Raw genomic sequence first — 72,089 nt, forward strand, 5'->3', positions numbered from 1 at the left:
GATTAAAGCAACAAACCAAAAGTAAAAGTAACAAACAAGGCTTTAAGCACTGAAAGGCATCAGTTTCATTGTTCCCAGCAGCTTTTTCTGCAAGGAGATACCATGGTAGTGTTTCATCAGTGATGAGATAGAGGGTTTCACAGAGCATCTACTGTTTAAATATCAGAGATCCACAATATGGGACAGACATTTAAGAGTGCATAGAGCAGCAGTGAGGACTTCTCCAAGAATCAGAGATAATAACACCTTTGATGGAAAATAGCTGCCATTTTGAAAGTAACAACAGGGGACTTTAACATAGCAATTGAGAGGATATAATCAATGATCAACTCAAGAGCCTCCCAGACATTGTGCTTGCCTCAGCCCTCATGGCAGCTGGATATGTCACGGAGAACACAAAGTCCTGAGGTGGTCAAAGAAAAGCTAAAAACCAGATGGTCATACTGGTGAATTCCACAACACATTTATTGAAGAATCAATATCAATCCTTCTCAAACTCTTCAAAAGAACTGAAGAGGAGGGAATACCCCCAACCTCATTTTGCAAGGCCAGAATTACCCTGAACCAAAGCTAGATATGGACACCAGAAGAAAACTACAGACCAATATCCCTGATGAATACAGATGCAAAAATTCATAACAAAATACTAGCAACCAAATTCAACATCACATCAAAATGACCATATACGATCAAGGGGGATTTATGTAAATCAATAAATGCAATGAATTTATGTAAATCAATAAATTTATGTAAATCAATCAACATTGACAAAATGAAAGATAAAAATCATGCGATCATCTCAATAGATGCAGTGAAAGCATTTGACAAAATTCAAAATCTTTTCATGATTAAAAAAAAAGTCTAAACAAATGGTATAGAAGATTTGCATCTCAACATAATGAAGGTCATATATGACAAACCCACAGCTAACATCATACTCAATGATGAAAGGTTTAAGAATTTCCCGATAATATCAGGAAAAAGATAAGGATACCCACTCTTATTCAACATAGTACTGGAACTCCCAACCAGAGCTTAGGCAAGGAAAATAAAAGGCATCCATATCGAAATGGAAGAAGTGAAATTATCTTTGTTGGCAGATAATATGATCTTATATATAGAAAATCCTAATGACACTACCAAAAAAAAAAAAACTGTTAAAATTAATAAACTAATTCAGTAAAGTTGCAGGATACAAAAATCAACAAAGAAAAATTAGTTGTGTTTTTATACACTTAACTATCTGAGAAAAAATAAGGAACACAATCCCTTATAATATCATAAAAAACAATAAAATACTTAGGAAAAAAATTAACCAAGGAGATGAAAGAACTGTATTCTGAAAATAACAAGAAACTAATAAAAGAAATTAAAGAACACATAAATAAATAGAAAGCTATTCTGTGTTCATGGACTGGAAGAATATTGTTAAAAAGTCCATACTACCCAAAGCAATCTACAGATTCAGTGCAATCCCTATCAAAATTCCAATAGTATTTTTCACAGAAATGGAAAAAAAATTCTAAAATTTGTGTGGAAACATAGAAGACCCCAAATAACAGAAACAATTCTGAGAAAGAAGGAAAAATCTGTAGGCATCACAATTTCTTATTTCAAACTTTATTGTAAAGCTATAGTAATCAAAACAGCATGGTACTGGCATAACATCATATATATATGACTCCATATATATATATATATATATGTATATATGTGTTTGTGTATCCATATATACTTATCCGTATATATATAGATATAGATATAGATATAGATATAGATATAGATATACAAAATGAAACAGAATATATGTGTATATATGTATATACACACATATTTGTGTGTGTATATGTGTGTGTATCCATATATATTTATGCATATATATACATATATACATACATATTTATATACATATACATACACATACATATATATATATATATGTATATACCAAATGAAACAGAATTGAGAGACCAGAAATAAACCCATCTATACAGAGTCAACCAATATTTAACAAGGAAGCCAAGAATATGCAATGGGGAAAGGACAGTCTTTTCAATAAATGATGTTGGTAAAACTAAATATTCACATGCAAAAGAATGAAATTGTACCCCTAGCTTACACAACTCACAACAATGAACTCAAAATGGATTAGAGATTTAAATGTAAGACCACAAACTCTAAAATTTCTAGAAGAAAACAGGGAAAAAGCTCCTTGACACTGATCTTGGTAAGGATGTTTTTTGAATATGACACCAAAAGCACAAGCAACAAAAGTTAAAATCATCAAGTGGGACAGTACTGAATTAAAAAAGTATTCCCTCCAGAAGAAAGAGTAAAAAAATAAGGCAATCTATAGAATAGGAGAAAATATTTGCAAACCATCTATCTGATAAGGGGTTAATCTCCAAAATATATATAAGGCACTCATACAACTGAATATCAATAAAACAAACAATTCAATCAAAAATGGGCAGAGGACCTGTACATTTTTCCAAAGACATAGAAATGGCCAGCAGGAAATGAAAAGATGCTCAATAACAGTAATCATCAGGGAAATGCAAATGAAAACCACAATAAAATATTACCTCATACCTGCTGGAATGGCTATTATCAAAAAGACAACAGACAAGTGTTGGCTAGGATATGGAGAAAGGGAATCCTTGTGTTCTGTTGGTGGGAATGTAAAATGGTGCAACTGCTATAGAAAATAGTATGGAGGTCCCTGGAAAACTAAAAATGAAACTGCAATATGATCTTAGCAATTCCACTCTGGGTATATATCCAAATGAAACGAAATCACTATCTTGAAGAGGTAATCTGCACCCCAATGTTCATGGCAACATTATTCAGAATAGTCAAGATGACAACTTAAGTGTCTATTGACAGTGACTAGATAAAATGTGGTATATACAGAGAATGGAATATTATTCAGCCATAACAAGAAAGAATCCTGCCTTTTGCAACAAAATGGATGGAGCCTGAGGGCATTATACTAAGTGAAACAAATCAGACAGAGAAAGACAAATACTGTATGTTCTCATTTGTATGTGGAATCTGAAAATAGCCGAAATTCATAGAAATGGAAAGTAGAATAGTGGTTGCCAGGGGCTGGGGGAAATTGTGAGAGGTAGGTTAAAAGGTACAAACTCCCAGTTATAAGATTAATCAGTTCTAGAGATCTAATGTGCAGCATAATGACTATAGTTAACAATACTGTATTATATACTTGCAAGTTGTTGGGAGAGTAGATTTTAAATGGTGTCTAGTTATCACCGCACACACACACACACACACACACACACACACACACACACACAAATGGCAAGCGTACCATCAGTAACTTGCCATTTCATGGTAATCTATTTCCTTATTTATAGAGAGTCTTTAGTATTTTCCATAGAAATAGTCTATGAATTTAAAGTCAACAGTCCCTATAATAACTATATCACCTACACTCTTCTTTTCTAAGAGAGCTTCTCAGTATAGAGGAAGATTCTGGGTGTAGCTCAGTTGCAATCAAGTAGCCTCTGACTTGTTTTCCTACCTAGTACAGTCAGGCTTTTGGGAATGGCTTCATGACACTGGCTACAGCTGACCATAAATTCTGCCAGTCCAGACTGGAGGCCACTTCCTTTCCATGCCACATCTATATTCATGTTTCAGGGATAGTGAATAGCTGTCAACTCAGACAAGTCAGCACAGTAACCTCAAGATCTCACTGCAATTGTGGCACTGAATTCTTATGACCCAGGATATCCTTTGTACAAAGTTTCTTATAACTTCAGGTCTTCTGGAAATCCCCACACTTTATCCTGTCCTCAAACCTTTTCTTTTTCAGTTGTATTCACTGTAAATTAATTCAGACAATAGTAAAGTGTAATAATTACAACTCAATTTTTTCTTCATGTAAATTACTTATCTCCGTATCTTCGCCAACACTTGTTTGTTGATTTATTGATGATGGCTGTTCCGACCTGTGCGAAGTGATACTTCATTGTGGTTTTAATTAGCAATTTCTCTGATGATTCATAATGTTGAGCATTTTTTCATATGTATATTAGTATGTCCTCTTTGGCAGATCCTCTGCCCATTTGTTAATTAGATTGTTTGTTGTTTTTTATGTTGAGTTGTATGAATTTTCTTTTTTAAAATAAATTTGGGATATTAACCCCTTATCAGACACGTTATTGGCAAATATCTTCTCCCATCAGTTAGGGTGTCTTTTCATTTTGTTGATGGTTTCTTTTGCTGTGCGAAAGCTTTTAAGTTTGATGTAGTCCCATTTATTTATTTTATCTTTTGTTTCCCTTGCCCAAGGAGCTATATCAGTAAAATTATTACCAAGGGTAATGTCTGAGAGTTAACTGCCTATGTTTTCTTCTAGAAGTTTTTCGGTTTTGGGTCTTACGTTTAAGTCTTTAATCCATTTTGAGTTTATTCTAAACAAAACAAAGCAAAACTGGTGGTCCAGTTTTGTTTGTTTTTTTTTTTTCATTTATCTGTCCAGTTTTCCCAGCACCATTTATTGAATAGTTTGTCATTATCCCAATGTAAATTCTTGCTCCCTTTGTCATAGATTAAATGACTATATAGGCATGGATTTATTTCTGGGATCTTTATTCTTTTCCATTGGTCTATGTGTCTCTCTTTATGCCAATACCATGCTGTTTTGATTACTATGGCCTTGTAGTATAGTTTGCTATCAAGTAGTGTGATACCTCCAGCTTTGTTGTTCTTTCTCAAGATTGTATGGAAAACAGTACAGAGGTTTCTCAAAAAATAAAAAATAGAACTACCTTATAACCCAGAAATTCTACTCCTGGGTATTTAGCCAAATAAACCCAAAACACTAATTTGAAAAGATATATGCACCCCAATGTTCACTACAGCACTATTTACAATAACCAAGATATGGAAACAACTGAAAATGCCCATCAACAGACAATTGGATAAAGAAATTGTGGTACATAGATACAATGGACTATTACTGCCATAGAAAAGAATGAAATTTTATAATTTGTGACAATGGATGGATCTAGAGGGCATTATGCTAAGTAAAATAAGTCAGACAGAGAAGGCAAATACCATACAATCTCACTTATATGTGAAATCCAAACAAAATAAATTAACAAACAAAACAGAAACAGACTCATGGCTACAAAGAACAAACTGACAGTTACTAGATGGGAAGGGGGTTGAGAGGCTGGGTGAGAAAGGTGAAGGGATTAAGAAGTACAAATTGGTAGTTACAAAATAGTCATGGGGATGTAAAGTACAGTATGGGAAATACAGTCAATAATGCTGTAAAAACTACGTATAGTGTCAGATGGATACTAGACGTAACAGGGGGATCACTTCATAAATTATATAAATGTCTAATCAATATGAAACTAATATAACATATTAAATGTCATCTATAATTGAAAAAATTAGTCACGGGGGTATAAAATGCAACATAGGGAATATAGTCAATAATATTGTAATAACTATGTACAGTGTCAGATGGGTAATAGACTTTATTGGGTTTATCATTGTGAGGTAATAAATTTCTAATCACTATGTTGTTTTGTACACTTGAAACTAATAAAAAAGAATGCATGCTTAAAATCAGAGAGCTGCTCTAATTTATGAAAATGTATTTATTTTGATTCTGTTTGAAATGCATAGAAGATAATCTCATGTATTTACATAAAATGCTCCATCTTCTTTCTTTATAAGATCTCTTGCTCATCTTCAGGTGAAAAATTTTGATTGCTTTTTTTTACTGGTGTGAAAAACAGGAAAGAGAGACATGTTTTCCACCCTGTCAGGCTTCATAGCTCTAGTTTTGTCTGTCAGTCAGAAATAAACATCTTTAAACTATTTTCCTGCATATTTACCTTCACACAGCAACAAATAAAAGTCAAGGAAATTGTGTCCTGGGCAAAGGTCAAATGAGTTAACTCATGTCAACAGCTTTTCAGATATTGGTAAAAATCCATTTAATTTTTAACTCTATTAAAGATTTTAAATAGACCATTGCCTTGGTATCAGGTTGGATCTTAAAGATGGGTAAGTAGAGTTGAAAGTTGTCAGGAGTTTCAATACTGTATCTCTACACCTTCTAGGGTATCAGTAGCTTCTCAGAAAACTAAGGCAAATCTCCATTTTTGACTTGGGTTGCTTGTTAATTTTTCTATATTTTTAATTAAATAATTCAGGGAGACAGACTTAGGAAGAATAAGGTGTTGGAGCCTTGTGTGCCTAACAACCAACTTAAGCTATAAAGTATTAAATATTCATTCCTCATCTCGTTTCCTCTATGTGTTCCTTCCTCCAAAACAACTACTAGCTGTGATGTTTATCATTCCCATTCATTTTTAAATAATTTTTCTTCCAATGTATCAAATAACAGAATTCTATTTTGTGCTTTTACACTTGAAACCTGTGCAACTTTACTAACCATTGTCACCCCAATAAACTTTAATTAAAAAAAAACAAAAACTGAAATGGCATATATACAATTTTCCTTCAATGTTACATTTTATGATCTTTTTTCACATCCCTACATGTAGCATTCATTCACTCATTTCCAGTTCTGTGTAGTGCTGCATCATAAGATTCATCCTCTTGATGAACACATTGAGAATGTTTCCATTTTTTGCTTTTGTAAATAATGTTCCAGCAATAATTCTTATATCTCCTTGTGCTCAATGACAATACATTTTCTAAAATATGCATTGTCAATTTTACTTTTTCAGTTTTCCAAAGTGATGATACCCATTTATTAAACCACAATTAGTGTAGAGACAGTCATTATTCCATTTCTTAGCAAAATTTGTCGTACACCTGAAATCTATGTAATTTTAATAACAATTGTCACCCCAATAAATTAAAAAAAAAAGTCCTACTACAGTTTTTACTGAATGAATTGATATGAAAGTGTTTTTCATCTGTTTTAATTTTCTAGATTACATCTAAGATTGGGCATGTTTTCATCTATTTACTGACTATTACTTTTCCTTGCCTATGAATTTCCTGTTCATATCCTTTCTGAATGCTTAATTTGTTAATCCTTTTCTTACTGAGTTGTCAACATTTTTATGTCTCTTTGGTAGTAAGTCTTTGACAATTTATATTCATTTAAATGTTGTCTCAGTGTGGCTTATCTTTTACTTTGTGTACAGTGTCCTATGAAGCATAGAAGATTTGTAATATCAGTTATATACAAATCACCCATAACAAATCACTCCAAAATTCAGTAGCATGAAACCAGAATCTTTTGTTTGCCAAAATTCTGTGAATTGGCAATTTGGATAGGGCTCATCTCTTCTCTCTGTGGTTTTAGCTGGTCTCACTCATGTGTTTAGGGTCATTTGGCAAGTCGGCTGGGGACTAGCTGGCTCCAAATGGCCTCATTCATATGTCTAGCAGTGGGCTGGGGCTTTTGCATGGGGCACCTTGGTTCTCCTCCACATGATCTCTCCCCCGGCGAGCCCAGACTTCCTCAAAGGGCAGGTTGGGTCCAAGTAGTGGAGGTATAAGCTTCATGTCTCTTGAGGACTGTTTAAAAGTCATCCATATCAGCCCCACTACTATTTATTGTTCAAAGCAATCCACAAGGCTAGTCCAAATTCATGATAGGAAAGCCACAGACTCTTGATGGGTAAAGCAGCATCATTACACTGCAAAGAGGAGTGATGGCAGGGTAGGAGGAATTTATACTCAACCTATGTTTATTAGAGTGTTGTTGTTTTTTACATTTAAAGCATAAAATCCAAATGAAATTGATTTTCGTATGTGGTATGACTAACTTCATATTTCTTTCATGTATATAAAAGCAATTTTTCCAGTAATATTCATTGACTGTTCCATTATTTCAGTGTTGATATGTGATGGTATTTCTGTCATATTCAGCAGTTACATTGATTAAGTGAAATTCATGAGGCAACAATAGACAAAAACTTTATTATTTTCTTCTAATGCCCAAACACATTCTCCTCCCTGCCTGAGTTTGGAACCAGCTATAGAGATGTGAAGAACTGAAGTAGATATTTCTCAAACTACCAGCTTTCTTGCTGGATCTAGTTGGATTAAGACCTAGATGTTTAGCAACAATAACCTCCTTAAATCTGAGCCCCAAAAGTAGACCTACCAAAATATTCAGAGCAGCTCTGGACAACTACAGCTTTAACACTAATGTCTGGAGATTACTCTCATGCTGGACTAGACGTGTTAACTACTGAACTGAGGCGGTACAAGGGACCAAAATGATTGGAGAAAATTTAATTGCTTGAGTGTAAGCAAGTGAACTATGAAACTTTCAAGATTTTGTCCATGGAACAGGTTAACTGAATTTTGCCCTAGATTATTGGTGCTACAGTAACTAATAATCACAATATCTAACACTTTTGAATACTTAAACCATGTGGTAGGCATTTTATATGCCTTTAATCATCAAATGAAGTTTATCAAGTGAATTAGTTCAGGTCCTTTAAGAAGCAGACACCAAATTAGGATGAGATGTGCAAGAGATTTATTAGGGAAGATTCCTGTGAAAGAAAATTAGGAGTCAGAGGAGGCTGAAGGAGCCATCAGACCCCAGATAAAGGAGAGAGGGAAGAAATAAGATTTGGTGGAAGGGTCTTTGTCGGCAGTGCCCATTCTAAGGCCAGTGGGGGACTCCCTACCAGATTTCCATTGCTGCTGTAACAAATCACCATGAATTTCCTGGCTTACATAACACAAATGTATTACCTTACAGTTCTGTAGGTCAGAAATCCTAAAATCAAGTTGTTGGCAGAGCTGCATTCCATCTGGAGGATCTGGGAGAGCACGCTTGCCTTTTCTAGCTTCTAGAGGTCATCTATATTCCTTAGCGTGTAGCTCTCCATGTTCAAGGGCAGCAGCACAGCATCTTCAAATTCACCACTGTGCCACTATCTCCAATCTCTGTTCTGTCTTCACATTTCCTTTCTCTGTCTTTGACCCTCTTGCCTCCCTCTTATGAGGAACCTTGCGATTACATCGGGGCCACGAGGATAATCCAGGATAACCTTCCTATCTCAATATCCTTAAGTTAATCACATCTGCAAAATCCCTTTGGTCATGTAAGGTAACATATTAACAGGTCCTGAAGATTAGGATGTGGAGATCTTTGGAAGGGGCCAATATTCTGCCTACCACAGAACCTTCAAGCTAAATAACCCATAAGAGGATCTTTGCATCTTCCTGGAATGGGCTTCCTTTAATATTTCTGCTGTTCTCATGCATTCGTTGGAGGATGTCCCACTGAACACACAGTCACAAATTTGAGAGGCTCATATTCATGGCTGCCACATGAGTACAGAAAATGAAGACAGAGATTGTGTAACTTATATAAGGATACTGAGTCAGTGAAAAATATTCACTCACCTCTATCTCTGACTTTTTTCTTTCTGAATGTTCTGCTTTGGGGCCTGAACAGGTTGCTTGCTCTGGGATCTTGTAAAACTTGCTAAAATTTCTCCGATTCTACCTAATAACTAGTTACTCAAAATAGCAATTTATAAAAAAAAAGATCTAAAATCATGAGGAAGTAAGATAAAGAGTTCCCTCACCATGGACCCAATTCTGCTTCTTTCCACCGATAGCCATTCCTAATGATATTGAAATTAACTGAAATCCCGGTTACCATGTAAGTCTGGCTTGTCTTCAGTTGTTCCCTGAGTATACCACAGACAAAGAACTTGGAGATGATCTTACTCCACACACCAGAGAGCACAGGTCTTGGAAATCATTTGTGGGGATCTGTTCAAGGGTCAACATGTATGGGAATGCAAAAATAGGTTGGTTCCCAATGAATTTGGATTTGATACAGGCTATTGTATATAAGTAAAACTACAAAATGCTATCTCACTATACGTATATTCACTGTGTCAAACCCAAAATGTTTTATATACTATTGTGACATCAATGCTGGCAGTTATTTGTCATAATTCCAAGGTAGAAATCAATAGACTTCTAAATGATAGTTGTGTATGAAGCATCCCCTTCCCAAGAATCCAGGGAGTTTATGAGATAAAGCATCAGACAGACAAATCCATATATATATATATATATATATATATATATATATATATATATATATATATATATATACATATATATATATATACATATATATATATATATATATATATATATATATATATATATATATATATATATATATACTTCGCCTCCCTCATCACTAAAAAAAGATCAAAAGAATAGTTTGTCAAGAAAAAAACTCTACACAGAAATAAAATACTGAATGTTTTGAACACATGGTACCCAGGGGTTGATCATTTTCAAAAACAGCCTCACTGTTTAAAAACAAAAAACAAAACAAAACAAAAACCAAAACCACTGGCAGGAAACCTTACAATATTATTAGACTATACTTTCTAATATTTATTTCTCTCATATTAAACTCTAACAGGACCAACGGGGTTTATTCTCTATGTACCTTACCACTAAAAATGTCGACAAAATTTTAAAGACTGTAGCCATTTATAGATCCAACTCATTCACCACACTGCTATATCACATATTTTAAAATGATGTTTTGGGGTGCATTTATTTTATTTCAGGAAGATGGGAATCTCTGTATCTGAATGATGCCATTTTGGTATTTTGGGGGAAATTCCAAAATAATGAAGGAATACAAATGATTGCAAACTTGCTCAGAAGTTGATTTTCTATACCAACACCTTAATAATAAAAAATAGGGATTTCAGATGATACAAATTAGGAGTAAAACAGTCCATTACATTTCTGGGGAAATCTGCAGTGTGTTTCTCAATACAGAACAAAAGAACATGGATTTTGGATTCCCTCTTTTTTTTTTTTTTTAAATTAAAGTTTATTGGGGTGACAGGTGCAGCTGCTATGGAAGGCAGTATGGAGGTTCCTCAAAAAATTAAGAATAGAATTCCCATATGACCCAGCAATCCCTCTCCTGGATTCCCTCCTTTCATTCTTCACAGGCATGTAATCTCAATCTCTTTCTTTACCCCAAAGACCTTTCTTTACTTTGATGTTCTTGGTGCCTGACCTCGACCTTTCCTAACAGAAGGATTGCCTGGGGCCTGAAAGAATTTTATGTACCACTGGAGGCTGCAGCTCTGCCTTCTTTCTTAAGCCATCAGTGAAACCAGGGTGAGAAGGAGAAGGAAAAGAGGGCCATTGGCTGGATTCATCATTACCCTACTGGGTTCATGCCTTTTCTCTCATTGTGCATACAAATCGCTCCTTTAGAACCTGGGAACCGAAAGAAAATAGTTTAAAGGAGTATGCCGAGTTTTACAAAAGCTATTGCTTTGCTCCATGTGCTATTTCTTTTCAGGGCTGAACAACATTCATCGACCTATTAACAAATGTATCATCCTGTGTCACTTTTCATGCAGTGAGTTTCTTTATTACTCATTTCTGTTTGAGCTCCTGTGTCATATTGAAGGTACATCAGAAAGAAATTTCTGCCCCCAAATGTTGCTGAACCCAAAGAGGGAATCAAGAGACCTAAATTCAAACTATATGGTAAAAGCAAAATTTGATGTGCACAATGAAAAGTGATGTGATTTTGATATTTTAATCATCAATATCTGTGATCCTATTTTAAAAATAAGTATATTGTGCCATAAACTCACACTGACCCATTATATAACTGAAGTCTCCTGGGCAGTACATCATATTTTAACGTTTTTTGTAGTTACAATAATCATGATAGCAACTAACATTTATTGGGCATTTAGCCTGGAAGGTTCATGGTACTATGTGCATTATATGCATTCCCTTTTTAAATCTTTTTAGCAATCTTAAGAGGTAAATGCTGTTTATTTTATAGGTAAATAAACTGACACTAAAGAGATGAACTTGCCCAAGGTCTCCTGATTTGTAAACCCCAAACCCATGTTGTGACACATTATTTTACACAAACCCAGTGAATATTACTGAATTCCTCACAGTAATTCAAAGGCAGTTTATACAAGAAGAAGAACTAGTCTCATGGTGACCAATAACATATTCACAGTCTGTCCAGATATATGCTAATTTCCCTTTACTCTTTAGTAAAAAATCAGTAATGTCTGTGCCTCAGATGATCAATTTCACATCTATGACACAGCAATAGCAGAGAAAATTCAAAGGAAGCTGACATACTACTAAGGATATCAATGGGACCTCACCAGTTTCTTTCAGGTCAGTGCTTCTCAAAACTAGCACACAAGAATTATGTAGAGGGCTCATTAAAAATCAGATTCCTGGGCCTCCCCATCAGAGATCCTGATTCAGTAGGTCTGGAGCAGAGCCTGAGAATGAAGTTCTACTAAGGAACCAGGTGATACCGTTGCTGCTAGTCTGCAGTTCGTTTAGTTCAGGGGTGTCCAAACTGTTTTCAACGTTTTTCACCAAGGGCCATCTGTGGTAAAATACACAAACAGCTGTGCCACTCACTCGAGGTGAAGTACGTATTGCCTCACCTGGTTTATTTAAGTAAACTAAATATATTTTTGGAATTTGCTGCGGGCCAATTAACAATGAATTGCGGGCCGCAGTTGGCCCGCGGGCCGCAGTTTGGACACCCCTGGTTTAGTTGATAGCACTAATAACCTCCTATATGGAAGTTCAGTTTTGCCCAAAGTAGGTCACAATTTTTAGTAGCCATCTTTGGAGAGCTTGCCTGAAATGCAAGCTACAAAAGGCAACTACCATAATTCTTTTTCATCCGGTAGCTTGCAGGCCGCACTTTGAGAATCAGTACTGGTTTCTGAATCAGTGATTAAGAAACCTTGGTGGATAGCTGGAGTTTCCCCCCCTTTTACCAACTAGGGGCTGGAAAATATCTGAAGTTTACTCACTGTGCCATGAACTTATAATAATTTAGTCCTTTGCATGCCCCCTGTATCAGGTTATATCATCTTCATGACTCAACAAATACTTACTTCATGTCTGTATGTACCAGACATTGTTCAAGGTGTTGAAAGCCCAGCAAAGAAAACAGAAAATGTCCATGCTTGTATCAACTTAAAATTCTCTTCCCTGCTCCTAATCCGGAACCCTAGTTAGCTAGGGGAACTGCAAACCTCTCGCCTCTTGCCTGCAACCCCTTTCACTGCAGTAGATCCTATTTTCAGCAGCCCTGACATCAACCAGATGGCATTATGATATGATATGACACAGACATCTCATTAGAGGGCAAGGATTGTCCCTGCTTAGCAGTCATACTGTCATTCTCTTGCAAATACTAACCTTGGAACCAGAATTCACTAGGCCTCCTTGCACAGTAAGATTTGGATCTGGCCCCTCAGATGATAATTACCCCCATATGAAAGGTTCATTTTACTCAGTCAACCTCAGGTCACCCTTCATTCCTGTCAAGAATTCCCAGCATGGGCCAGGCCAACTATGACAATCTCAGACCACTTAGTCTTCTCATTTCACTTTTCAGATTTCTGCTGTGGTAAAATTGTTTCAATTGGTAAATCATTTGGGGGACACTTGGGAGCCAGCAATTCAGGGAAGCAGTGTGAAGAATGGTGGAAAGAGCATATCCTTTAGGGAGTAAGAACTACCATTCTAATTCTACCACTTAACATCTGGTGAACATTCACAAGCTTCACATCTTTGGGACTCATTTTCCTCATTTAGTAGAACTACTGTCATCAAGTTGGTCAAATGCCTAACACAGTGTCGGTCATGAATTAGGGAATGGATAGTATTGGTCACTGTAGTAGATGACTGCAAAAGGAACCCTAGTTCTCTACCCCTCAGTTTACATGCCCCTTGTATTAGTCAGCTCTGGTTGTAATAACAAAATACCATAGACTGGATGGCTTAAACAACAGAAATTAATTTTCTCACAGTTCTAGAAGCCGGAAGTCTGAAATCAGGGTGCCAGCATGGTCAGGTTCTGGTGAAAGCACTCTTTCTGGCTTTCAGATGGCTGCCTTTTGGCTCTGTCCTCACATGACAGAGAGAGAAAGAGCAAGCTCTCTGGTGTCTCTTTTTATGAAGGGATTAGTGCCTATAGATCTATATAGATATAGAGACATATATAGAGATATAGATAGATAGATGACGGATTGATAGAGATAGAAATATATAGATATGAATAAGCCCAGAGCAAACCAGCAAATCAACCTTGTTGACCTGTAGCTGACATCAGAGGTATGACTGAGCCCACCCAAGATCAGCCAGCGTGATTCTGATCAGCAGAACCAACAGGCGAACCCATAAACTTTTGAAAAACAGTAAGTGGTTATTATTTTAAACTACTGATTTTTGGGATGGTTTGCTATGCATCATTATAGAAGCATTTCTATCTACTGAATAAACTTCACAGTCCTTTCCCCCAATTCTTTAAACTATTTTGTTCATATTATTCTTCAAAAATCAAAACTAAAATTGTCTTTGTCCATTTTAACCCCTTTCTCTCCCTGCACACCAACACAAGGCTGTTTAGTCACCAATCCAAACTGTCCCAGTAACTTGAGTGCTGTTATCCTGTGGATTTCTTGGGAAATGTTCTTCCCTGGGGATAAACCCTCTTCCCCATATATTTTTTCCAAGGAATCTGGCTACATTAAAAGTCCTCCTACTACCAGTTTATGTCTAATCTGACTTGTGAGTTGGACAATTGTCTGGAACCCTTTCTGGGACATGTCACATAAAAGCAATGGTTTCATGATTCTCCCTGAAGCTGCAAAGATCTGTGGACACAATGTTGTCAACTGCTCAGCTCCTGGGTTCTGAACTGGGCCCCATCTCATCCAGAGCAGTTGGTTTCTTTCCTCCCCAGTCTATTTCTTCCTCTTGCCATGTATGCCAAGCAACTTGATGGCATGACTGTATTCTTACCCCTATATCACTAACACCAGGTTCATGGAAGGTGCTTTTTAAACATGTGTTCAGTGAGAAAATAAATAAACACTGGGTAAATTAATGCTATTCCCATTGAAAACATCTTTCTTCCCTTTTCCATCTATTAACTCTTTTAAAAATTATTTTTATAAGGGCCAGATTAAGTGATAATCAGAACACATTGTTTGTACATCTCAAGGAGCATGTTACCTTTCTGCATTTTTATAGTTAATTGTCATCTGTCTTACCTTTGGAATAATATCTAACTAAAGTTTAAATTTCACTCCTTCTCACAGTGCCATAAATTCTTTCTTGAAATAAATTGATTTTAAATGCTGAATTAAAGTCTCAAGTTGAAAGCCTGTCCCATGCTAAATTGAAGCCACAGTATATAAATTTCCCTGGGTCCCATATGAGGAATAAATAGAAAAGGCTAATTATCCTAAATATTTGTGGCACCACAGGCAGCTTAGACATCTACTGAAGTGAAAAGAATGGACAGATACATTGGTCTGCTATTTATAATATAATGCTGTGTCCCAAACTCAGTGGCTAAAAACACACATTTATTTTTTGTTCTTATGCCTTCAGGTCAGCTGGGATCTGGCTGATCTAGGTGGGAGACAAATAGGCTTAGAGCCGGACTGTAGTTTGGGTCCAGATATGACCTACATGGTTCTCATCCTTCTTAGACTAGTGACTATTAGGGGCAGGTTCTCCTGATGATAAAAGGCAGGAGCACAAAAAGTCAAGTTCAGTCACAGAGCACATTTCAATATCTTCATGCAGCAGATCCACAAACATTCCATTGACCAAAGTACTTCACAAGGTCAAGCTCAACATCAATGGGTTGGGGAAGGAGCTATAAATGCACAGCAACTGTGATTCCAGGAAGAGATCAATAATGGGGGACAGTGATATAACACCTGTGGTTGGGAAATTAATGAGTGGCAAATAGAAGTATTTGGAGTTCATTAGATCTAAGATAAGTATCTCAACTCCAAGATGATGCTTCATCACTGAACATACTTAAGTCCATCGTTTTATATATATTCTAGGCTATAGGTCAATTGAAAAGAAATATGGCATGATAATTAAATCCATCAGTAGTATGTATTTTAGATGGCAAAATAGAAAATATATTTCTATCCCTTTTACTTCTATTCAGCTGAACTATAATCCCCAAAAAGGTTGTTTAATTTGGAAATGGCACCAGTAACTGGAAACAGCTTTGATATCAATTTATTACTCAAAGAAAATTTCTGTTCACACATGAATTTCCTGCTTTAAGAATTGCCTCTGATTCAGTAGGATGCCTTTTTGTTTTATTGATAGTTTTCTTTGCTGTGAAAAAACTTTTTAGCTTGATGTAATCCATGTTGTTTTTTTTATTTTTTTGTTTGCTTCCCTTGCCCAGGGGTACATATCGGTAAAAATATTACTAAGGGTAATGTCTACAAAGTTACTTCCTATATTTTCTTCTAGGATTTTTATGGTTTCAGGTCTTACATTTAAGTCTTTAATCCATTTTGAATTTATTTTTCTATATGGTGTAAGAAGGTTGTCCAACTTCAGTTTTTTGCATGTATCTGTCCAGTTTTCCCAACACCATTTATTAAATAGATTGTCTTTACCCCAGTGTAAATTCTAGCTTCTATTGCCGTAGATTAAATGACCGTATAGGCATGGATTTATTTCTGGGCTCTCTATTCTGTTCCATTGATCTATGTGTCTGTTTTTATACCAATACCATGCTGTTTTGATTACTATAGCTTTGTAGTATTCTTTGATGCCAGGTAGTGTGACACCTCCCACTTTGTTCTTATTTCTCAAGATTGCTGTGGCTATTTGGGGCCTTTTATGATCCCGTACAAATTTTAGGATTATATGTTCTAGTTCTCTGAAAAATGTCATTGGTAATTTGATAGGGGTTTTGCTGAACCTATATATTGCCTGAGGTAGTATGGACATTTTGCACTATACCCCTGAAGCTGAATAATATTGAATATCAACTACAATTAAATATTAATATATATAAAGAGAGACTCAGGGGATGTGGAGTACAGCATAGGGAATATAGTCAATGGAATTGTGATAGCTATACAAGTTCTGACAATTAAGTTCATGAACTTGTTGAAATTATGTTGCTAACCTTTTTTGATATCAGAAGGATTATTCATTATGAATTTGTACCAACTGGACAAACAGTTAACCAGGTTTACTATTTGGAAGTGCTGAAAAGGCTGTGTGAAAAAGTTAGATGAAAAAGACCTGAACTTTTCACCAACAATTCATGGCTCTTTCATCACAACAATGCATCAGCTCACAAGGCACTGTCTGTGAGGGAGTTTTTAGCCAGTCAACAAATAACTGTATTGGGACACCCTCCTTACTCACCTCATTTGGTCTCCAATGACTTCTTTCTTTACCTGAAGATAAAGGAAATATTGAAAGGAAGACATTTTGATGACATTCAGGACATCAAGGATAATATGACAACAGCTCTGATGGCCATTCCAGAAAAAGAGTTCCAAAATTTCTTTGAAAGGTGGACTAGGCGCTGGCATTGGTGCATAGCTTCCCAAGGGGAGTACTTCAAAGGTGACTGTAGTGATATTCAGCAATGAGGTATGTAGCACTTTTGCTAGGATGAGTTCACAAACTGAATTGTCCAACCTCGTATACAATATCTGAATGATATTAGATTGGGGCGAGGGGGTTATCACTTTGTGAGAGGTGCAAATGTCTAACTATGACATTGTTTTGTACACCTGAACATAAAAAAAAAGTAAAATTAAACTGAAAAAAAAAGAATTGCCTCTGAGATCAAAAACAGTATTTAGCTTAAGTAAAATGCATTATTGGCTAATATATCATATAGATATAGATAAAAACATGTAGGAAGTATGAATTTGCAATCACTGTGATTCAAAGTCAAAGAAATGTCACATTTCTTTGTGTTCTTTCAATCACATCAAATCTAACTTCAGGTCTTGGGGGAAATTAAATCTTGTTCATTATGAGCAAACTATCCCCTGATGCTCCCTTCACTCTGCTTCATTCCCTCCACTCTCACAGTTGGCAATGCCTTGAATGGTATTTAAATGGGATCCTATGCAGAACACTTGAGTACAACATGCTGATCTCCAGGATATACCAGTAACTAGTAAATTAATTGTCTTACAGCTAACCTGGTCCCTGAAGTCTGACAGCTCTGGAGGTTTCCAGGTACCTTGGGACAAGAATTTTCATGAGTTGTAAAGTCCCATCCACTCCATCCAACCACCTAGATGCACCACACAGCTATTCTTTCTGTTCTCCTGATGATTTGGGGAGATGTAGAGATAGGGGAGGGGGGCCTTGGATTACTGCTTCTTTCTGGACCCACAGATGTCAACTTCCTTCCCAATCTTGGGGAAACTTCCCTTTCCTTCATTTATTTATGACTCTTCTCTTTGACTAGCACTCAACTCCATCTCCTCCAACTAAAATACCTGTCTATCTTCTTAGGGGTGCTTTGTATAATTTTACTGAGTTTTTGCTTTTAAAACATAAAAAAAGAAAGGATATTTTTTTAGAGGTATTTACTTTTTGCTCTAAAACAAGTTTCAACTGAGGCAAGGGAACAAAGGAGAGATGACATCTATTTGATTGGAATGGGTGTTGGTGAGGTTGGGATAGGAATACAGAGTACACAACACTATTGCCCTCATTCAGTTTGCTTATTACATAGCAGTGGATTAAAAACACAAATTAATAAATCTGTAATTATCCTGCCACAAAGGTATTTACTTTAGTATAACTTTATGTCAACTTCAGAACGAAATTACTTCATGTACTTCCATTTCTTCCATCCTATATTACTTTCCTTAGTGGAATTGTTAATTAGAAGACTTTATTAATACAGATACATTCTTAGTTCATTAGTTATAATACATACTTCTATTGTCTATTTTCTTTATTTTGCCTCTTGGCAGTTGTAATTTAAAGGGTAGAGTTTGGAAATTAACTTTACTAGCTTCTGAGAAACCCTGCACACAGCCAAAACTAGAATGTCAACATCTCATAAGAGGATACCTCACAGCTTAATTTCTTTTAGAATAAAACATTGGGTGCTAACAAATAAGAGTGCACATGGATCTTCTTGTAATAATTGGATTTATTGTAGAGGAAAATTTTACTCTAATTCATTCTTAGAACTGCATGGTAATTTTTTTCATCCTTATTCTTTTAATTACTTTAACCCAGTGGATGAAAAGCTGAAAGATTTTTTCAGTGTAAACAAGATGTAAGCTTTTTCCAATGCTATCCTGTGTCAATCACTAAATTTTATCTAGAGCCTATAATGTGCCCTTGTAGAAGATACATACATACAGAAACACGTGTGCATGCACACACATGTATACAAGGTGTGATCAAAACACACAATGAATGTTTAAATTTAAAAATAAATTATTACAGTAACAGACACATTGCCATTAATCCCCCTCAAAATACTCCCCCTCGCTTCAAACACACTCATCTCATGTTCTTGTCACTTTCTGAAGCAGTTCTGGAAGTTTTCTTCCATGAGCATCTTTAGTTGTGCTGTCATGGCTGCCTTGATGTCCTGAATCAATTCATAACCTTTTCCTTTCACAGTCATTTTGAATTTGGGGAAGAGCCAGATGTTGCATGGTGCCAGATCTGGTGAATAAGGTGGGTGGGGACACACCATAATGTTTTTGACAGAAACTTCCATATTACAGAAGTGATATGTAACACGGAGCCTTTCCACTGGGATCACAAAATACAGTGAATACTGCTGCTGTTGAGTGCCATCCAATAGAAAGGCAGGGATCTTCAATATGGGAAGTGGTGCATCGAACCTTAATAACAATGTGTGACAAGTTTCAACGTGTTTGGTGCAGTCAGTCAGGTGTGAGCTACGGTTGAGAGAAGGTGTGTTTTAAAGTGTGCTTTAAATCATTCCCCATCATGACAATGCTCCGTGTCACGCATGGCTTCTGATATATGGCAATTTCTGTCAAATAAAAACATTATAATGTGTCCTCATCCACTTTATTCACCAGATCTGGCACCCTGTGACTTCTGGCTCTTCCCAAAGTCAAAATGATTCAGGACATCTAGGCAGCCACGACAGCACTACAAAAGATACTCACAAAAGAGGACTTCTGGAACTGCTTCAGAAAGTGTCAAGAATAAAGGAATAAGTGTATTTGAAGCAAGAATAAAGGAATAAGTATATTTGAAACGAGGGGGTGGTATTTTGAGGGGGATTAATGGCAATGTGTCTTTTACTGTAATAAATGTTATTTTTATTTAAACATTCACTGTATTGTTTGATCATACCACATATGAGTTCAATTATGGTGTCCAGTCTAATTGTAACTTCAGTTATCATCAGTATCTAAAAGCAATATAAAATGAACTCCTTATTTACACATAATCCCAATCTAATAGACAGTTGACTAGTGTTTGTAACATTCATTCATTAAAGAAGGCTTATTTAGCACTGACTGTGCCAGGCAAAAACTTTTACACTGTAAGACAATACATAGCATGGGACTAAAAGCACCATGTGTTTTACTCTTATTAACTCAAATACATTGGAGATATAAAATAATGTATTTCAATTACTAAAGTACCAGACTCACTGCCATATTTGTCTCAAAATATACAGTGAAAAACCCTCTCCTTATTCTGCATGAACCAATCAAACAGTCATTTAGTTATTTCCATATTTTCTTGATTCAATCAAATTTTACTGCATGAATGACACTGTGTTAAATTCTAGGAATACAGCCAAAAATAAGACAGTCATGGTCCCTGCCTTCATGATGCTTACAGTCTTTAGATTATATGTGAATATAAACATTAAAATACAAACACCAGAATGTACCCATTCAAACAATATATCTCATTTCAAAACACCATGGAATTTTATATTGGGAATATTTAACTCCTTAGAGATTTTTTTCCAGAGCTAAATTATCTTTAGCCAAAAACAGTACTGTCCAGTTAAACTCCACAGCATGGTGCTCAGACTTGTACATCAGTTAAATATCCAATTTCAGTGATTCAGCTCACCCATAAGTCTCTCATTCCCTCAAAGCCCAAAATGGATGCATGATTGGATGGCAGCCTTACATGGTCATTCAGGACCCAGTTTCCTTCTGTTTTGCTCACTCTCTTTCCCCTATGGTGTTTCCATGGTCCAAACCTGGAAGAATTATATTTTACTGATGATCACATTCCTCTCACCGGGTGGGGTCACATGACTGCGACTAACTGGAAAGGAGGCGGGAAGATACAGTGTAAGGTTGAGCCCAGAGGAAAGATGAAATTGATTTTGGTGAACAAATAGCATTTCTCTGCCACAACTTGTTTCTAGAATGCATTTCAGTGTTTGCAGGACAAACAAACCTGTCTTCACTGAACAAATGTTTGTCCACACAGACTATTATAAACTGTCACAATCTTTCTAGCACTTTCCTGATTAGAGCTATATTTTAAAAAAAAACTCTTTTGAGGTATTTTTACAGAACAGCAGCAAAGATGGTACAAAGAGTTCTTGTATACCCTGCACCCAGTTTCTCCTAAATTTTAAATATTGCATACACTTACAAAAATTAAGAAATTAACATTGGCACAATACATTATAAAATTCACTATATTTTCCACTAATGTCTTTTTTCGGTTCCAGGTGATACCAAATATTTTTAAAACACACACACGCACGTGCACACTTCATCCTTTCCTTAAGTCTCCTGAACCCTAAAGTGAAAGACATTTCTCCATCCTCATAGGTTTTCTCTCTCTCCCTCTCCTGCACAGAGGAAAGTCCATGTGAGGACACTATGAGAACATGGCCATCTGCAGGCCGGGAACAGAGTCTGCACCAGAAACTGATTTTGCCAGCACCTTGTTCTTGGACTTCAGATCTCCAGAACTATGACAAAAATAATTTCTGTTGTTTAAGCCACCAGTCTGTGGTATTGTTATGGCAACCCAAGCTGAGTAAGACAGATGAGAAAACCAAGCTCAACGTTTAATAACATGGTCAAGATTTTAAAGCCAGTGAATTGAATTGCAGAGGCAGGATTTGAAAATCAATTATGTGAAATTATAAAGTCTAAGATATTTGCATTATATACAATCCACCCAGTATTAGTGAATGGAGGTGTTATACTTAAACAAAACACATGGTAAAGAACTTTTCACAATTAAGTCAACAGAGGTCTAGAGCAAAAAACAAGAGGATGCAAAGGATGACTGAAAATAATGGGGAAGAAGAGCATTCCTGGATGGGGTTATGTCCAAGCACTCATCAGAAATACCCATTACGGGGAAAGTTCAAATATAGGCATTGGAGGAACAAAGAATGAGGTTATTTTAACGTCGTCCCTTTATTCCTCATAGTTCAGTATTTACCTAGGATGACAAACTTTTCTTCTCCCCTTGTTGTCAAGAGCCAAATAGAAAGCAAACTGGTTAGTAGAACAAGAACCTTGATACTTGCTGGGCTCAGCATTCTAACCTCAAGTCTTCTTTCTGATCCTGGCACATCCAAATTCTTCCTGGCAGCCTAGTTTTGAAACCAAATTCCTTGGCATTCCCTCTCTAATGATCTCTGCCTAGGCCTGAAGGTTAAGCTTTGAGCTTCCAACAATAACATCTCCGTGTCTGGCAGTGGGGCAGGCCAGGGTCCTTGCATGAGTATCATCTGAGATCCATTGTAGAAAAAAAAGTCTATTTCAGAAGTACAATCATTCTCTAAATGTGCTCCCTGGACTAGCAACATCAGCATCACTTGGGAACTTGTTAGAAATGCAAATTCTCAGGGCCCCCTTCCCAACCCCACTTAATCAGAAATTCTGGGTGACAGAGCACAAGAATCTGTTGTAACAAGCCCCCTAAGTGGATCTAATGCACGCTAAAGTTTGAAATGACTGAATTCGTGTCTGGTGTCTTCACATTCCTTGTGATGCCTATTGGTGGATTAAAACTGATTAAAACTGATAGGACTTAGTGTTTGACAGCTCAACAACCTAGCTGGTTGCATAACCCTGGGTCCTTGCTCAGCCTCTGTGCTTCTCTATTTTCTCATTAAAAAAAAATACACCGAAGAGCTATAATACAGCTTCTCATTTTTTCTGTGGTTTGCTGATGAGTAACTAACGGAGGGTTGTACTATCCCATGTTAATCTTAACTGCCTGACTAGTGCTTAGCAATGGCTTTTGTCCTAAGCTTGTCCTTGTAATTGCTGAGCCTCTTCTCCTGTGTTGGATTTAAACAGCAATATTCCAGTACGTTTGTATTCCATAAATCATTAAGGTGTCTATTGGAATGCTATATGCTCATCTATTTGTAGTTACACTTAATATGGATACAATTATTATAAATGCTCATGCTTAAGTATTAGCTATAATTGAAGAAGGCTTGACCTTTATTCTAATATTGAAGCTCTTTTTTTCTTGGACTAGTTGAGGTCCTGTAATATACAAATATTTCCTCGTAGGAAGGTCGAGTAAAAAACTAATCTTTCCAAGCTAGAGTCCTTCAAGCAATTAATCCAGATAAAAACCATGCGATGAAGCTGGTGGCCACAGAAAAGATCAATCCTGCAGAGAGAACGGATCAAGCATATGCTGACTTGTCAGGAAAAATGGAGGAGGCCTGAAAGTGCCACACAGAAACCACTCTTTGGAAACTGTTTTGGGGATCAGAACAGAAATTGGGGAGATGCATGGAAGGAGAAAAATATAGTGCGGAAGAGTATTGTAGTTTGGATTCCCCCCAGGGACAGTTCTTGAGCAAGAATGTTACGTAGTACAAGTGCTTTATTTGGGATGTGCTGCCAGGAAATACTGGAAGGAGAGCAGGGAGTTGAAACAGGGAAGGGAAGGAGAACAATGTATTGTATATTATCAAGAAAGTCATCACTATCAGCAACTGAAGTATAGGGTCAGAGATTCAAGTCCGGCTCTGTCGGCTTACCAATTTGGTCCCTTGAAAAATCATATCACGTCTTTGTGTATCACATCCCTCTTCTAAGAAACGGAGATGAAAACACCCATTACATGGGAGGATGCTGTTGCAACTAATAATACATTAACTACCATCTGCTGAACACTGATCTTGTATAAGGCTCAATGCTAAGCTCTCCCCTAAATCCTACAAAATAGATACATATTCTTTATAGTTTACTGAGAGGTCATATAGACTACATAATTTAAAAAACATAAAGGGATTTTTTTAAACTTTAAGATGATGTTAAAGAGAGCTTGTACAGCTTTTCATGACTCATTGGGAAACCTGTACTTTAGTTATAACTTTGGAATTCATTACCTGTGAGGCCTCAACCAGATCATTTTGCCTCTTTTAGCATGTCTCTTATTAAAACAAACCAACAAAACAGATTATGTAAGATGTTAACATTGGGGGAGGTTGGATGAAAGGTATACAGCACTTCTCTGTACATGTCTTTGTAACTTCCTGTAAATCTGTAATTATTTAAAAAATAAAAGTGTAAAAAACAGGGAGTTCATAATGTTATGGAATGAATTGCCCCCCAAAGTTCATACCCTCAATGGGACTGTAATTGGTACAGCCACTTTGGAAAACTTTTGGATAGAACTTACTACCAAACACATGCAAACCTGTGACCCAGGAATTCTACTCATGGATAGATACACAATAAAAATATGAGTTTATATACACCAAAACATGTGTACTAGAAGGTTCACAGCAAAGTAATTTCTCACAGTCAAACCTGTAAACAACCCAAGTACCATAAACCATAGAAACAAATAAATTGTGACCTATTCATGTATTAGAATGTGAAATAGTGATGAAAATGAATTATATATGAATACATAACAATATGAATGAATCTCATAGGCATGATATTCAGTAGAAAGGCCAGACGCAAAAGAGAATGGTAAAATTCTACTTATAAATAGTTCTCAAATAGGCAAAACTTATCTATGCTGTCAGAAGTCAGGACAAAGGGGTAAGACATAGTGACTGGAAGGGAGCCTGAGGTGGTCTTCTGGGGTGCTGGTAATCTTCTATTTCTTGTTCTGGGTTCTGTCTTACTTGGTGTGCTCATTTGAGGCCCACATTGAACGATTAAATTGTAATCTGTGTACATTACTGTATGCACATTGTAATTTTTTAAAAAAGCTTACCTAACAAAAGTTCTGAATGGTGAGTTAGATAAATTCAAAGGTTTCTTGTGGCTCTAACTCCTGATCCTGAGTTGAACCTCAGACATCGTCCCATCATTACTGAGATGAGGCTGATGGCAGATTGGAAAACTTGACAAAACTAGGCGAATAGACACGCTCTATTCAATTCTGGCATGTGGAGATGTCTCTGCCTAACAGTTCATTTTACCCTCACTGGTACCAGCACAGAGATTTACACAAAGACGTGCACAGTAGCCATTTGTTCAATGCTTTGGGATGATGGAATTTCAGAAAGTTCCAACGGGTGGCAAGATGCTATTTCTTGACAGTCTTTACACACTTACAGCCTTTCTTCTTTTTACCCCAATCCTTTTCACAATGTGGTTTCCCTATCAGTAATTATAAAAATTAGAGAATACAATTTTCCATGCCATAATATTTCTAATGACTGCTCCATAGTTCAAGTAACTTAAGAGGTTAACGTACAGCTTAAGAACACTAATGAAAATAAAAATAAAAATATTAGAAACTAGAATTTCAGAAATATTAGAAAACTAGCACAGGAAATGGCCAAGGGGAAGAAAACAGAAAAATAGGTTGTAGGGTGGCTGAAAGAACTTATAATGTGGTTGATATGAAACTTTCTCTCTGCTTTATAAAGTATCCTGGCCATCTGATAAGCATGATCACACTTAGATCTACACTAGTCAGAAAGTCATAGGGTGCTTGCAAGAAAAATGACTGCAAATATTTCCTTCCATGTATTCACATCTTTTTGCAAAGTGATTTTGCAACAACTCCCATCAAGGGGTGGAGGTATTTCCTTACCTATTGAATTTAGGTTGGTGTTATGGCCTGCTTTAAGCAACAAAAAGCTGCATAAATGATTCTCTTCTACCTCTGAACTTAGGACTCAAAAGTCCTTGCACATTTTTACCTTTTCTCTTGTGCCCTGGCCTATGTCATGTGAACAAGCTTGAGCTTGTACCTGCTAGAAGATGAGAAGCTATGTGGATCGGTTATTCCCACTGGCCCAGCCAGCCAATTGCAAGCCTTTAGCCTACTACTGGCTGACCAACATACATACATAAGACTTGCCCAAATCAGCTGAACCTCACCCAGGTCAGCAGAACCACCCACCTGACTCATAGGTTTGTTGACAATAAATGATAACTGTTTTAAGCCACTGAGTTTCAAGGTGATTTGTTAGGCAACAATGGATACAGACATCAGAAATCTTAATCACATCTGCTTATATTCTGCTAACCTTCTGTCCTGGTGCAGCTTCACTATATGGTGCAAGCCTTAGCCTGGAAATCAGTACCTTTGGACTCAAGTTCTTGCAATGGTAGAAAAATGAAAAAAATGAAAAAAATCACCTTTGAAGTACTTTCAGATATATATGTTTGTGGGCATTTTAATCGTGTAATGGGTGCACAGTTTATGTGTTGATTCTGATAGTAAATTTGGTCTGGGTACTACGAGAACAATGCTGTGATAGGGAGGCCCCACTTGACTGGAAGCTCTTTAAAGGCAGAAACTGTGGCTTATGAGGAATGGGCAGTGTCCTAGGTTGAGTTTTCCCAGAGAAGGACCCTGGGACAAACAATTAAGTGCAGGCAGTTTATTTGGGAAATGATCCAGGACCCCTTAGCGAATGTGGAAATGACTCAGAGGAGGGAATGCAGCCAGAGGGGTGCATTATCAAATAGGTTACCACTGTGAACAATTAGATTTTTGTCCTGCTGGGAAATTCTGGAAAACTGTTTACAATACACACCTTACATTTATCCTGCCCCAGGGGTAAGGGAGCTGGGATATTTATCCCACCAACCTCTATCTATCATCGGGTGCAAGCTGATTTAGACCGGAGGTGATTTCCCAGTATCTCCAGCGATATGCATGGACAAAGTAGGCTCTGGCAAATAGAGAAAGCACTCAGGCAAAGAGAGAGGAGTGCTGGACAGGGGGAAGTTGGGCTGGGAATGGTAAGGATGAAGGGGAAACAGAAGAGCACCAACGGCATCTGCCACCAAGATTGTGCCTAACACCTGGGATATGCTAGACATGCAATTAATCTTTGCATGTATGATCTATGTCTGACCTAAACATTTTTCTCTTTCAGAAACTTATTTTTTCCACAACCTTCAGTATATAAAATGGGTCCCATTTTCACTTCCTGAATGGAGTTCAAGGCTTCCTTTGTCTGTGGAACCCTCCTGGTGCCATCTTGTCTTCCTTCCCCACCAATAAATAGATAGGTAGAGCAACAACTAGGTACTTACATATATACCATAAATACACACATGCATAGATACATACATAGAACAGGGAAGAATATGCTCTATTTTCTTCAGTAATTACATTTTACATATTTTATCACGTGGAAGTACAATTACACTTAGGGGTCGCTTTCCTGCTGCTTTTTAAGTTCCTTATGTGTTTATGTGATTTCAGCATGGTGCCTGGCACATACCAGTTCATGAATGTTGACTGCCTGTCCAATGAAATGCACCAGTGGATATTCACCAAATGCCAGTAGAAAATCATGACCTAACTTACATATACCCTATGACTGTTAAATGTCTCTGCAGGAGACATTTATTATATGTATTATATGTTCCATTAAGGATCCTATTTATAGTGTTCACTTTTGTACTGTAATACCACACAAAATGTATTTATTGTAGAACAAATTAGAAACTGAATATTGTTCAGTGAAAGAAAAATGTAACTTTTGAAATGTAAAACTCTAGTGAGAATTTCAAAATAACAGAAAAATATTATTTATACTGTTCTATACATTCTGTTCCACTGGACATAGTAATTAATTTGCATTGTGGATGGCTACTGTATAATTCATAGATTATCTATACCCAATTATGAACTGCATTTGAGAAAAATTGCTAAGTATCATGTTGGTATATCATTGTTATAAAAATTCACAGTGGGTTTCTAAATACAGTAAAATGATAATGGTCATAGAAAAATTTTGTAGCTGATTGTTTATTATTAAGCTGCAGTTTATGTTAAATGATAATGGTGTTTCAAGAATATTGCATGATAAATTTTAAAAAGGAATAATTCCAGAATATGATTTTCCACAACTGCACTCGTTCATGCTCAGAGTCATGGCCGAGCAGGGAAATGTAGAGATTATTTTCAAATACCAGTAGTCGGTGAGTTGTTTTTGAAGGAGTTCAAAGCATTTTGAAATTATCAAACGTGTAGGCCAGAAAAAAAAGAGAAAAACTATACAGGACCAGGGACAGTTGAATTCACAATAATGTCAGAGTTCGCTGCACAAATGATGTAATTTGTCATTTTAAGATGGATCTGGAAATATTGAACACATCAAAAGAAAAGATCTGTTGTGATGTGATTTTTTTTTTTGAGAGCATCTGTCATCCAAGTTATTCCAAGACAGTTTTGTATTCCTGCTGTTGCTGTGAATGACAGCTTAATATAATGTTTGTGGAGAAAAAAATAGAAGATATTCTTACTCAAATCAAGGCGTCCATATGCCTAAAAAACCAAAAAAAAAAAAAAAATTGCTTCTTCAGATAACTCTTAAAGTCTAATTTAAGGTGCTTTAAGATCCAGCCTCACTCAAGCGTTCGTGGATGAGATGAATTAGATTATGTCCAAGGTGTGGCATCCTAAGGAAAATGAAAGCCCGCTTGGCTGTTACCTTTTAGAAATAGAGTTCTCACAAGGATCCTTTACCTCTCTGCCATCATGAAACTGTCCCTTATCTGCTTTAAACTTTAACACTCTGCATAAGAAAAACACTTGAAATAAAAAAGAACAATTCTGTCCATGAACTTCTACTATCTTTTGTAGGAACTGACTTTCAGGATTGATACTGGGTATAAAAATGTTCTCTTTGTGTTATTTATTTTTTGCTTTATTGAAAACTTCCTACTACCATGTTTCCCCGAAAATAAGACCTAGCTGGAAAATAAGTCCTAGCGTGATTTTTCAGGATGACATCCCCTGAACATAAGCCCTAATGAGTCTTTTAGAGCAAAAATTAATATGAGACCCGGTCTTATTTTCAGGGAAACATGATAAAATAAAATTCAAGGCAGAAATCAACCAAAATTCCATCCTGGAGTTACAATAGTTTTTTTTTATTTTCTTAATACTACTTCCAGTCTTAGTCCATATGCATAGTCCATATTCAACCCTTAGTGCATATTCAAAGGGTTACGTTTCTATACCATCATCATATAGTGAATTTTGTAGTCTACATGTTTACCTATAATGTGGCTCTTCCCCCATTTTTCTACAGCTGTTTTTTTTTACCTCTCCCTCCCTTTCCCATCTACTCAGCCCACCCCATTACATTTCTAATATAATAAATATTACCAGTATTATACTGGTGTGTATCTTTTCAGACTATTTTCCTGCACTCTGTAGTATGCAGGATTCTAAGATGACACCGCCCCCTGTCGTCCCCCAACCGCCACCGCCCCCCCTCCCGCCCCAGTGAATCATGCTCTTACATGATTCCCAATCACTGAGTGTGGGTGAGACTGTGACAATGTGGTATCACTTGTGATTGGATTATATCATATGTCAGTTTGAAGGGATTTTGCTGATGTAAGTAAAATCCTAGATTATCCTGGGTGGTCTGACCTAATCATGTAAGGCCATGAAAGAGGTAATGAGTCTTTTCTAAACGGAGAGAAATTCTGTTGTCTTTGAAGAAGTAAATCACCATGTTATGAGAGGACCTTCTGGCTAGAATCTGAGGGTGACCTTTGGTACCTGAGAGCAACCCTTAGTGGACAGCTAACACGAAAAAAAAAAATGGCACCTCAGTCCAGTAGTTGCAAGGAACTGATTTCCTCTGAATACGCTTGGAAGAGGACCTCAGCTAAGCCCAGCTGACACTTTGTTTTCCACCTTGTAAGATAGATGCTGAGCAGAGAATGCAGTAATGCCATACCCATATTTATGACCTAGAAAAACCTGAAAAAATAAAAGTGTTGTTTTAACTAAATTTGTGGGACTTTGTTTTGACATTACCCTGATACTAAAACCAGAACTAGATATTATAAATAAGGAAAATTATAGACCAATTTCTCTCATGAACATAGATGCGAAAATTATAAATAAGATTTTAAGAAACTAATCCAACAATATCTGAAAAATAATATGTCATGACCAAATGGCATTTATACCAAAAATAAAAAGTAATAATCACTATAACTCACCATATTAAAAAATTCAAAACGATAAAAAACAGATCATCTCCATAAAGAAAGAAAAAACATTTGACAAAATCTAACATTCTTAATAAAAGCACTGAACAAACTAGAAGTAGAAGAGGACTTCTTAAACTTTGTAAGGGACAGCTACAAAAAGAAACCCATGAATAACGTACTTAATAAAGAAAGATAGAATGTGTTCCCGCTCAGATCATTGTCATGAAAAGAATATTCACTCTCATCACATATTCAACATTGCAGTAGAGGTCTTAGACAATGGAATAGGAAGTAAAAGAAAAATAAAAAAGCTCAGTGACATCAGCATGATGGCAGGCTAGGAGGTCCCAATACTTGTCTTCCTCCAAAAAAACAACAAAAACAATGAATAAATAACTATAAACTTATGAAAATAGCTCTAGGGAAGCTCTGGACTTTAACAAAGCAGCATCAGAAACTCTGTGGAGCACAAAAGCTGAGGATGGTCACATGGAAAAGCATAGGAAGCATTTTACCTACATCATTCATCTCCCAGTCTGGAGTTGCTCAGACCTAAGAGGGATCCCCTTGGAGGGACATCACCCTGTAAAGAAGAGAAGTAGGACCCCAGGAATCCTCACCACTACCACAGACATCTGCAGCTTTTGTTACTGAGGACCTTCTCCCCACTACCACCTATCTTCTCTGAAGCTGAACCCAGCTGGTGGTGCTACCTTGAGCCCCACTGTGTGTCTTCCCTCGGGTTCAATCTGTCGCTCCACTAAGACCTGACCTCAGGGAACTGAGTTGTGGTTGTGCCCCACTATCTGTGATCATGATGGCACGGCCCCTAGTCATCTATGAGACCTGAGATGCCACTGTGCTGCACATTTGCCCCCTGGCTTTAACACTCACCACCCCACCATTAGTGCCATGCTGCGGCTGCTTCGCAAGTATCCTTATTGTACTTATGATGGTCCCAAAGTGCAAGAAGAGCAATGCTGGCAATTTGGATCTGCCAATATATATATATATATATATATATATATATATATATATATATATATATATATATATATATATATAGTGTTCTTACTATCTGCAGTTTCTTACTATCTGCAATATATATATATATAGTGTTCTTACTATCTGCAGTTTCAGGCATCCACTGGAGGTCGATCTTAGAATGTATCCCCTGTGGATAAGGGGGACTAGTGTATTGTTAAGATGCCAATACTACCCAAAAGCAATCAATAAATTCAATGCAACCCCTATTAAAATCCCAAGGACATTTTTTTTGCAGAAACAGAAATATCTATCCTAAAATTCGTAATGCATGTCAAGGAAGCCCAAACAGACAAAACAATCTTTAAAAGAAGGACCGAGTTGGAGGTCTCATACTTCCTAGTTTCAAACCTTACTATAAATCTACAGTAATCAAAACAGTGTGGTAATGGCATACGATCAGACATATAGACAAATGGAATAAAATAGAGATCCCAGAAATAATCACTTGCATATAAGGTCAAATGATTTTTGACAAGGATGCCAAGAAAATTCAGTAAAGAAAGGACCATCTTTTCAACAAATGGTGCTCGGAAAACTGGATATCCACATGCCAAAGTATGAAGTTGGACCTTTACTTAATACCACAAACAAAAATTAATCTGCACATAAAAGCTAAAACTATAAAACTCTTAGAATAAAACATAGTGAAAAATTTCATGACTTTGGAGTTGGCTATGATTTCTTGGATATGACACCAAAGCACAGGCAACAAATGAAAAATGGATAAATTGAAGGCTATCAAATTAAAAAGTGTGTGCATCAAAGGCAAAAAGGCAACACACAGAATAAGAAAATATTTGTAAATCTCATACCTGATATGGGAATAAGAACCACAACTTAACAACAACAACAACAACAACAACACCCAACTCAATTCAAAAATAACCAAAGAACTTGAATAGACATTTCTCCAAAGAAGATATACAAATAACCAATAAGCTTGTAAAAAAGAAAAAAAAAAGCTCAACACTAATCATTAGGGATATGCATATCAAAACCACAATGAGATAACACTTCTAAAAATGTACCTGGGATTTGTTTTAATCAGATATAATAAAACACAAACATGGAAATGATAGTCATGAAGTTTATACTCAGATTTCTAGAAATAGGAAGTATGTCATGCCATTCAGGGACACATGGGGAAGCACTGAGGTGAATCAGCAGGAGGAGAGGAGAGAGCAAGACCAAGAGTCTTTATTGGGATTTCCCTGGAAAGAAAAGGCCGGGGCAGGGTATATATACTGAGTAAGCTTAGAATCGCACAGTTTGAGTGATTTCAGCAGGTTCTAGACTACAGAGATAATCCCTAGTTTTCCAGTTCCTAGACCTTGGGTAATTTAGGGCAGGAAGAATATTGGCTTGGGGTATGAGAGTTTGATAAAGAAGATGCTTGAGGATATGGACTCTGAATTGGTTAGTCTGTATGTCAAAAGTGTGTTCACAAGGGATAGGAATTAGCTATCCCTTGGAGGGGCAGTCTTTCCAGGATCAGATGGCAAATGCCAAAGCATCAAGCATACAGAAAATATTTTCAATGCAACTTCACACCCATTAAGATAGCTATAATCAAAAACAAAACAAAATGAAACAAAACAAAAAAAAACAGAAAATAAGTGTTGCTAAACATGTAAGAAATTTGGAACACTTGTGCACTGCTGGCAAAAATATAAAATTACATAATTGCTATGGAAAGCAATATGGTAGTTCCTTAAAAAATTAAACAGAATTAATGTAGGATTCAGCAATTCTACTTTTGGGGTATATACAAAAAAGAATTGAAAGCAGGAGTTCAAACAGCTATTTGTATAGCTATGTTCACAGCAGCATTATTTTATTCATAATAGCCAAAAGATGGAAAAAAAACAATGTCCACCAACATGAATGGATAAAAAAAATGTAGCATAGAGCCCTGGTCAGCATGGCAGAGTATGTAAATACTGTGCTTGCCTCCTTTCATGACCACATCAAAAGTACAACTAAACTACAGACAACCATCACCAAGAACCACCTGGATTCTATCTGAACAGAAGTCCTATAACTAAGGATATGCAGAAGAAGTCACCTCTAGATTGGTAGGAGAGATAGAGATGCTGATGGGCTGGTCCCACAATCCCCATGTGTGGCAGTTAAAAATTGGGAGGGATATCTCAGCTTTCCCATACAAACAGCCTGTCTGGTTCCTGCTGCAGACATTCCTATTAATCTATCAAAGGTTCACAAACCCAAACAAGCAGCATCTAGCCATGGCATACCTGATACCTGTTGCTAAGCAGCCCAAGTCCGGCATTACTGTTTCTCCGAAAATAAGACTGGGTCTCATACCATATTTCCCTGAAAATAAGACCGAGTCTTATATTAATTTTTGCTCCAAAAGACACATTAGGGCATATTTTCAGGGGATGTCTTATTTTTTCATGTACAACAATCTACATTTACTCAAATACATTCATGCCATCTACTTCTGGAACATCGTCATAATGTACTAAATGCATCCATCTGGCTGACAATCTTAATTGGGGCTTATTTTCGGGGTAGGTCTTATTTTGGGGGAAACACGGTAGCAACAGCCAGCCTCAGTTCACAGCTTAGCCCCTCCCAGACAACTCCAAGCCCAACACAAGTGTCAACCATCTGCAGGTCACTTTGTAGCTCACACCAAGTGGCCCCAGGTGGGGCACAGGTACCAGCATGCCAGCCTGCACCAAAGCACCTCCCAAGAGGCCCCAAAACCAATACACACAGTGGCCAGCTTCAGACCACACCAGAGCACCACCAAACCACCTCCACAAATGACACACCCAAATTGCAGACTGGGTAGGCACCAGAACTCCACTAAAGTTAATCCTACTCCATAGGGTCAGCCCCTGCATAACAGCCCCACCACTATAGTCACAGCCAATTCTCACAACCAATCAGCCTGAGGGCCAATCCCTCCCATTGCCATGTAAATACCAACCAAGGCTCAACTACAATGGGAGGGCACACACAACTCACACAAAGGACACACATGGTACACCTGTCTCATGTGACCAAGGAGACTGCACCACTGGGCCCCACAAGACACCTACTACATAAGGCCACTCTACTAATACTTGTAGACATTCCAGCTTTACCTAATACATAGAAACAAACACAGTGAGGCAGCCAAAATGGAGAGACAAATAAATATGTCCCAAGTGAAAGAACAGAACAAAGCTCCAATAAAGAACTAAGCAACATGAAGACAAGCAACCTACCACACGGAGAGTTTAAAAACACTGGTTATAATGATGATCTCAGTGAGAACTTCAAAAAAGATATAGGAAACATAAAAATGGAGATAGAGAACAAAATAGAACCAGTCAGAAATGAAGAATACAATAACTAAAATAAATAATACATTAGAGGAAATCAACATTAGATTAGATAAAGCAGAGGATCGAATCAGAGATTTGGAAGATAAAGTAGCTGAAAACACTCAAAAGAAGAGCAACAAGAGAAAAAGAATAAAAAACAAACAAACAAACAAACAAACAAACAAAAACACTGAGAATAGTTTTAGGTGCCTCTGGGACAACATCAAGCATTGACTGATAAATCTTCATATCATAGGAGTACCAGAAAGAGAAGAGAGAGAGCACAGAATTAAAAACCAATTTGAAGAAATAATGATGAAAAACTTCCTTAACCTGGAGAAGAACATAGACATATGAGCCTTGGAAGTACAGAGAGTCCCAAATAAGATGAACCCAAACAGTCTCACACCAAGACACATAATTAATATGTCAAAGATTTAAGTCAAAGAGAGTATCTTAAAAGCAGCAAAAGAAAAGCAGTTAGTTACCTACAAGGAAGTTCCCGTAAGATTGTCAGCTGATTTCTCAATAGAAACTTTGCAGGCCAGAAGATATTGGCATAAAATATTCAAAGTGATGAAAAGAAAGTACCTACAACCAAAATTACTGTACCCAGCAAAGCCATTATTTAAAAATCAAAGGACAGATAAAGAGTTTCCCAGACAGGAAAAACCTAAAGGAGTTCATCACCACCAAACTGGTATTACAAGAAATGTTAAAGGCGCTTCTTTGAGAAGAAAAGAAAGACAGAGAGAGAGAGAGAGAGAGAGAGAGAGAGAGAGAGAGAGATAAAAATATGAATAATAAAATGATAATAACTACATATCAATCAGCAATTTCTTTAAATGTAATTGGGTTAAATGCTCCAATCAAAAGACACAGAGTGGCTGAATAGATAACAACACCCTTACATATACTGCCTACAAAAGACTCACTTCAGATAGAAAGACACACAAAATGAAAGTAAACACATGACAAAACATGTTTCATGAAAATGGAAACAAACAAAGAATCTGGGATAGCAATATTTATACCAGACAAAATAGACTTTAAAACAAACACTACAACAAGAGACAAAGAAGGACCCAGTAGTCCCACTTCTGGATATTTATCTGAAGAAACCCAAAACACTACTTTGAAGGGACATGTGCAGCCATATGTTTATTGCAGCATTATTTACAATAGCCAACATATGGAAGCAACCTGGATGTTCATCAAGGGATAGATGGATAAAGAAGAGATGGTACATATACACAATGGAATATTACTCAGCCATAAAAAAGAACGAAATCTAGCCATCTGTAACAACATGAATGGACCTTGAGGATATTATGCTGAGTGTCTTTTGTCAGGCAGAGAAAGACAAATGCCATGATTTCACTTATAAACGGAATCTGAAGAATAAAATAAACAAACAAACAGAAACATGCTCATAGATACAGAGAACATTTTGATGATTACTAGATAGGAGGGCTTTTGGGTGGATGGGTGAAAAAGGGGAAGGATTAAGAAGTACAAATTGGTTGTTACAAAGTAGTCATGGGGATGTAGGGTACAGAATTAGGAATATTAGTGACTAATATGGTAACAACTATGTATGGTGTCAGATGGGCACTAAACTTACCGGGGTGATAACTTCATAAGTTACATAAATGTCTAATTAGTATATTATACACCTGAAACTAATATTGTATGTCAACTGTAATTGAAATTTTTTAAAAATATACTTTAAAAATGTTACACATAAAATGGAATATTATTCAGCCTTAAAAAGGAATAAAATTCACATACGTGCAATATGAATGACCTTGAAGACATCATGACGAGTGAAATAAGCCAGACACAAAAGGAGAAATATCGTATGATTCCACTTATTTTTAACATGTAATAATTTAATACATATCTAATAAGTAATTGCTAAAATTTCAAAACCAAATCCTAATAAATGTATTTTACAATACAAAATAAAGTAGTTCTTCCTCACTAAATAGAAAAACAGAATTACAGTCAATAGCATCTTATGTGGAATAGAGTAATCAAATTCCTACAGACATAACGTAGAATGGTGGTTATCACAGGCTGGGGAGAAGGGATCGTGGGGAGTTATTCTTTAATAAGTATAGAGTTTCATTATGGGATGATGAAAATATTCTGGAAATAGTGGTGATGGTTGCACAACAATAGGAATGTACATAATGCCACAGCACTGTACACTTAAAAATGGTTGAAATGGTAAATGTTATATACATCTTACCACAATAAAAAATAAAACTAATTGAATTAAAAAACTAGGCAGCTTCTTTCCATAAGTAGTGCTCTTTACCATTTTGTTGTAAGTAATGATAAGAATGCTCTAATCAACATACAGTTGTATGAATATACAAAAATATATAGATATGCTCATATAAGTCACCATTAACTTAAATTTAGGTAGGCTAAGAGTAACTGAGTAAGATTATCTTATATTTCGTAAAGCAACCTTTAATCAGAACCTAGACAAGAGAAAGTATAGTCCATATATATTTGGGGAGAAAAAAGTTATAATCTATTATTCAATCTTTTCTAAATTAAAATAGAAACTTTATTCCCTAGTCTATCTTTTCTATTCAATTATATTCTCCTTCTACCACTTCCATTTTCCACATAATCTATAGTTGCAGCCTCTGCTGTAAGCACACCAAGAAGCAAAAGGGAGCTACTAACATTTCCATGGACAAAAAGGTTGGAAAATCTCCAGTAATTTCAGTGTTTCTGTTGCAGACACTCAGAGAGAAAAATAGAGGAGGGGCAGGGAAGTATCATTCCATAGAAAGGTCATAACTTCCAGATTTTACTAACCTAAGAGCAAAATAATGTGGCCTATAGAAATAGCTGGCTTTGTAAACATAAACCAGAAATCTCTACAATGTCATTTTGACCAAGGACTTTAATCTTAGAAGAAAAAGGTGACTTTTCTCCCCATGAAGATTGACTTTGGTATAGGTCAGGAGCTTTAAAATAAATAAAACCCACTTTTCTATATTAATCAGAAAGGGATTTATTTACTAAAAGATTTTAGTAAATAATGTAGAATTAATGTAGAATTAAGTAGTAGAATGAATGTTTAGTTGGAGGAACAGGCACAAAGAGAGAATTTTCTGGGGCACTGAGAGGATTTCTAGGATGACGAAGATGGAAGATGAAGAGGCTAAAAGCACCTGCCTGTGCCCCTCTTCTCAGCATAGCACACAGGCCCTCAAGGTAAGAAATAGGGAAAAGTATCCACTAAATATATCAACTCCTATAGAGTTATAGGAGACTCTGGTAACATCAGGAGAAGGATAAATGATCCATTTCACAGGTGCAGCCTTATGAGGAAGGTGCTTTTCTAAAAGAATTCATGTGAGCTCCTATGGTATCTTATGTAAAATGTATTGAAAAAATAGTATTTACACAGGCTAAGCCTGAAGATCTTCTGTTTCTCCGTGGTCTTTAGAAGTCATTTAGAGAGCCCAGAAATTCCTCTGTGCCTCAGAGAGGGGGACACAGATGTGTGGTAATGGACTGATCATGTGATAAAGAAACTATAGTATACCCTACAGCAGAGGCAAAAGGTTGGACCCAGTCAGCAGTGGATGCCTGAAAAACAATTCACAAGGCAAGGGCAAGACCAGTTGCCCTAATGTGGGGAGCCATGGTTTCTTGCAACCCTGAACCTTGCAGACTGGCTCGGTTTCTGCCCCCATAACATTGCCTCTGCCTTATCTGAGAGGCGCCTAACGGCTGCTGAGGAATGTGGTGGAAACGGCCAGTTCCCGGACACAGAAGACTAAGGGCTTTCTGGACAATTGGTAGGTTCTGTCTCCTTGAGATATTTACTTTTGTGAGTTTCAGTGACCTTGTATCTTCTATGTCAAAGTAAAGTTGAGGCTGGAAAGATTTACTTTCGCTGAGATAATGCATATCTTCTTCATTTAACTGCACGTACTCAAACTGTATATATTGGTTAGAGATAATAAACTCAGGGCTTCAGCATGACTGAAGACCGGCCGCATTAGCATGTGTGTGTGTCTTTTATTTCATTCCCACTCCCCCATTCAGGTACTGATGGACTCGTGGCAGCTGGCCCGTCACACCCTAACTCAGCAGGTATCAGTCCAGGAACCGAAAGAGACCATCACCCATGACAAAAACCACTGATGATTTGAAGACAGTAAATGTCTCTAAGGGTTCCACCAATACTCCACAAAACTCTTCCCTTGACATATCATTTGAGGAGGAGCAAAGGGAAGTTGGAAAACAAGACAGATCATGAGTTTAAATCAGAAGTAACTGAGAATTGCAAACTAGCAGAATGAGCCCCCAGGAGGAATATTAGGACTGATATAGAAATTAGTAAAGTTTATTTGTACAACTCAGTATTATTTTTTGCAAATGTGTGAACCAACTACAAATACCTTCAACTCCCTAGTGAATCTGAGTCTATTTCCATGGAAGAGTGGAACATTTATGAAAGATGAAAAGAAGTATGTGAAAAATGAAATATGCTTAAGGTATTCTTTAGAAATTGTATTTGATGGCAACTCTACAGATAAAACTATTCTAGAAATCTCTCAAGTAAAATTTCATTTGTTTTTATTTCTCCAAAAGTGGAGAGAATACTACAATGATGTCTCACATGCCCATCACCCATATTCAATAATTATCAATATTTTATTATTTTTGCTTCATTTTGCTCTTTCTCTTCACTCCCTCTGTCATTCTTTTTTTCTCATTTTTCTCTTTCTCTCCCTTCCTTCCAATTATTCACTTTCTTTCCCTCTATTTTATTTTTAAGGCTGATATAATCTTGACATGCAAATTTAAAGATCATAGTACAAAGAAATCAACCTCATACCAATATCACTTATGACCATAGGAACAAAAAATCCAAATAAAATATAAGCAAAGCAAATCTTGCTTTCTCATACACGGACACTAATACATACATATAAAAACACCACTAGGGAAAGTTGGGTTTACTCTAGGACTGCAAAAGTCTTTTTCATTAAAAAAAAAATCCTCTTAATGTAATTTGCTATAAGCTGATTAAAAGAGAAACATTATTTTAAACAGATGCAGAAAAATCATTTAATAAAACAAACATCCATTCATTAAAAAAAATAAACACTTGCAAGCTAAGAACAACAACAACAAAAAACTTATTAAATCCTGAGGGGACCAATATATTCTTATAAGTAAATGATGGGAGTATTTCCTTTAAAATCTGCAGCAAGATAAAGACACTCACTATGTATGTTCTTTTTAATATTGTACGACAGGTCCTAATATGAGCTTACTAAAGTGAGAAAAGAGGTCCTAATATGAGCTTAATAAAGTGAGAAAAGGGGATTTCAAATATAAATATTATAAACAAAATACTCATTATTCATAGATGCTATAATTGTCAACATAAGAAACTCAACACAAACTAGCAGAGTTAATAGAATAGCTCAGGAATATTACTAGATACAAAGTCTCTAGATACCAGGAATTAATAGCTGAGAACACACTTTTTAAAAAGAATTATATAAAATGTTCATAAATCTTATGCAAGACAGATAAAATTATAATATAGCATTCAAAGACATAAAAGAAGACTTCAGTAATTGAGAGATAAACAAAGTTCATGGATGGAAAAACTCAATATTGTAAAAATGTCAGTTCTCCCAAAATTAATATATAAATTCAATGCAATCCAATAAAAAATACCAACAGGTTTTTAAGGGACTTGAAAACTATTTTTAAATTCATGAGGACAAGTAAAGGACCAAGGATAGTCAAGATAATTGAAGAAGTAGGTAGGGGGTCTCAGTCTACAAACTAATAATTATTAAAATAAAAGTATTCTAATTCGTGTATTATACTACTGGTGTAGAAACAGGCAAAGAGACAAAAATACCAAATAGAGAACTCAGAAACAGAACTACAGACAGGTCAACTTGATCTATGCTGGAGGTGCATGTTAGTGACAAAAAGATGGATCAAACAGTAAGTGACATTTGGGCAATTATTATCTATTGGAAACAAACTGCATTTCTAACACAAATCATATAACAAAAGTTTCCAGTTGGATTAATTATCCAAAAATGTTATAACCTTGGTATATAAGAAGGATTTATTTTTATAATGCACAAACAACAGAGAAAAAATAAATGATGATTCTAGCTAGCCTAACATTGTGTTTAAAAACGTCTGTGCATTAAAAGACACCATTTAAAAAGTGCAATGAGATGTTCACAGATTGGGACAAATATAAGCTAAGTATATACCCAACAAAGGAGTAGTACCCTCTATATGCATATATTAGTTTTTTATTGCTGCCATCACAAATCACCACAAATTTGGTAGCTTAAACAACATAACTTATCTTATAGTTCTGTAGCCAGAAGTATTATACAGGTCTCACTAGGCTAACATCAAAGTGTTGACAGGGTTATGTGCCTTTTCAGAAGCTCTAGATATGTTTCTTTGTTCGTTAAAATTATTGACAGAATTGAGTTCCTTGTATTTGTAAGACTAAGGTTATCATTTCCTTGCTGGCTGTCAATTCAGAGCTATCCGCAGCTTTTAGATGCCCCCCACATTCCTTCCTCCATCTTCCAAGACAACAATAGTGGGCTGAGTCCCTCTCACGCTTTGAATCTCTCCTTCTTCCATCTCATCTTTCTGACCTACCTCCTCTGCCTTTCTCTCCTGCTTTTTAGGACTTGTGATTACATTGCTCTCACTCAGGTAATCTAGGATAATCTCCCCATCTCCAGGTTCTTAATTTAATAATCACATCAGCAAAGTTATTTTTTTCCATGTAAGGTAACATATTCACAGGTTCTAGACATTGGGACAGAGACATCCTTGGGGGTCATTATTTCACCTGTGTGTGTATCTATATATAAATATCTTACAAGCCAATAATAGAAATACAATTACCTAATAAAACATGGATGAAAGATATGAGCAAGAAATTTAAAGAAGCTCAATTGACCACAAATTCAAAAGATTCTTTACATCACTAGTAAATGATGGAAATAAACATTAAATTGTATAGTATTTTACCCAGCAATACGTACATTTGGTAAAGAAGTGAAATGTTGGAAACTCTCATATTTTATTGATAGAACATTAAATGTAGGGAAACAGGAGAGCGATTTGGCAATACTAGTCAAGTTAAAGATCCTTATCCCTCAATCCAGCAATTTCACTTCTCTGTAGGCATCCCCAAGAAACTACCATGCACAAACAAAAACAAACATGTACAAGGAAAATGTACAACTTGCTGCAGTTGAATTAACAAAATAAATGCAAAGGTCGTACAATTAAGTTCGCAAACTCATCCTAGAAAAAGTGCTACATACCTCCTTGCTGAATATCACTATGGTCACCTTTGAAGTCCTCCCCTTGGGAAGCTATGCACTGACGCCAGTGCCTAGTCCACCCTTCAAAGCAATTTTGGAACTCTTTCTGGAATGGCCATCAGAGCTGTCGTCGTATTGCCCTTGATGTCCTGAATGTCATCAGAATGTCTTCCTTTCAGTATTTCCTTTATCTTTGGGTAAAGAAAGAAGTCACTGGGGGCCAGATGAGGTGAGTATGGAGGGTGTTCCAATACAGTTATTTGTTTACTGGCTAAAAACTCCCTCACAGACAGCGCCGTGTGAGCTGGTGCATTGTTATGATGCAAGAGCCATGAATTGTTGGCAGAAAGTTCAGGTCATCTTAACTTTTTCATGCAGCCTTTTCATCATTTCCAAACAGTAAACCTGGTTAACTCTTTGTCCAGTTGGTACAAATTCATAACAAATAATTCCTCTGATATCAAGAAAGGTTAAGAACATTTTTGCAACAAGTTTGGGAACTTAATTGTCAGACCTCATAAATAAGAGAAATAAATGTCCATCAAGAAAAGAATGGATATTTTGTTTTGTTCATATAATGGAACATTATGCAGCAGTGAAAAAATATAAGAACTGAAAATATATTAATCAACATAGAATCTCAAAAGATATTAAATGAAAAACATCAACCTATAGAAGATAATCAGAACAATATAAATTCTATAAGGTTTTCAAACACACAAAAGATCTACATACTGTTTAGTGATACAATTATATGTAGTAAAATTACAAAGAATTAAAATTTTGTAATATGCAATGTTATAATTATATGTATAAGCTTATAAATAATGTAAAAAAAATTATAAAGAAATGGAAGTATGCAGAGGAAGCCAGCTCCATTAGTATATTTTTAAAGTAAATGATGAGTACATGAGTACTTATTATTTTTATATACTTTGTATGTTTGAAAGATTTTATAGTTTGACAAGAAAAATATCACTGGGAGAAACATGGAGAAAAATTCAGAAGGGGCTGTAAAAGTAACACGGCTACTGCAATGACCTAGATGAAAGGTGCTGAGAACCCCAAACAACATAGTAGGGGAAGAACTGAAAAGGAGGAGTAGATTCCAGAGGTTATTTGGGGGAATTAATCTGCATAACCAATTTAATAGAAGTTGTAATATTACGATCTAATAAGAAATATAGGAGACGTCATCAAAATGGTGCGTGAAGTGAGATTCTGGAAATATCCCCTGGAATTTACAACAAATTAAACAGCTCTAACTCCACAAAGGGCTCCCTGCACAGCAGACAGGCAAGATGAAGAGGCCCACTACTGAATTCACCTAGAGGTGGGCAAATTGCTTGAGTCGGGGGAGGACGGAAGGGAGAAGTGCGGAGATGGAACCCCGCGGGCGCAGGACAGAGACCTAGCTCAGTGCTCCGAGCTTGCTGCATCCTGGAAGTACCACAGCTGCGGGAGAGAGAAGAACTCGGACTGCTAGGGCTCCGCTTATGGCCCATAGGGCTGAGCGGGCAGCATATAACACGGCTGAACCCAACACTCACGGCAGAGACCTCGGAGCAAAGACTGAGGGAAGAAGGCTGAAAACAGTGGTTTAAGCCCTCACTGCTGAGCAGAGAACGGAAGCCTTAGGCCAGGGGTGTCCAAACTTTTCTCATCGTTTTTTTACCAAGGGCCATATGCAGTAAAATACACAAACAGCCAGGCCACTCACTTGAGGTGAAGTACGTATTGCCTAACCTGGTTTATTTAAGTAAACTAAACACATTTTTGGAATTTGCTTGGGCCAATAAAAAATGGATTGTGGGCCGCACTTGGCCCGCTGGCCGCAGTTTGGACACCGCTGCCTTAGGCACTGAGACTAGCCACCCCCTCCCTACCCTCCCAGAGCTCACCCCACCCCCACCTGCCCAGTGCTAGAAGTGGAATAGTAGCAGTGTCAGATCAAAAGAACAGAATATTTGCTGTTCTGAGAACTGGGGTCCACAGAAACGGACTTGCAGCCCATTAGTTCTGGCAAAGGAGAGGGAGCTGTGGAAGGAGGACCGGCTGTGGTGGTGGTCGCCACCATTGCTCTGGGCCACCTCTCACAACTCACCCCGCCCCTCTCCCCACCTATCTGGGCGGATTCCTGCAGGAGTAAACAGAACTGCTGAAACAGATGTGTTCTGAACCGGGTGCAGGAAGAGCTTTGGAACTTCAAAATCTCTCTGCATCCCCACACGGACACTGTGCCCTATGACCCAGGTGAACTGTTAACAGAGGAGAAGCCGGCCTTCCAGGGAATCTCCCCATTGTGTTAGAGGCTGGAATACTGCAGAGAAAACATAACACTACAGTGTGAAAGAAAAAAAAGGGCTGCAGTCAGAGAAAATAATACATTCTACCAGCACATACTGGAAAACAAAAGAAAGACCTCTTCCTATCAACTTGTTGCAGAACCCACCTCCTGTAGATGTCTAGGAAGAGAAATAATAAATCAGTAATTGCCGTGAATAACCAAGGCAACAAGACAGTTCAGAAAGAAAGTGGAAAGTCTCCCGAAGGGGAACTTAAAGATATGGAAATATGTGACTTAAATGACAGAAATTCAAGATTGCAGTTCTGAAAAAACTCAATGAGATGCAAGAAAACACAGAAAGGCAATTTAATAAACACAATCAAAGAACAACATGAGCATTTAACAAAAGAGATTGAAATTTTAAAAAAGAACCAAATAGAATTTCAGGAGATTAAGAGCTCAATAGAAGAAATTAAGAATGAAATAGACAGCTTAAGAAGTAGAGTTGACCAGATGGAGGAAAGAATCAGTGACATCGAAGATAGAAACCTGGAAATTACACAGATGGAAGAAGAAAGAAACTTGAGACTTAAAAGAAATGAAAGAACTCTACTAGAACTTTCTGACTCCACCAGAAAGAGCAATATAAGAATAATGGGCATACCAGAAGGAGAAGAAAGAGAGAAGGGAACAGAGAGTATATCCAAACAAATAGTCAATGAGAACTTCCCAAACTTGTGGAAGGAACTGGATCCTCGAATCCAAGAAGCAAATAGAACACCTAATTACCTCAATCCCAACAGGCGTTCTCCAAGGGACATTGTTTTGAAATTGTCAAAAATCAACGACAAAGAAAGAATCCTCAAGGCAGCCAGGGAAAAGAAGATGGTAACCTACAAAGGAAAGCCCATTAGATTATCACCAAATTTCTCAGCAGAATGTCTACAAGCCAGGAGGGAGTGGAACCAAATATTCAAACTACTGAAAGAGAGAAATTATGAGCCAAGAATAATATACCCAGGAAAGATATCCTTTATATATGAAGGAGGAACAAAGACCTTTCCAGACATACAGAAGCTGAGGGAATTTTCTAATACATGGCCTGCACTACAAGAAATACTAGAGGAGGCTATTCAACCACCATCAACAGGGGCAATTTGTGGCAACCAAACATAAAAAGAGGGAGAGTAAAAGCCTGAACCGGAATATGGGAATGAAGAAAGTAAGCATGCTGAAGAAAATGGAATACTCTAAATATCAAACTTTCTTTTATATAAACTTAATGGTAACCACTCAAAAAAAAAATTAAAAAATCCAGAACTGAAATATGTACTGTAATAAAAGAAGAAACAGAGGGAAACATCATAGAATACCACCACACAGAAATAATAGACAACAAAAAGGCAAAGAAATAATGGAGACACATCTTACCAGAAAACTAAAGATAGAATGACAGGAAATCCTCACATATCAATAATCACCCTAAATGTAAATGGACTGAACTCACCAATAAAAAGGCACAGAGTAGCAGATTGGATCAAAAAACTAAACCCAACCATATGCTGTCTCCAAGAGACACATCTCAGCTACAAGGACAAGCATAGACTCAAAGTGAAAGGGTGGAAATTGACACTCCAAGCAAATGGTATCCAGAGAAAATCAAGTGTAGCCATAATGATATCAGATGAAACAGACTTCAGGGTGAAAAAGATAACAAGAGACAAAGATGGACATTTCATAATGGTAAAGGGGACTATACAACAAGAAGACATAACAGTCATCAATATTTATGCCCCCAATCAGGGAGCACCGAAATATACCAAGCAACTACTAACAGAACTAAAGGGAGAAATTGACCAAAACACAATTATACTAGGGGACTTAAATACATCATTGACAGCTATGGATAGATCATCCAAACAGAAAATAAATAACGAAATAGCAGCCCTAAATGACACATTAGATGAAACGGACAAAATTGACATTTACAGAGCACTTCATCCTAAAACATCAGACTATGCATTTTTTCTAGTGTACATGGAACATTCTCAAGGATAGACCATATATTGGGACATAAAACTAACCTCAGCAAATTTAAGAAGATTGAAATCATACCAAGCATATTCTCTGATCACAAGGCTTTGAAATTGGATATCAACTGCAAAAGGAAAGCAGGAAAAACCACAAATACCTGGAGATTAAACAACATACTTTTAAAGAAAGACCGGGTCAAAGAAGAAATAAGAGGAGAGATCAAAAGGTACATATAAATAAATGACAATGAAAATACATCCTACCAAAATTTTTGGGATGCAGCAAAAGCAGTTTCAAGAGGGAAATTTATATCATTACAGGCCTATCTCAAGAAACAAGAAAAATCCCAAATAAATAACCTCACATTACACCTTAAAGAACTAGAAAAAGAAGAACAAATTAAACCTAAGGTCAGCAGAAGAAAGGAAATAATAAAAATGAGAGCAGAACTAAATGAAATAGAGAACAAAAGACAATAGAAAAAATTAATGTTACAAAGAGCTGGTTCTTTGAAAAGATTAACAAAATTGACAAAACCTTGGCTAGGCTCACTAAGATAAAAAGAGAGAAGACACTAATAAACAAAGTCAGAAATGAAAATGGGGAAGTTATCACGGATGCCACAGAAATGCAAAGGATCATCCAAGAATACTATGAAGGACTATATGCCACCAAATTCAATAACCTAGAAGAAATGGACATGTTCTTAGAAACATACAGCCTTCCTAGGCTGAACCATGAAGAACTGGAAAATCTAAACAGATTGATCACCAGTAACAAAATTGAATCAGTCATCCAAAACATTCCCCAAAGCAAAAGTCCGGGACCAGATGGCTTCACTAGTGAATTCTATCAAACCTTCAAAGAGGATCTAATACCAATCCTGCTCAAACTCTTCCAAAAAACTGAATAAGAGACAGTACTCCCTAACTCATTTTATGAGGCCAACATTACCCTGATACCAAAACCTGGTAAGGACAACACAAAAAAAGATAACTGTAGACCAATATCTCTGATGAATACAGATGCAAAAATCTTAAACAAAATTCTAGCAAATCGAATGCAACAATGCATTAAAACGATTATTCATCATGACGAAGTGGGGTTCATTCCAGGGGCACAAGGATGGTTCAATATATTGAAATCCATCAATGTGATACACCACATAAACAAAATAAAAGACAAAAATCATATGATTATATCAATTAATGCAGAAAAAGCATTTGACAAGATACAACATCCATTTATGGTCAAAACACTTAATAAAATAGGTATAGAAGGAAAATATCTTATAATAAAGGCGATATATGACAAACCCTCAGTTAATCTCATAATTAACAATGAAAAACTGAAGCACTTTGCTCTACATTCAGGAACACAACAGGGCTGTCCCCTATCACCTGCTTTTCAACATAGTGTTGGAAGTCCTCGCCAGAACAATCAGGCAAAAAAAAAAAATAAAAGACATCCAAGTTGGGAATGAAGAAGTTAAATTGTCACTCTTTACAGATGACATGATGCTATATATAGAGAACCCTAAAGACTCCACCAAAAAGCTATTAGAAACAATCAATGAATACAGTAATGTGGCCGGCTACAAAATCAATGTACAAAAGTCCATTGCATACCTATATACTAACAATGAAATCTCAGAAAAAGAAATTTAAAAAAATTCCTTTTGCAATTGCAGCAAAAAGAATAAAATACCTAGGAATAAACTTAACCAAGGATGTGAAAGACCTATATGCTGAAAACTATAAGACATTTTTAAAAGAAATTGAAGAAGACACAAAGAAATGGAAAAACATTCCATGCTCATGGATTGGAAGAATCAATATAGTTAAAATGGCCATATTACCCAAAGCAATATACAGATTTAATGCAATCCCCATCAAAATGCCAATGGCATTTTTTAAAGAAATAGAACAAAAAATCATCAGATTTGTTTGGAACCACAAAAGACCCCGAATAGCCAAAGCAATCTTAAGGAAAAAGAACAATGCTGAAGGTATCACACTCCCTGACTTTAGCTTGTACTACAGGGCAACAATAATCAAAACAGCATAGTATTGGCAGAAAAACAGACACGTAGACCAATGGAATAGAATTGAGAACCCAGAAATAAAACCACATAAATATGGACAGATAATTTTTGACAAAGAAGCAACAAATATACAGTGGAGAAAAGACAGCCTCTTCAATAAATGGTGCTGGGAAAATTGGAAAGCCACGTGCAAAAGAATGAAACTGGACTGCTATCTGTCACCATGTACCAAAACTAATTCAAAATGGATCACAGACTTAAGCATAAGACCTCTGAAACAATAAACTGCATAGGAGAAAACATAGGCACTAAACCTATGGACCTTGGGTTCAAAGAGCATTTTATGAGTTTGACTCCAAAGGCAAGGGAAGTGAAAGCTAAAATAAATGAATGGGACTATATGAAACTTAAAAGCTTCTGCACAGCAAAGCAAACCTTCGACAAAATAAAGAGGCCACCAACTGAATGGGAGAAAAATTTTGCAAACATTGCCTCTGATAAGAGGCTAATATAAAAAATATACAAGGAACTCATGCAACTCAAGAACAAAAAAACAAACAACCTAATTGAAAAATGGGCAGAGGACTTGAAGAGACATTTCTCCAAAGAGGACTAACAAATGGCAAATAGACATATGAAAAAATGTTCAACATCACTAATCATCAGAGAAATGCAAATCAAAACCACAATGAGATATCACCTCACCCCAGTCAGAATGGCTATCATCAACAACACAAATATTAACAAGTGTTGGAGAGGCTGTGGAGAAAAAGGAACCCTCATACACTGTTGGTGGGAATGCAGATTGGTGCAGCCGCTACGGAAGGCAGTGTGGAGGTTCCTCCAAAAATTACAAATAGAATTATCATATGACCCAGCAATCCCTGTCCTGGGTATCTACCCATAAAAGCTGAAAACATTTATACATAAAGACATGTGTGCCTCAATATTCATCGCAGCTTAATTTACAGTGGCCAAGACACTGAAACAACCAAAATGTCCTTCGATAGATGAATGGATAAAGAAGATGTGGTATATATACACAATGGAATATTATTCGGCAGTAAGAAAAGATGAAATAGGACCATTTGTTACAACATGGATGGATCTTGAGATTATAATGCTAAGAGAAATAAGTCAGACTGAAAAAACAGAGAACCATATGATTTCACTGATATGTGGTATATAAACCAAAAACAACAAAAGAACAAGACAAACAAATGAGAAACAAAAACTCATAGACACAGACAATAGTTTAGTGATTATCAGAGGGTAAGGGGGGAGGAGGGTGGTAGATGAGGGTAAAGGGGATCAAATATATGCTGATGGAAGGAGAACTGACTCTGGGATGTTAACACACAATGTGATATGTAGATAATGTATTACAGAATTGTACACCTGAAATCTATGTAACTTTACTAACAATTGTCACCCCAATAAACTTTAATTTAAAATATATATTTGGTCTTTGTCCCTGTTTCCTCAAACAGAGCTCCTGCAACTCTAGTAATTAATTCCCTAAGTGATAGACGTGACAGTGACATCTTCCGTTATTCATAATAAGACACTTTTAACCATACTTGAGTTTGCCTTTAGAGGTGTTTTAGTAGGAGATTCTAGGGTAAATTTAATTTTCTGGCTTTGGTGATTTTCTCTGACCAATAAGCCTGTTCCACTGACATAAAAGGGAAGTCAAAACAGCTTCCAGAAGCAGCCATTAACCATGCAGTACAGGAATTTAATGGTTATCTAGCCCAGCTCCTTTTCCTGTGTGCAGGTAAACCCTGGAGATTGTACTTCAGTCTCCAAGAGTCTCAGACAGAGCTCCAGTTGCCACAGTGCTAACTGGCTTGATAACACAGCCTCTACCCTGTATTGGACTATCTCAGCTCCCTACACCCCTGGTATTTCCTGTATCTCTCAATTAAACAATTTGCACATAATACGTAAGACCTTCTCCTAGCAAAAGGCAAATGAAGAGAGAAACATATCCAAATAAATGGTAGTGGGAAGTAGAGTGGAGAGGGGGCGTTCCAGCAGCAGTCTTGCCCAGATACTGTCTACCTAAGTTAGAGAAAGATGAAGACTTCCAACGTTAAGTAGCACTGGAGTGGGCAGCGAGCGCCTGCCTACTCACCAGTATCACATCCCAACACTGACAAAGTCTTCACGAGGGTGCTCTTGTTTTTGTTGTTTAGGGGTAACCCCATAGGTGGCTGGTAAGACTTGTTCAATAAAGCAGAATGACACATCAAATTTATATTGTTGTCACTCTGATTAAAAGAATTACTACTATGCGGAAGGATTTCTCCTTGTGGAAACACTGTTAGTTGACAGCTGAAAAAAAATTGTAGTGATAAAGTTAATTAACTTTTCCAGGTTTCTCTGGCTTTTGTAATACCTGTCTTTTTAAAAGGCCACTGCCAGCTATCTTGGCACAAGAAATGAAAGAGTTCTGCAACAGTAACTCAACCTCCCTATTTCACAGAAAAGCCTGAAGTGAACTTATGGCACTAGAAGGAAAAACATTCAAACAGCTCTCAGGGGAAAATGGCCATCACTGGCTATCTTTCAGATAACGAGAACTTCTTGAACAGTATTTTTCAAAATATGATGGATATACAGCTTGTATCAGAAGCCCCAGCAGTGCAGTTGAAAATATACTATAGGGATCGAGCCCAGATGTACTGAATCCGAATCAATTAGCATGCGGTGCAGGATTTCGCATTTTTAGCCAACTTATGGGTGATTCTTAGAATCATTTATATTTTTTTCAATATTACCAATCTAAGTTTTATTTGGAGTAGCAAGCATTCTTTCATAAATAAGGAAGTTAATGCATTTTCAGCCATTTATACATCAATATTGAGTTAACTAAAGGGAGCTCAGATAGTTGCACTAAAGCAATGGTTATCAAACTGCAGTCAGAATATGCTATAGGGACCCAGCATATATTTGATTCTAACTCTATTTTAAAATATTGTAAAGCATAAGTTTAATAGCCTATCTACTCAAATGTGTTAATAACCTATCTACTCAAATTTTTAACACATTGGAGACCACCAACTTAAGCCAGGTTGCCAGTTCAACTAGATTTTATGCTAACTTCTAAAAGTTTCCTACTATCCCTCTGTATATATTCAACTAGTAAGAGGGTCATAGATGAGAATGTTTAAATTCTGCCCTAGTCGGTTTTTTTTGCAGGAGTAAGCATGTCTGCACATATCAATTGTACCTGAGTTCTAAACAGCAGCTCATGCTCACCGTGTTCCCTCACATACTGGGGGTCCCGTGCCTAACCGTCTCTGCTCCCAGCACAGGATATTATGCACTAAGCGATCACAGAATACTTTCTGCCGTGATGATGTCAGTTTTAGCCTTTACAAATTTTTAGTGCTTTGATCTATCATTCATATTCATAAATGTTATCATAATATTTCAGGTGAAGATGATAGAAGTACTCTCACAACTGGAAATGGATCACAATTTAAACACAAAAAGAAATGTGTTGATAGAATGGAGAGTTGGGCAGGCACACAAGGAAACGACACATTATCCTATATGGTTAGTAATGGGTTTTTCAGCCAAAGGGGGTAACATTGGTGATCCTTGTAGCAAAAATTCTCAAGAGTCTCCAGAAGAAAATAGAGAACAAGGATAGTCATTAAGCATTTGGTTTCACCATTTTAAGGTGATAAGAATTGCCCAAGTGTTCACTGAGTTTTATGTGGTGACGTTTTTCCACCTTCTTCTATATCCCTTCCCAAGTTACAATGCCATATTTACAGCAAACACAGTAAGTATAAAATATAAGGATTTCAGCCTCTTTCGGCATAAAAATGCACAACTGTATATTAAAAATATACAAACTTTAGACATGAGGAGTAAAATACACTATAATACACTATTAATACATTTTTAAAAGTAAAACACTATAATATCACTCAAAGGAATTACTGCAATGTGAGGGGAAGGACATGCTACACAGGCTACACGGACAAACAGCAACACCATGCTGTCACCTCCTTTGCCTGATGGTAACAGGGAGCATCCAACAACCTTTGTCCAATACATTCCATCAATGAGTTTATCATTTTAAATGTAATTCAACTGAACACAAAGAGGACTGACCTTACGGCCATCTCGGCACTATTCTTTGAGCAGTGTGTTTTTTCAGATGAACATCAGAAAGATTGATTTTGGAAAATACTGGACATATAGGTGGGGAAAATATTATTAAATGTTTATGTCCACTTTCAACTTGCCAACATATGATTCAGCACTTACAGATCAGATGACCTGTTCTGATGGGGCAAAAGCATTGACACAAAGTATGACAGGAGTGGAAGCTCTCATCGAAACATTGCTGAAATGTGCTTAAGTGAGCACTAACTTTTGATGCCAATATCTGTCAAAAGTGTTGGATGATAGTACCAATGTTGTCACTTTTATAACAGGGTGACTTTTCAATTATATTTTTGTGCATTCTCTAACATGAATGAGGGTATACAAATTTTAACATTATCTAAGGCATTTATAGGCAGTCTTACAGTGAGGGGTTACTAAGATTATTTGTGTTAAAATGTACATCCTGTATACCTTTATCCATAAAGTATTAAGAGAGGGTGAGGAGGCAATGCCTTGTGCATACACACAGGTACTCTGTTTCTTGCAGTAAGTTTATCTGGATGATCTACTATATGTAATAATAGGGTAAAGGCTACTAAGGTAGAGTCCATATGGCCAAGACTTACTGAACTTGAGTGAGAAGAGGGAAGGTGCCAGAGGAGATGGTGGAGGCAATGAAGTTGTAGAGAAGAGGAAGGGACTGAATCCCAAGGTGCATATGAGCTAGGTTCCCAGTACCTCACTGATTCTTCCTTGACGTATAGCTGGGCACTGGCTGCCGCAAGGTGAAAGGACACTTCAGTGAGAGTAAAGTAAAAGCAGTTCCTTTGAAGTTGATCCCTGTGCTTAGAACACGTTCAGAGAGATCCATTGGATGGGGTCAATGATTCCTGAAGTATAAAGAGATTCCATTAGCTAACAGAACCTCAAAGTGAACATAGCTGACCAACCTTGCACATCTTGCTGTATTTTCCTTTTCCCTTAGCTGAATTAACTCTATTTGGCCTTACAGAAAATCATCTAACATATGGAACATTTCATAGAATATCAGAAAAAAAAATAGAATTTGACTTTTCTAAAATTTTAAGCATAGCGCTGAAGTGATGAACGCTGACAGAAGTTTTTAAAAATGAGATTGCTGAAAATGTTCTGGTATTAAACATATTTGAAAAGCATTTTCCATTGCTCCAAAATGATTTAAAATAATTAGATATTTAAAATAATTATATATTTTTAAAAAATGTTATTTTATTTAATTTTCAAATTTGTGGACATGGTTAAAGTGTATTTTGATATTTCAAGGAGAGTGTGACAAACCTGTTACCATTTGTCACAGATTATTTGTTTGAATCAGGATTTATTACAACTCCATATGCAAAAGTATTTTAGAAAATGAGAAAAATTATATAATAATGTTGCTATAAGACTCCAAATCCCACCAGTAAGCCCTGATTTTATATCTCTGTTCAGGCAACATCCTTAATACTCTCCTGGTTGAATTTATAATTATTTAAATTTATAATTAGTAAATCTAATGAACTGGAAATTGCAAATAAATATATAGAACAACACTGCTTTTATCTATTGGAACATATAAGACTTTGTAAGGCTCTCACTATAAAGAGTCTTTGCAAACCACAATGCCAAGACATTGTGGGGACATTGATTGGGAGGTGAGGTCAGGAAGCATGGACCAGGGGTTCAGATGAGCCATGGCAGGGTTATAGGGGTGATGTGGAAGAGAAAGGGGACCCTGATGAGGGAGAAAGAGTGGTCTGAAAAGGGGCATGAAGAAGAAGATGTCAATGATAGATTTTCCTGCCAACATTTGCCTGACAGAACCTCTGCCCAAAAGAGACACTTTTATTACATTAAGGTTTCAGAACAAATGCCAAATTGACATTGTTACTGTAAGAATTTTTTCTCCTTCAGGGATCATACATGATTGGAGACTTTTTTATAGCTACAATATCATACATGAAAATTGCATCCTAGATGGTATCATTCTACAGAGTGGAGAAAAGCTGACTCCTATGAAGCAAACTGATACTTTCCAAACAGACTGGGAAATTTAAAATAGCTGACAATTTTCATAATTAAACATTGCTTTAAAGACACCTCAGTTTTAAAGGCTATAACAAGAGACAAAGAATGACCCAGCAATCCCACTTCTGAGTATTGATCTGCAGAAACTCAAAAGGCTACTTTAAGGAGACATGTGCATCCGTGTGTTGATTGCAGCATTATTTACAATGGCCAAGATGTGGAGGCAGCTTGGGTGTCCATCGATGGATGAATGGATAAAGAGGAGGTGGCACATGTATACAATGCAATATTGCTCGCCCATGCATGGGAATGGGTTCTTGCCATCTGTGGTGGCATGGATGGACCTGGAGGATATTGTGCTGAGTGGAGTAGGTCAGACAGATGCAATGTGATTTCATTTATATGTGGACTCTAAAGAACAAAACAAACAAACCAGAAACAAACTCATAGATACAAAGAATATTTTGATGGTTGTCAGAGAGGAGAGGGATAGAGGATGGGTGAAAAAGAAGGGATTAAGAAGTATGAATTGGTTGTTACAAACTAGCCATGGAGATATAGGGTATAGCATAAGGAATACAGTCAATAATATTTTAATAACTGTATATGATGTCAGATGTGTACTAGATTTATCAGGGTGATGGGAGGGCGATTGGGAGATGGAGTGAAAAAGGGGAAAGCATTAAGAAAAACAAATTGGTAGTTACAAAATAGTCATGGGTATGTAAAGCATAGGGAATATAGTCAATAAAATGATAGCTATGTATAGTGCCATGTGGGTACTAGACTAGTCAGGAGGATCATGTCATAAATTATATAAATGTCTAACCACTATGCTGTATACCTGAAATTAATATAATATGAAGTGTCAGCTGTAATTGAAAAATTTTAAAGGGAGGGGAAAGTGAAGGGGAATAAAAGGTTCAAATTTCCAGGTATAAAACAATTCATGGGGATGTAATGTACAGCACAGGGAATACAGTCAGTAGTATTGTGATAGCATGGTATGGTGTCAGATGGTTGCTGGTCTTACCATGGTAATCACTTCTTTAGGCATATAAATGTTGAAAGACTATTGTGTATATCTGAAACTAATATACTATTGCATGTTAACTACATTTTAATAAAAATATTTTTTTAAAAAAACCTCAGTTTCTTTCTCAATACAATTTTTTAAAAGAAAAAAAAAAAAAAGATGCCAGGTTAAAGTTCCTATTGAAAAAAAGAGTCAAATTAGGAGAAGAAGAATATACAGAACATCATAAATAGAAAAAAAAAAAGTTACATCTCATGGGCAACTTGGCAAAGTGGGAAATGAATTATGCGCTCAATAATTCAGGTGAAAGCCCAAATGCACTGGGCTTTGAACACTCCTTGTAGTATTATCAAGAAAACAGAGCAATTTATTATCTAGGACAGATTTGAAAGGTGGCCTTGGGGGCAAAGGGTTCACTGCAACATTACCAACTAACAGGGCATCTTTGCTCTGTCATAAATGTCTGTCATAAATGTCTGTCATGACTCCAGTGCTAGAAAGAGTATTTTCAGATGATTCAATCACAAAATAATATACCACGATTAAATAAAATCAAGTTGCAAGCTGGAATTATTAAGCAAAATTGCTAGCTCTGACCTGGCACACGATTGTGCTCTGTTTGGCAGTGAGGCAGTAACACATACAAGAAGATTCACAAGTTAACATGCCTTTCCTTTGAGTTGAGTCAATAATATTTTCAGTTACGATGCATACCAGAATAGAAATGATCTGCCCCTGCCCCATGACTACTGGGATAAACTAGCTTTAAAATTCAGATAATTTCAAATTTTGATTGCGCATGAAACACCACTGAAGAGAATTAACATTATGTGTATTAGTTATCTATTGATGAATAATAACAAATTACTCCAAAACTTAGCAGCTTAACCCAACAATCTGTAGTTATTATCTCACATGGTTTCTATGGAACAGGAATTCAAGAGCAATTTAGCTGGGTAGGGTTGCAGTCTTTGGAAGGCTTGACTGGGGTTGGAGGATCTATCTCTAAGGTGCTGGCCGTTGATAAAAGGCCTTAATTCCTCTCCTTTTGAGCTTCTCCCAGAGGCCTGTTTGTCCTCACAACATGGCAGCTGGCTTCCCTCAGAATGAAGGATCCAAGGGAGCAAAGCAGAAACCACAATATCTTTTCTGACTTATCCTTGGAAGACACACTGTCATTTCTACAATATCTCCCTGATTATACTGGACATCTCTATGGTAAGGAATTACACAGGGCATATACAACAGAAAGTAAAGACCATTGGGGGCCATCTTACAGGCTGGCTAGCACGTAATCGTTCTTTTATCTGAGATACGTTTGTAGTATACTGTACAGATTTAGTGAAATGATTCACAATATTATTTAAATAAAGTTTTGGAATTCTTTTTTTAATTACTATTATCATCTTACTTCTGCTTGCTGACGCCTATATTCCACGAATCACCTCACAGTAACTTTAAGGTGATAAATTATGAAGAAGTAAAACATTTAACCTGAACCTGATCTTTATCATCCAAGTTGAAAGATGCAGGGACAAAAGCAAACTATCAGATTATCCTCAGGGCGTGCTGGGGCAGCTGCAGGAGGTATCCTACCTCCAACAAGCACTGACAGTGGAAACTGGGAAGACAGCTGCTCTTGCCACACCTTGCTGCAAGTGAAAACAGCTGTTTATGAGGCAAGCAAACCCAGGGGCAGAACTGCAAAAGCAAGAGAAGTATACTAGATCCGTGCTCCTGATTGGGCCATTTAGTTTTCCTCCAGTGAGTCCACTGTTGGCAGCCTCCAAGATCATTAGCTCTTCTTTAAGAAAGAAAATAAATGGCAGTGCTCCTGACATTCCCCAACTTATAAATACATTGTGTGCTATGCTTTTGCATTTTCATCTTATAGAAAGTCCATGCCTGGATTTCTATAAGAATAGAATTACAGAATAGAACTACAGAATCTCAGAACCGTAAGGATTATCAAAAATATCTAGGATACTTGTCATATCTTGACACACCAGGTTGATACCTCAGTTTGAATTGTGACCAAATAATTTGTTTCCAATAACAAATAGCAACATTTGCAAATAACTTTTTTTTAATGACTTGGAATTTTTTAATGACTGAGTTATCTTTATAATGTCAATGTCATGCACCTGCATTCTAAAATATTCTTGAGCAAGTGAGAAAATCTTGATATTAAAGCTAATGTTTCTGGAATTGAGCATATCTCCTTGCCTATGCCTATAGGGGTACTTCACTTGGAAATTATCAGTGGGTGTGTGGACAGGAACTATTGGTACAACCACCACAATCCAATAGAAATATCATGTGAACCACGAAGTTAAATCCCTTATGGAATTTTGACGTTTCTAGCAGTCACATTAGAAGTAAAAATAAACAGGTGAAATTAATTTTAACATATTTTATTTTGCCCATTATATCCAAAATATTATCATTTCAACACACAACCAAAATTAAAACAAACAAAAAAAACACTATCATTTTAAAATACTTTTTCCATAGTAAGGTTTTGGAACCTGGTGTGTTTCACACTTAGGACAATCTCAATTTGGCCATGTTTCAAGTCCTTAGTAGCCACCGGAGGCTAAAGGCTACCATAATGAACAGCTCATGTCTAGACTAATCCCATTAATTCATGGCAAAAATCCCCCAAAAAACAAAAACAAACAAACAAAAAAAACCCCAGAATTCCAAGGCCCCAAGTGACTTGCCCTAGGTCATGAAGCTTATTACAGGAGGAGATTTAATCTATGCCCACTCTGTCCCACACTAGCAAACCACAACACCTCAATTATTCAGAGTTGTTATTTTAGGTATTTATCTCTTAGAAGAAAAAGCTGACTAAGAACAGACCAACTTGACCTCAGAATAGTGTGGTGGTTAAGAGCACATGATCTGAGGCCTGAGTGCTGAGATTCCCATCCTTGTTCTTCCACATAATGTAGTCTTAGGCAGGATACTTAGCTTCTTAGTACCTCAGTTTCCCCATCTGTAAAATGAGTATGTTACTAATAGTATCTGCTTTCCAGGGTGGTATAAGGATTAAATGTATTTATATATATAAATATATATAAATATATATATATATATATATATATATATATATATATATATAGAGAGAGAGAGAGAGAGAGAGAGAGAGAGAGAGAGAGAGAGATACACATATATATATAGATATATGTAGATATATATATTATATACCGGGGGTGCCAAAAAAATGTACACAAGTGGACACTTTGGTCAACGTTGCTCAAGCAGTAGTTCGCTGTAATCAGAAGTATCTGGACACTGATGGTAACCACTTTGAACACCTCTTGCAACTGCAGAAGTCAAACGGGACTTGTATTCATATTCATCTTTTGTTATCGGTATATATTATTACAACTTTAATACACTTTTCCTTTCTTAAAATGTGTATGCATTTTTTGGCACCCTCTGTGTACACACACACACACACACACACACACACACACACACCACACAGAAAGATACCCACACAAAACTCAGAAATGTAACTGGAACATAGAAAGTACAATGTAAGTGTGAGCTATGTATTACTACAATTTTACAAAATCTTCTGAGGCATGATTTTGGGTAAGTATAAATTAAGCCCAAACACATATGCTTTTACCTGACAATCCTGCACTATATTAAAAGGAAATGGTCTAGTGGATCATTACAATATACTTATTAAATTAATAGATTTCAGAGCATTTAATTTTAAAAAAATGGGCGAAAAAATTGAGTTCCTGATTAACTGTTGTTTATCCTCAAATCTAAATATAAACCTCTCAGTGCCTCCAGTTAATTAACGTTTTACTAGGCATACTGCTTTTGTTGTTTTTCTTCCTGATCTTGAAAGCAATGTAGATATAACTAGTTATCCTTTGCATTTGAGAAGTATGATAATTATCTAAAATCTAACTAAGTACACAAAAATTGTGACTACCCATATTCAACATGGATCAAAAGCAATCTATTCGCTGCCAAGTTAGTACAAATTAAGAACCATCGTCAAAAGTTCCCCCAAAGTCTGGTTTACAGCTAAAATAAGATTTTTTTTTCTTTTATAAACTTAGGTACACAAAGGTCAAAATAATTTGCTTTACTGCAAAAACACAGAAAATTGTTCTCTAAAACAGGTCCTAAAAATAATAGCATCTGATTACCAAAGAAGGTCACTTTATCTGTCTTTCCGAGAGATTTTAGTAGCTTTTGTTGTTCATAGAATTTCTAAGGTGAATTTATTATGGGTAGGTTGTGAAATGAGGTCATAGCCCCATAGTTTATTTTACAAGAACTTTCCTACACTGAACCGAGCCACAGAAATATGTAATTTCACCTCAGCTGGTGACATTTGTTCTTGGGATCCAGAAAGTGTTTATGTGCTAACAGTTGGATTATTTCTCAGGGACTATATTATTTTACATTTATATATAGTGCCCATTCCATGAATAGGCTAAAGCCTTTTTACATATTACTAATGCTATCCTTTGAACTCAAAAATAACACGTTGGCTGGTGGACCAATCAAAAATGGGGATATTTGGGGTGATTTATGGAGGCCCCAAAGTCTTTGCCATTGGGACTATTTCTTTGTCTTAAGTTGACCAAGGTTTCCCATACAAAAGTAATAATAATAAAGTGGACTATGACTGGTCACTACATGCCAGATTTTTCTTCGTCCAGCTGGTATTTAAACGCATTTTACTATAATCCTATATTATCTTTCTTTGCCCTACAGTTAAGCTCTTTGTTCCTTCTTGATTCCACACCAGTCAGTTTGCCTTAACACAGAAGTTAATACCTTTTAACATCCATTCTCCATGCTCAAAGGAATTCTTTAGTGGTAAGTGTCACTGTAATGCCTATTGATTGTCAACATTTCAGTCATTGGAAATCTTCGTACTTATTTTTCACCAATAACTGGTGGAAGATTTGGAAAATCAGTATCTTAATTTCTTTCCAACTCACGTGAAACAAAATATCACAATGAAGAAACAATTTCACTAATGCTGGCAATTGAGGGGTAGGCACATTAAGTCCATTGTCAGGCTCATATGTTGCAGTTAGTGCAAAATCATGATCAGTACTCTTTCACTAACATTATACAAGAAGGAATACTGAATCTAGAATCAAAGGAGGCAGATACAGTGTTTGCTCCACCACTTGATGACTGTGTGACTTTGGCAAATCCCAGAATCTTTCTTTCATTCTTTTTTTTTTTTTTTTTTTTTTTTAATAATTAAAGTTTATTGGGGTGACAATTGTTAGTATATATAGATTTCAGGTGTATCTTCTCCATATATCACATTGTGTGTTTACCACCCAGAGTGAGTTCTCTTTCCATCACCATATATTTGATCCCCTTTACTCTCATCTACCACCCCTGTCCCCCTTACCCTCTGGCAACCACTCAACTATTGCCTGTGTCTATGAGTTTTTGTTTCTTCATTTGTCTTGTTCTTTTGTTGTTTTCAATTTTATATATCACATATCAGTGAAATCATATGGTTCTCGACTTTTTCTGTCTGACTTATTTCGCTCAGCATAATAATTTCAAGATCCACCCATGTAGTCGCAAATAGTACTATTTCATCTTTTCTTATAGCAGAATAGTATTCCATTATATATAGACTACGATTTCTTCATCCAATCCTCTATCGAAGGACACTTTAGTTGTTATGGTGTCTTGGCCACCATGAATAAAGCTGCAACGAACATTGGAGCACATGTATCTTTATGGATAAATGTTTTCAGAGATTTTTGGTAGATACCAAGGAGAAGGATTGCTGGGTCATATGGTAATTCTATTCTTAATTTTTTGAGGAACTTCCACGCCACCTTCCATAGCAGCTGCACCAATCTGCATTCCCACCAACAGTGTATAAGGGTCCCTTTTTTCCCACAGCCTCTCCAACACTTATTATTTGTCTTGTTGATGATAGTCATTCTAACTTGTGTGAGGTGATATCTCATTGTGGTTTTTATTAGCATTTATCTGATGATTAGTGATGTTGAACATTTTTTCATATGCCTATTGGCCATTTGTATGTCTTTGGAGAACTGTCTATTCAGGCCCTCTGCCCATTTTTTAATTGGATTGCTTGTGTGTTTTTTTGTTTTTTAGTTTTATGAGTTCCTTATATATTTTGGATATTAGCCCTTATCAGTCATTATTTGCAAAAAATCTTCCCCCATTCAATTGGTTGTCTCTTTGTTTTGTCAATGGTTTATTTTGCTGTGCAGAAGCTTTTTTAGTTTGATATAGTCCCATTCATTTATTTTAGATTTTACTTTTTTTGTCTTTGAGGTTAAGGTCATAAAATACTCTTTGAACCCATGGTCCATAAGTTTAGTACCTGTTTCATTCTACGCAGTTTATTGTTTCGGGTCTTACTTTTAGGTTTTTGATACATTTTTAGGTAATTTTGGTACAGGGTGAAAGATAGGAGTTGAGTTTCATTCTTTTGCATGTACCTTTCCATTAATGATATAAATTTCCCTCTTAATACTGCTTTTGTTGCATCCCAAAAATGTTGGTACGATGTATTTTCATTGTCATTTGTTTCTATGTATCTTTTAAACTCTCCTCTTATTTCTTCTTTGACCCAGTTGTTCTTTAAAAGTATGTTGTTTAATCTCCACATATTTGTGGTTTTTCCTGCTTTCTTTTTGCAGTTGATATCCAATTTCAAAGCTTTGTGATTAGAGAATATGCTTGGTATGATTTTAATTCTGAAATTTCCTGGGGCTAGTTTTATGCCTCAATAGTCTATCCTTGAGAATGTTCCATGTGCACTAGAAAAGAATATATCATCTGATGTTCTAGAATGAAGTGCTCTATAAATGTCAATTATGTCCATTTCATCTAATGTGTCATTTAGGGCTGCTATTTCGTTATTTGTTTTTTCGTTTGGATGATCTATCCATAGCTGTCAATAATGTATTTAGGTCCCCTACTATTATTGTGTTTTGGTCAATTTCTCCCTTTTGTTCTGTTAGTAGTTGCTTGGTATATTTCGGTGCTCCCTGATTGGGGGCATAAATATTGATGACGGTTATGTCTTCATGTTGTATAGTCTTCTTTATCATTATGAAATGTCCATCTTTGTCTCTTTCCTGTTTATCCTGAAGTCTGTTTCATCTGATATCAGTATGAATACACCTGCTTTTCTCTGAATACTATTTGCTTGGAGTGTCAGTTTCCACCCTTTCACTTTGAGTCTATATTTGTCCTAGTAGCTGAGATGTGTCTCTTGGAGGCAGCATATGGTTAGGTTTAGGGTTTCCGAGTAGGAATTCTCGCCCATTCTCAGGAATTTTTTTCGCTTTCCCATTCTCGAATCCCAAGATATAAACTGATTTCTGTTCTCCACGATGAATCGTTTCCACAAAGTGACAGCCGATACTACCAACCACCTGGGTTCAAGGAGCTGATTTTCCCGATTTTCTGGCCAACTTTTCATGGGATTCGGGACTGGAAAAGTGGAAAAAATTCCCGAGAACAGGCGGGAATTCTCGTCCGGAAACCCTAGGGTAAATAGGAAAATTGTCTAAGAGATACATCGTGAGAAGTACGTTTATTTCCCATTGTGGGTATTACAGGGTTCAAAGAGCCAATTCTCCCGATGTCCCGACTAACTTTTCTTGGGATTCGGGAATGGGAAAGCGAGAAAAATTTCACAAGAACAGGCAGGAATTCCCGCCCAGAAACCCTAGTTGGGTTTAGTTTTTTGATCCAATCTGCTACTCTGTGCCTTTTTATTGCTGAGTACAGTCCGTTTACATTTAGGGTGATTATTGATATATGAGAATTTCCTGTCATTCTATCTCTGGTTTTCTGGTAGGATGGTGTCTCCATTGTTTCTTTGCATTTTTGTTGATGTCTATTATTTCAGTGTGGAGGTATTCTATGATTTTTCCCTCTATTTCTTCTTCTTTTTTTTAATGTTATATATTTCAGTTTTGCGTATTTTTGTTTGTTTGTTTGGTTGGTTTGTTTTTAGTGGTTACCATTAATTTTATGTAAAAGAAAGTTTCATATTTAGAGTATTCCATTTTCTTCAGTATCCTTACTTTCTCCATTCTCTTGCACATGTTCAGACCTTTACTCTCCCCTTTTACGTTTTTATTGTCACAAATTATCCCTATTTATGCTGTGAGTTGATTTCTGCACTGCAGTAGCAAGTTGTCTTTCCTCTTTTTTATTAAGAAATTTTTTATTTCCTTCTTTACCCTGTATGTTATGTTTAAGTGTATAGTGTCCTATTTGGTATAGGCATTGCCATTTCCTGCTTCTGTCTGTTCATAATACTACTCATGGATTTGTATTCTTTTTTTTGTTTGTTTGTTTGTTTGTTTTTTTTGTTTCAGGTTAAATAGCCTCCTTCAGTATTTCCTGTAGTGCATGTCATGTGTTAGAAAATTCCCTCAGCTTCTGTATGTCTGGAAAGGTCTTTATTCCTCCTTCATATCTAAAGGGTATCTTTACTGGACATATTATTTTTGGCTCATAATTTCTATCTTTTAATAGTCTGACTATTTGATTCCACTTCCTCCTGGCTTGTAGAGTTTCTGTTGAAAAATCTGATGATAATCTACTGGACTTTCCTTTGTAGGTTACCGTCTTCTTTTCCCTGGCTGCCTTGAGGATTTTTTCTTTGTCGTTAATTTTTGACAGCTTCAATACAATGTGCCTTGGAGAAGGCCTGTTGGGATTAAGGTAATTAGGTGTTCTATTTGCTTCTTGGATTCAAGGATCCAGTTCTTTTCACAAGTTTGGGAAGTTCTCATTGACTATTTGTTTGAATATATTCTCTGTTCCCTTCTCTCTTTCTTCTCCTTCTGGTATGCCCATTATTCTTATATTGCTCTTTGTGATGGAGTCAGAAAGTTCTTGTAAAGTTCTTTCATTTCTTTTAACTTTCAAGTCTCTCTCTTCTTCCATATGTGTCATTTCCAGATTTCTATCTTTGATGTCACTGATTCTTTCCTCTATCTGGTCAACTATATTACCTAAGCTGGCTATTTAATTCTTCATTTCTTTTATTGAGTTCTTAATCTCCAGAAATTCTATTTGGTTCTTTTTTAAAATTTCAATCTCTTTGGTAAACTGTTCATTTTTTTTTTCTTTCATTGTGTTTCTGAATTCATTAAACTGCCTGTCTGTGTTTTCTTGCATCTCATTGAGGTTTTTTTCAGAACTGCAATCTTGAATTCTGTCATTTAAGTCACATATTTCCATATCTTTTAGTTCATTTTCTGGAGATTTTTCATTTTCTTTCTGAGCTGTCTTGTTACATTCATTATTCATGGCAATTAATGAATTATTATTTCTCTTTCTAGGCATCTACAGGAGTGGGTTCTGCAACAGTATGATAGGAAGAGGTCTTTCTTTTGTTTTCCAGTTGGTATTGGTAGAATATTTTATTTTATCTCTGACTGCAGCCTTTTACTCTCTCTCACACTGTAGTGTTGTATTTTCTCTGCACTGCATTGTGCTTCTCACACACTGGGGGGATTCCCTGGAAGGCAGGCTTCTCCTCTGTGAGCAGGTTGCCTGGGTCACAGGGCACCACCTCTGTTGGGTGATGGGGAGAGCTTCTGAAGTTTCAAAGCTCTTCCTGCACCAGTTTCAGAGCCTGTGTGTTTTAGTGGCTCTGTTAACTCCTGCAGGGATCCGCCCAGATAGGTGGGCACAAGGGCAGGACAGGTTGTGAAAGGTGGCCCAGAGCAATGGTGGCAACCACCAGCACAGCCAGTCCTGCACCCAACTCTTCCTCCCTTTTGCTGGAACTAGTTGGGCTGCAAATCTGTGGCTGCTGTCTGCAGTTCTCAGAACTGCAAATATTCTGTTCTTTTGATCTGACACTGCTACCAGTCAGCTTGTAGCACTGGGAGAGTAGGGGTGTGGCGAGCTCTGGGAGGGCAGAGGGGGCTACCAGGCTCTGTGCCTATGTCTTCCATCCTCTGCTTGGCAATGAGGGCTTAACTCACTGTTTTCACCCTTCTTCCCTCAGTCTTTGCTCCAAGGTCTCTGCTGTGGCCGTTGGGTTCAGCCGTGTTATATGTTGATCCCTTAGGCAGGACTGTGGGCCATAAGCGGAGCACTAGCAGACCAAATTCTTTTCTCTCCCATGACTGTGGTAGCACCAGAATGCAGGGAGCTGGGAGCTCTGAGCTAGGTCTGTGTCCTGCACCCATGAGGCCCGCGTCTCCACACTCCCCCCTTCCCTTCTCCCCTTCTAGCCCAATTTGCCCACCTTTTGAAGATTTCAATTGCGCGTCTCTTAGTCTTGCCTATCTGCTGTGCAGGGAGTCCTTTGTGGAATTATAGCTGTTTAATTTGTTGTAAATTACAGGGGAGATTTCAAGAGGCTCATCTTACGCTGCCATTTCTTTTGACTTCAGAATCTTTCTGAGCCTTTATTCCCTCATACATGGAACAGGGCACAGAATCAGCTGGGACATCATTTTTCTTCTCAGCTGCCCGTCCTAAATGACAGTAAGCTCTTTCTCTCCCATGCCATCCTCAGAAGGCTATCAGTCACAGGTTCATAATTCTGAGAGTGGGACAAGTGACATACTCTAACCCAATCACATTTCCTTCCCCAAATTTGAATCTACAATGGAAATTCACAGAATGGTAAGCAAAGGAACTGAGTCACATTAGTGATTTCATTAATTCCTAATATTTTACTGAGGGCTAAGCAGCCAATATTGTTAGTGTGTTTTCCATGAATTACCTCATTTAGTTCTCACAACCACTTGACCTATAATACCTGTCTATGAGCTAGGATAATATTGTCTTAAATTGGATTTTGCCAAAAGCAGAACATGGCAGAATTTGGGAGCAAGCAGTTTCTTCAGGAAGTTATTCAGGAGGCATGGAGTGTTGCAGTGAGACAGGGAAGGGAGAAAAACCAATAAAGGTTATGTTAATGATCCGTAGCTTTCATGATGTGCAGTGTGAATTATAACCTCTCCAAGGATCCCAAATCATGAGTAAAACTATTCCCATCCTATGTGTGAGTAAATTTTTGTGATTTTCTTTTTTATTATAGTGTCTTAAGGAAATTAAAAGAGTTTCATTTTGGGGTCAACAAGGTGTGAGGTGTAGATGAAAACAGAACCTTAGAGACAGAAGACACTAAGTTTTCAGGAATCATAGAAATCATGGAGTGAACTTTAAGATTTCACAGGATATGGAATGGCTGAGAATGTGGAATTGGGAGTTGCACTTTTTCTACACTTTCAAGATACCTAACTTAAGTAAAATAAGCACAAAGTCACATCTGTCTACTTCTCCTGAATTTTCATGATCATTTATTCAAATTTTGGGGCTATGGCAAAGTATGACTTGTGGATTTAGATTAATCCTCAATGAAATATGCTCTACTCTTAAGGCCAACACTGGATAAGTTCACCTTAAATATTAAACAACTGGTGCCTCTATAATTTATATTTCTTCCCTATGATGCCACATAGTAATATATAGCTTTGCTAAGGATTTGCGATCCTTCAAGTAGGAAATCTGAAATCTGAAATTCAAATTTGATTTTATTTTTAAACGTAAGTAGATGAGATTGATCCCAGGGAGGGGAAAAAAAAACTGACTTAATTTTCTTTACACATAGGAAAAAAAAAAAAAAAAAAAAAGCTTTTACTCAGCAAACATCCTGACTACATCATAAGTTTTTCCAACAGTATCTTAAATCTCAGTTATTACTCCAAGTTGTTTATCTGGTACTTTGTATTGCTGAACACTTGCTGCTGACAGATTTAGGACAGAGTATAAATCTTGCTTTGTACTTGAATCCTTGAATAACCCAAAGATGGATAACAGTAAAGATAGAGTTAGTTGAGATGGTTGAGAGAAACACAGCTTCAGTAATAGGAGATAAGGTATACATTTTAAGGGTGTGATCAGGTTCTCAAACTTCGTTACCCATAGGAAATGAGCATGATTCTCATTGCTGTCAGAATTCATATGCCTAAATCTAAAATCTTATCTCCTTTTCAGAAATGAGGATGAAGACTTGGTAAAGGCAAGCCAACAAGCATGAATTGAAGTCTTGCTTTGTTATCAGCACTGGCACAAGAATTCTGGTATCAGATGTCATCTGGGGTTTCCCTAACTCTTCAGAGCTAGTTTGCTCACGTTCTCAGTCTATCCTCAGTGGAATATCAAAGTCTTCCTTCAAGATATTTGAGGAGTATAGGGATGCTAGCACTCTTAATATACCCGTCAGCTCCCACATCTGCCAAAGAGCATGAGCTTAACACCCTGCATATTTAGCCCATATTAAGGTACATACCCATCATGTGAGCCTACATGTACAACTCATTCTCATCCACATTCAAGAAACAAACATAAAAACAAAAGCACACACAATGCAGGTCGGTGTGCAGCTGGTTTCATTTAGAATTTAGAATGACATGTTTTGGGATTACATTGTAGCCATGGAAACAACTCAGATGGAATGTTAGGTATCACTGTTCATATAACTCTTTATAGTCTGCACTACCAGTAATTTTCCACCAGTCAGCTTTTTCATGTACTACCTTATTTAAATCTCACATCATTACAAATTTTGTATAACTTTCATCATCCCCCTTTCTGAGAAAGTGAAAGCTCAAGAGGGATAGAATTTTCTCAAGGCCACCCATCTACAAAAGACCAGGATCTGAACTCACGTTCACCTGAGTCCAACGCTTACCTCTTAATCACACTGCGATTCTCAAACTATGCCCTACCTACCTCCCACCAAATCCTCAAGCTTATGTCTCATCTATCCAACCTCCAGGACACCCTACTTTATAAATCTCAGCCTAAAAGAGTTCTTTCGCCTTTCTATCTTCTGCTCAAGAACTAGCCGTGCTCCCTAAATATCAGGGTGGTTCAAAACCCACCACACCATCTAACAGTGCCAACTCCAGGTCTAACTCTTCCTTGAATGCTCACCCAGCTCCTCCAGTCCACAGAGATTTTTATTATTTTTCCCCCGACTGCATTTGTAGACGCAAAGCCTAGTAATTGTTTATCACTTTTACATTAGCTTGATTTCACGCCTAAATTGAAGGTTAATCTAAGGTAAGAACAGCAGGTTGTTATTTTGTTTTGTTTTCACTGTTTTTCTCCCTTCCCCTGGAACTAAACAGTATATGTGACAATTCGTAGTTATTAAATACATGCTTATTTATTGACCTCAGGGCAAGCTATATTTTTATTCTGTTCATCTTTTGTTTTGCATAGAGTGGCAAGAAGCTAAGAAAGCAGAATGATTAGACTCCTAGGAAAGAAAAGACACCCAGGTTATGAACTATTTTTACGTTTAGATATTTATTCCAAGCACTGCTTTTTGGTAGATGCAGTTTAAGCAACAGGTAATTCTTGGAGATGATTAATTCCATGTAGATCAAATCTTAATATCCTTTTGAGGATGATTCACTTCAATTTGCTGCATCATTACTTTTAGGAGGCAGCAAATGACAGCAAATGTTATACATTCTTGTACATTCATTCCAACTTCCTTCTGAAGTTGAAAACCATTTAAAAATAATTCAAGATAAAGTTCAGTCAGTTAGCTAGTTATACCATTCTCTTAGGGTAGCATTAGCATTAATTAGTGTTTGTGGACTACTTTGAAAATCACAAATGCTGTGGAAGTGCTGACTATTAATTTAGTAAAAGCAGAAGCCATGAAAGCTGAAATTTAAAGGCAGTTGCACACTGCTGAAATGTTTTAATATTCAAGTGAACAGCCTGAAGAAAGTCGCTGACATCCCATGTTTATAAATTAGGGAAGAAAGAAGGATGAAGTGGAGAGGTTTAAAATTATTTAGAAGAGAATCCTGAAGTGGAAGTGAGTAGGAAGGATTGTTGACTATTAGAGGAGGGTAGCTGCACTCAAGGATGACTAAAACCGTGATTGAGGATTCATACACCCATCAATGTGCGTTTATTCCTTGTGCTGGAAATTGGCAGTGACTTGGGAGGTGAGACATGGGGGAGAAGAGAAAGAAGAAAAAGAGGAAGAAGAAAAGGTAAACTTTTTTAAATGGAGGAAAAAGGAGAAAGGAAAAAGATGAGGAAAGAAAAGATCTTTTGACTGAGATCAAAAATAATGATGCTGATGAAACTGACATTTCTCCATTGCAAGTCAGCCCAATGAGCAATTATATCACAATAATAACTCCAAATTGAAACCACCTCTGGATTCCGTCCTCATTAATAGTCATCTCCAAGTTCCCCTTCCATTACTGATTGACATGTGGAATTGAGTGAGCAGATTTTGTTCCCACTCCCAACCTAGGTCATCTGCATTCTTTTCCACTCATAATATGGCTTCCTGAGATAAGGCGGGCATCCTATAACCCTTCTCACCCTCATCCTTCACTTTCACCAAGACTTGACACCTTCCACACATTTCCTGTGTGATTTATAATTTCCTCTTTAAGACTATCCTTGATCTTAAACTTTTCCAGTAAAGTCACAACACTAGGCCTTTGATCCCACAACTGCTATTCTCATGGCTGAGACCCACATGCTCGTCTCAACGAAGATTTCCAGGACAGTAGATTTCCATAACTGCAAAGGTTTTAAACCACTGACCTTGTTCCTTGGATGGAACTTTCTAGACAACTTTGCTGTGATACTACTAGAAGTTAAGGGCATGAAGTAAATGACCCAAATAGCAACTTGTGCTGTTATGAAGAGCTTTTATGAGGAATTAAAGAGATATAAGAGATAAGGGATTATATTCCTTCCTTTTTCTTTCAGCTAATTTTTTTTATTTTAAGCATAACATATATTTATATTGGAGGATATTTAGAAAATAGAAAAAACATATGAAAGTAAAAATATAACTAGCTCATCTGCCCAGGTATTCCACACCTGCATTTAGTCATAGTCCCTGTATGCTTATTCCACTTACAGTATATAATATTGAATATTTGTTATATTACATATAACTGCATAGATAATATGTATATATTATATAAGCAATATTTATAAATATATTTATTATTTTATAATATAAATATAGTCAATATGTTTGCATGATACATGTTGAATGTATTACATAACATAAAATATATTTACATTATAAATATTTCCACTAATGTCTTTATAATGGATGTTCAATATTCTGTCATGTGGATATATTATAACAGTCCTTTAAATTTAGAATTATACTTTTATTGTTCTCACAATATTTGTCCTTCTAAATAAAATAATTTTGTAATAAATATCTTTGGGCAAATGTTTGTCAAAATTTTTATTAAGTGAGGCAAGAACTATTTTCAACAATTACTTGACTTTTATGTTTTCTAACTTCTTTACTATGACTTTCTATAAATTGTAAAATATGCAATTGAAAAAATGTTTCTCCTAGTCAGGTAATCAGGTAATCTTTGTGAGTATGGTAATCACTACATTTTAACAGAATTTTGATTCTAATCAGAGATTTCAAAGCCTGTATAAGGATCAAACAAAATGAATTAAACTGCTTCTAAGACAGCTATTAAATGCCAAAATGTGTCAGGTGCTAAGAACACCAATATGGTACTAGAGAAACCAAGGTGAATAAAACATGGCACCTGCCTGTGAAAGTCTCCTAACCCTTCATTAGGCCTATGTCATAGACTGATTGCAAAAATGGGCACAGTTCTTCCACTCCCTGTATTCCCAGCAGTAGTAATGTGATGTTGAAGCATTGTCTTGTCTATTCGCTACCCCTTGAGTCTGGGCTAGCTAACTGACTTGCTTTCACTGGAATGTATCATATGTGACTATGTGCTGGTTCTAATCAGGGACTCAGAGACTTCACACACCTTGCTTGCTCTTTTGGACCCCAGCTGTTGACATATGAGCAAGCCCGGACTAGTCTGCTGGTGGATGAGAGACCACATAAAGCAGAGAAGTGGCCTACAGAGGTCATCTTGAACAGCCAACACCCAGCCAAGACAACAGTTGACCACAAACCCATGCCAACTTAGCCCAAAAGAACTGCACAATTTCTCTAGAATCCTGAGCTAAATAAACTTTATTTGGGATGGTTTATAACACAGAAGATGCTAGTTAATACAGTGTATAAACCAACCACAGCAATATGCTTAGTATCATATTAAAGGAAGAGGGAAGGAGCTGCAAGCCGTTGGCTTCTCTTTCTTCCTTAGCCGCTTTTGATCCTATTGACACTACAGTTTAAGGCAATGAGTGTTGTGTTCTTAAGAGAAAGGTTTCTACAAAGGAGTGAAAACAAAGGAGAAAGTTCAATGTGTTTTTTCCATCAACAATTTTAACTCCACATATGTACCTTCCCTGGGCTAGAATGCAAATTTACCCAAGTGATAGAAGTGGCTACAATTGAACTGAGCTACAAATTCTCTTGTTTTGGGATCTGGCAGTGGGTAGTCATTTATGCTGCCAGCGAAGCCACTATACAAGGCATTCTGGCCCTGAGGGCAATACTA

Source organism: Rhinolophus sinicus, linkage group LG13 (genome assembly GCF_036562045.2).
Source record: "Rhinolophus sinicus isolate RSC01 linkage group LG13, ASM3656204v1, whole genome shotgun sequence".
In the NCBI taxonomy this organism is placed as follows: domain Eukaryota; kingdom Metazoa; phylum Chordata; class Mammalia; order Chiroptera; family Rhinolophidae; genus Rhinolophus; species Rhinolophus sinicus.